The sequence below is a fragment of the Eschscholzia californica genome, unplaced genomic scaffold, assembly GCF_041429995.1.
Source record: "Eschscholzia californica isolate CP2 unplaced genomic scaffold, dmEscCali1.0.p SCAF_1, whole genome shotgun sequence".
Classification (NCBI taxonomy): domain Eukaryota; kingdom Viridiplantae; phylum Streptophyta; class Magnoliopsida; order Ranunculales; family Papaveraceae; genus Eschscholzia; species Eschscholzia californica.
This window is the reverse complement of record NW_028238198.1, coordinates 57,116,614-57,188,702: the sequence shown is the minus strand read 5'-3', so window position 1 is coordinate 57,188,702 and position 72,089 is coordinate 57,116,614. Positions and strand designations below refer to the sequence as shown.

General features: G+C 39.7%; 1 protein-coding gene and 3 long non-coding RNA genes across 4 annotated transcripts; all 4 read right to left on the bottom strand.

Annotated features, from left to right (window-relative positions):
- Positions 1-32,458: 32,458 nt before the first annotated feature.
- On the bottom strand, positions 32,459-32,981 carry LOC147567779 (uncharacterized). The gene is made up of 2 exons (XM_086658091.1): positions 32,816-32,981; positions 32,459-32,754 (listed from the first exon to the last, which is right to left on the bottom strand). Exons 1-2 carry the CDS (start codon positions 32,979-32,981, stop codon positions 32,459-32,461), a joined length of 462 nt encoding a protein of 153 aa, XP_086514217.1.
- A 13,732-nt stretch (positions 32,982-46,713) lies between these two features.
- LOC147567778 (uncharacterized) lies at positions 46,714-50,442 on the bottom strand. The gene is made up of 2 exons (XR_015230847.1): positions 48,233-50,442; positions 46,714-47,882 (listed from the first exon to the last, which is right to left on the bottom strand). It is a non-coding gene; the product is annotated as an uncharacterized LOC147567778 (long non-coding RNA).
- A 1,099-nt stretch (positions 50,443-51,541) lies between these two features.
- Positions 51,542-53,210, bottom strand: LOC147567777 (uncharacterized). The gene is made up of 2 exons (XR_015230846.1): positions 53,135-53,210; positions 51,542-52,977 (listed from the first exon to the last, which is right to left on the bottom strand). It is a non-coding gene; the product is annotated as an uncharacterized LOC147567777 (long non-coding RNA).
- Positions 53,211-60,927: 7,717 nt separating this feature from the next.
- LOC147567776 (uncharacterized) lies at positions 60,928-62,049 on the bottom strand. The gene is made up of 4 exons (XR_015237912.1): positions 61,949-62,049; positions 61,549-61,676; positions 61,225-61,393; positions 60,928-60,989 (listed from the first exon to the last, which is right to left on the bottom strand). It is a non-coding gene; the product is annotated as an uncharacterized LOC147567776 (long non-coding RNA).
- Between the last annotated feature and the right edge of the window lie 10,040 nt (positions 62,050-72,089).

Sequence of the window (72,089 nt, the reverse complement as noted above, 5' to 3'; positions counted from 1 at the left end):
AGTTTATTGTTTGTTGGTTGTATTTGGTTGTGTATTATCTTGTATCTGTTCGTAGGTGAGGTGCATGCATATCTGTGTTATTGTACTGCTTGGTAGTGTATTTTCTTGCCGACATGGTCATGCACGAGCGGTTTTGGTTCTTGTTGAGAGTCGCCCACTATTATTTTCTTTCGGCGCACATGCATTCATTAACACACTCATGCACGAAAACACATTGTAATGTCTGTTGCGCTTCCTGATAGCAAAATCCTAAAAGGAAATAGATTGGATTGCATAGCTCTGCGATCCACATTCATTGATTAACTGCATAGCTTTGAAGGTCAACTCTAGTGATTGACTGCATAACTTGACATCCACTTTATTGTTAACGCCTTAACGGATTAGGTGAATTTTTTTAATTTAAGCATTTTGGCAGATCCGACTCCTTGCAACTCTTGCTGAGAAGGTATGCTTCCATTTTGTGGAATTTTTATGGGGTTTCCTACACAAGTCGCTGTACTAGATTTTTTTTACTGAAATAGTATTTTTCTTTGTAAAGCATCTGGAAAGGTTCTATGATACAAGTAAATGGTGGTTTGAAGGTGCAAGCTCCAAAAAGATGCATTATTGATATGGGGATTTGCTGCGACTGTGGTTTCGTCATTTGCTGAAATATGAGTAGCAAGAATTCATGAACAAAATCTCTAAAGTCACCAAGACCTGCTTATTAGACCATGTAAATTCACACCCAGAATAGGCACAATCAAATAAATTAGTCTCATGAACAAAATCTCTAAAGTCACCAAGACCTCCTTCTCTAACAGCAGCTCCACCCACCTTATCCTTTACCTCAAGAATGTTATTAAAGTCCCCCAGAACAGTCCAAGGACCCTGAATCAAACTGGCCACCTGAGATAAAGAACTGCAAAGGACTTTCCTAACATAAACATCATTACTAGCATATACAAAACTAAGAGAAAAAGACTTCCCATCCACAAAAGCAGCCTTAACAGAAATGTGTTGAGCATTCATATCAATAACATGAAAACCATCAAAGCATCAAAAAGCTATAGATGGGTCACAATAGGGTTCTTGCACCTAGGATGGAGCTGAAAAGTACCAGAACTATGCTTCCTAAGGAGGAGGACAGCAAAAACCTCCATCACCATCACAAAGAGATAAGGGGATATGGGACACCCCTGTCTGAGCCCCCTCTTCCCTCCAAAATACCCATTGGCAGCACCATTGACAACCACAAAAAACTTAGAAGTTGTGATACATACCTCAATCCAATGGACAAATCTATCAGGTAAGCCAAACTTCTTAAGAATCTTGAGAAGAGAGCTCCACCTAACAGTATCATAAGCCTTTTGCAAGTCTATCTTAACAGTGCACCTAGGCTGGCCATCCTTCCTACCATAAGCCCTCACAAGCTCATGGGCAAGCATAATATTATCTTGAATGGATCTCCCTAAGATAAAAGCTGATTGATTCTCACTGACTAAGGTCTTAACTACACTTTTGAGCCTCACAGTTAAGATCTTAGTGATAGTTTTATAGATAACATTACAACAAGCAATGGATCTAAAATCAGACATGGTATTCACATTAGGAACTTTTGGAACCAAAGATAAAAGAGTAGCATTCACCTCACCCAACAACTTCCATGACTTAAAGAAGCTTAGGATAGCTCAAGTGAAATCATCACCCACCACAGACCAGCATCTCTTGAAGAAATAAGAAGAAAACCCATCAGGACCAGGAGCTTTGTCAGAACCAATTGTAGAGAGAGCAAAAGTAACTTCATCTCTAGTCACTAGAGCCACAAGGACCTGCTCATCACAAGGAGAAAGAGAATTAGCAAAAGAAAAAGAATAAAGAATTTCATCCTCTCCCTCCCCTCCATCCTCCTGACCAAAGAAAGACCTATAGAATGAGACACATTCATCAACCACAAGCTGCTGCTCCTCCAACACCACCCCCTCACTGTTGGTAATCTTGAAGATACTGTTCCTGGCCCTTCTTTCTTTATAGTATGATGAAAGAACTTAGTATTGCTATCATCCTCAGTTAACCATTGGATTCTAGCTTTCTACCTCAAGCGGGAAGCCTCGACACCAACCAAATGAGAGAGATCAGAAACAGCTTGCCTCTCAATTCTCCTAAGCTCAACATTCTGTGGACTAGAGTGAAGCTGCTCCTGCACTTCCTCCACCACCCTCCTAGCCTCAGAAACTTTACCAGAAACATTCAAATAATTGGCAACCTTCCATTGAACAAGTCTAGCCTTAACCCTCTTCAATTTAGAGACAAGCTGAAACATTGGAGTGCCCTGAATCTTCCTTCCCCACTCCTCTTTCACAAGATCAAGGAAGCCAGGCTCATCACACCAAAAATTGAAGAACTTGAAAGGTCTCCTCCCAATACAAACCACATCCTCTAAAGATAAGATAGTAGGAGAGTGATCCACCATCCCAGGAGGGAGGAAACACACTCTAGAAGCAGGGAAGAGGCTCAGTCAATCAACATTAATCAGAACTCTGTCTAATTTACAATATACACTTGCATTCCCCTCTTGTAAGTTGTTCCAAGTATATTGGCAGCCAGTATAAGGACAGTCCAATAACTCAGTATAAAAAACACAAGCAGCAAAATCAGCATATTTCCAAACCCCACAAGATCACCACCCACCTTCTCATCAGCCTTGAGAATTGAGTTAAAATCCCCCATAAAAGATCAAGGCCCAGGAAATTTTCTAACCAAAAGCCTCATCTCCTGCCACAAGTCACACCTCTGGGTTCTAGTATTATACCCATACACAACAGCAAGCATAAACACCTTTGAGTCAAGAGTAACAACTCTAATAGCCAAAATTTGAGCAGAACAAAAGAGAAGGCTAATGCTCAGCATATTAGCATCCCAACCAACCCAAATCCTACCACCAACTCCAGCTGAATAATTGTCCATATACTCCCAGAAAGGATTTATAGACCTCTGAACAGCCAACTTATTCACCTCAGCAACTTTAGTTTCAACTAACCCACACAAACACAACTTGTTAATCCTAATGAGGTCTTTGACCTCTCTTATTCTGTGAGGACCATTGAGGCCTCTCACATTCCAGCATCCTAAGTTAACCATTTAAAATCCTTAATGGTTTCCTAAGACTACCTCCTGGCTCCCCAGAGCTCAGACCCTTCTTATCAAAAATAGCTATAGCATTAGCTACACTGTCAACTTGACCACCCTGCTGAATCACCTCATGGTCAATCTCTTCAGACTCCTGCCCTATATGGTCCTTCTCAGAGCCAGAGTTATCATCCCTCTCCATAGAACTCTCATGGACCTCCTCAGCTTCAATAAAAACTCTTTTACGCCCCAGCTCAGAGTGTTTCATACCTACCCCCTTTACTCTTCCTCTTGACAATTGGGGTCCAACCTTCCTCCTCCATATTAATATTACCACCAGAAGAACTCTGGTCAGAACCAGCAAACTGAGCCTCACCCACATCCATCTGATCCTCCTCCATCATAGAGCTACTAAGTACAGAATATCTAGAGCCCTGCTGACCCCCCCCAGAGCCAAGGACTTCAGAGAAGAACTCTTCTCACCCACAAACAATACACCCAGCTTACCATGAGAGGAACCAGCAACCACATCTCTATTCAAAGAACCAATTGACTGAGACTGTCCCTGACCAGTGGAAGGCCTAACAGGGGTCTTCTCACTAACATTTGGTCGAGCAGGTGGAGCACCATTCCTTTTCTTTTGATCATTCCTTCAGGCCTGGGAACATAAGGACATCTACTAAGAATATGACCAAACTCATTACAGCCAGAGCAAACAGTAGGTTTCCATGGGTATTCTACTCTAACCAAACCCATAGCACTGCCATCAACAACCAAAGGAATTTCAGTAGGATATAAGCAACCCCTCCCCACCTCAATACAAACTCTAGCATAAGACATTTTAGTCTTCCTTTCAGTAGGATGATCCGACATAATAGGCTTACCAAGAGCACTAGCAATTAGAGCTATACCCTTTGGATTCCAAAACAATGAGGGAACATTTCTAAAGCAGACCCAAATAGGAATAGTGGCTAAATTTTGCATCTCATTCTCAATAAAAGCAGTCCATGGTCAAGTGATAAACAAATGATTCATAATAAACATAGGCTCATGATCTAAATCCCTTTCTTTATCATATCAAGTGAAAACTTCATGAAAAACAGAGACTCACCATGAAGAGTAACCTTCAACTCACCCTTAGGCTGCCATGTCTTAATCAAAGCATTTAAAACAACAGGGTAAGATAACCTCTTACCTACAAAAGACCCAACAAGAAGAGATTCACACTCCTTTCGCTCAACTTCAAAATCAGCAACAGAGAGATGTACATAAACCTTCCCATCCAGAACACTAAGAGCAGTGTATAAGAGAGGAGTACGAACAACAGCTTTCTTGCGTAGAAAGAGAGATGCCCAGTCAGAAGGTTAAGAGGAAGAATTACCAGCCTCAGAATCGAACGACTTCTTCCCACCATCACCACTCTGTTTCGCAGAGGTTCCAGCCACCAAAGGGACTGAATTCTCTACACCAGAGGTAGGGGAAGAACCTTCGCCTCCTTCCTTTCCAACATACACTCTCAAAAGAGATGATGTCTGAAGAAAGGAAGCTATCGAACAGAAAACAAGAGAGACGGCCAATGACCGCCGCCCCAAGATTGCCGGAAAGTTGCGTGAAAAAGAACCCTAGAAAATCGCGCCTCTCGGCTCTTTCTCTCTCCTCTTCAAAATGTATTATTGAACCCCTTTGAGTTTAATCCAAAGAGGCATTGATTTCAGCTTCATTACCTCCTCTTCAAGAAAAGGGGCCCAAGGTCTGACAATGAAGATCCTGTTAGCAACAGAGATTGGCTCATGTTCTAGGATCTTACGCCTATCCTCTTCTAGAGCAGTTCTAATAACATAAACAGAATCACCATGAAGGGTAAAGGAGACATCACCCTTAGGTTTCCAAATGCTCAACAGTGATTTTTTAACAACCATGAAAGGTAGCTTACTACCAAAAAAATTCTCAATAATCCACTTCTTACGTTCTTCAATTCGATCAGAATAATTTGAGGAAGAAATGATAGTACGACCATCTACTAACACAGGGTTACGAAACTCTAAAGGTTTCCGACCAGCAAGCCGATTTTTAGCAAAAAGTAACTTGATATTCATCGAATCAAGACCAAGCTCAACTTCCTGAAGCCCGGCACTAAGTGTTAACTCCAATCCCAACTCAACACCATGTAGCTCATGTATAAAGATAGTTTGTCCATCAACTTGACCAGTAGCTGCTCTAACAACAATCCCCTCTGAATCTCGAATAATGGCTCCATACCCCGCATCCACCTCGTTCAGAGCACCATCGGTATTAGTCATATATCTCCTTGCCATCGGCCGAGTCCATTTACATGGAGTATAAACCGGCTTTTGAAGAGAGATAGTAAGATTCCAACGATCGATGGTCCTCCAATTCTCCTCAGTATCTTCAAACCGTTTGGTAACGGTATTCAGCTTAATCCACACTTCATCCCAGATAGTGTGAAAATCAGCCCTGGTGACATGACATTGCCTCTAAATACCCTGTTGTTTCGTTCCTTCCAAATATGATAGACATAGGCATTTAAGAGCAAACGACCCACCCGGGAAGCAATGGAAATCCCATCAAAGTGATTAAGACACCATTGTAGCGATTCCGATATATTCTTTGTAACCGAACAACCAAAGAATAGGTGGAAATCCGTTTCTTCTTCTCCCCCACAAAAAACACATGTAGTGTCTATAACCATACCCCAACTAGCTAGAAGAGATCTAATTTTGAGGCGTCTTCGAAAAGCAAGCCACGTGATGAAACAATGTTTGGGTTCCTCTTGGTCGAATTGCTTCATACGTCTCTTTGAGAGTAAACTCTCCATTCTGGCTTGGCATCCAGATCACCTCATCTCTAAGTGTACTATCTACCACCACCTCTCTGCCCTCGACCACGATAGTCCCTAACATAGCTGCAATATGAGTAGGAAAAATCCAGCCCGACTGCCCAATAAACTGAGAGACCCGTGCATCTAAATGTAGGTGAGAATCATATCTATTACTCGGGGCTGAAAGAGTCCAGAAATGCTGATCTTTGATAAGATTATTTCTCACCCAATCAGCCCACAAGGTCCTCTTTCCACTAATCAAATCCCATATATGGCGAAGATATGACGCCTCGAACAACACCTCAATATTACGAAAACCAAGTCCCCCTTCATCAATGGGGTAACAAAGGCTTTCCCAGCCAATGGGAGCTCTCTTACACCCCATATCCACGCCAGACCAGAGGAACTTGCTAAAGATGGAGTTGATATCATTTATTACTCTCTTGGGAATAACGAACACTGTTGCCCAATATAGTAACATACTATTCAAAACCACCTTTACGAGGAGAACTCGCCGCGCGAACGATGAACATCGACTCTTCCAAGATTGGATTAGTCCCTTGATTTTATCAATCAGCGGAATATAGTGACTACAGGTGAGACGATATAAGAGGCAAACCAAAGTAACGGATAGGTAGAGAACCAGTACCGAATTCTAGAATACCAGTAATATCACTCTGACCTTGGGTCGAAAGACCAGTAAAGAAAACCGTACTCTTGAGCACATTGGCCTGCAACCCCGTCGCTCGATGAAAACCAGTTAACACACCTTTTAGAGATCGAGCCGAACCCGCGTCCCCTCGGAAGAAGACCATGAGATCGTCGGTGAAACAAAGGTGAGTAACTTTCGGAACTAGACACTTAGGGTGTAGTAGAAACCGACATGCTCTTTCCTCTCGATCAATAAGAACCGCGAATACCTCCATCATTAACACAAACAGATATGGAGAAATTAGACAGCATTGCCGTATACCTCGATTCCCATCAAAATAACCATGGGCTTCACCATTAACCATAATCAAGAACTTAGACGTAGTAACACAGGCCCGTATCCATTCTACGAATATCCTTGCAAAATGAAACTTACCAAGGACTGAGAATAAAGAAGACCAACGAACTGTGTCATACGCCTTCTTAAGGTCAATCTTAACCGTACATCTAGCCGAGATGTCTGGTCGGTGGTAATTCTGAAAATCTCATGGGCTAACATGGTATTGTCCTGAATAGTACAGCCAGATATAAAGGCTGATTGGTTCGGACTGATCATCGAGTAAATAACTCCCTTCAGCCGTACAGTAAGAATCTTGGTAATGCATTTATACAACACATTACAACAAGACATCGGTCTGAAATCTGACACTAAAGAAGCGTAATCTATTTTAGGAATAAGAGTCACAAAAGTAGAGTTTACCTCTTGGAGAAGTTTTCCTGAGCTGAAGAACCTCTGGATAGCTTCCACAAAATCATCATCCGAAGATCATCAAGAATCTTCCATCGTCTATCTCGCTCTCTCCTCATCCCAGAGGCACAGTTCCAGTGAAGGGAACTCTTCCTTCCGCTGGAACCAGACCTCGAGGAGGGTTTCCAACGAAACGCTCCTCGAGAGTTTCGTGGTCGACAAACCACATACCTTTCATGGTCGACCGACAACAAAATCTTAGAGAGATCTACAAAGATCTATAGCGAGAGAGACAAATCTACGAAGAGAGGGTGGGAAAGAGAGAAGACGTGAGCAGATAAAATTATGTGAGTGTATTTGCGCTTAAAAGACGAAATCATAGGATTTCAAGTCACTCAATTTACAAACTCACATTAAAAGAATTTATTGTGGTGAATATGGCCTATTTCCATCATACTTTTCACACATATGTTATCTATCTAATTCTATCTATAATAGATGATTTCAAAAGTCAGAGTTCTAAAAAATTTAAAGCTACTAACGAATGATTTTTCTGTAGGAGTATTTCAAAAGCTTTATAGATGAAATTTTTTTCGTAAGTTACTAACTTCATGGGAGTAAATTAAATTAAACTATCCCTAAAATTTTGTAAAGTTCTGCCCTTGCTTGCACAATTGCTCCTAACAACCATGGTGTTTTTATCCTTCTTGATATCCGGTCGAGATATATCTTCAGACAGAATCTATAAAGAGATATTAAAACACTTTCTCTCTATAAATCTTGAACAACCACATACTCAGTCTGGGATAGCTCCAAACGTAGAGACATTTTCCAGCCCATAATAATTTCCAAAATGCAACACCGTAGTCAAAAGAGAATGGGGAGGGGATAAGTTTCAAATCTTGAAAAGAATAATTTTATTGTTTCTTACGCAATATTATCATCTATATTACTTATTTTGGTTATTTATGCGGGAAAAACCCCTCAAATAATAGCCTTCTTTAGAATGTAATCTTTACTCTCCATCTCGGGTTTTCATATCAAGAACCCTTTGTATGGGCCAAAATACGTAACCAGGAGCGCCCCTAGCAATCCACGATTAATGGGCTCACACAGTGACCAAGCCCATGCATTGATGGCTAATGGGTCCGACCTATCTTCGGGCACCCCGAAACAACGTTAAATACGGAAGTACATCGAGCCCCGGATAAAGAGGTTCGTCGTCACCTCCTCAGCAGACCTCCCTTCGTACATCCGCTGGGGAGGCGTTACAGTCATTCAAGATGACAATATCCTGAATATACCCGTTAAGGGGTTACGATATCCATATTAATGGTGACAGCTCCATGCGTTACCACATTGAAGACGACAATCCACCACCAGATGATAATTGACCAAGAAAGACAGTTAACCACGAAACATTATATAAGATCATCTGGTCATCGACTAAGGCATCCAATCACGGATAACAACACCCGACATCCAATCCACCCACAATCAACTAACCACCTATCTTTCTCTCTCTTGATTAAGGAAGACGAGTGATCTTTCTCTCTCATGACGACCACCTGATTAAGGAAGACAAGTAATATTTCTCTCTCCTGACGACCACTTGATCAAACAGTTGATGAGTGATCTTTCTCTCTCCTGACGAACACCTGATCAAGGAAGGCGACCACCTGATCAGGGAAGGCGACTGATATTTCTCTCTCCACACAACGAAGGGGTGCAAGCACTTTATTTTACTCGACGAGTAGAAAATTAGGCAAGCATACACCCAGTTGTATCACCTTTTGTCCCAAAAGTGACTTGCTCAGACAACATATTTAACTCAATACCTCAAACTCTGGTTTACAATTCGTATTCAATATTTGCCAAGTTCACTAACTTGACCGTCGGAGCCCCCTTAGGCCGGCACCATCCCGGTGTCCCTTAGGATCTTACGGTCACGTGTGTTTTTGTCTCTTGTCACAGGTTAAGCCCAAAGACGTTGTTGGTGCCCGCAAAAATATTAATAGGTGAAGGTCTGACTTCCGGTCAACGGCCCAGTCCTATTGACTTCTTGACCCACGATTTTGTACCCTCATTGTTTGGCGCTAGAAGGAGCGCCTCGACAACTAATTACTGAGTTACCCCGATGGCACAAGAGATGACTAACGCTTCACTCGACGTAGCATCCCAGCCTGCAATGTTAACAACTCAGATGCAAGAGAACACGCAACGATTCAAAGCCTCAGAAGAGGAGAACATCCTAGTCAGAGCCGAGAATCAATTATTAAAGGAAAAAAATCACGAAGTTATCTGTAGCCGTATCATCTCGAAGACCAGCTGCTCCTAGGCAGACAGAGCCAAATCCTGAAGAGCGGGTTGAAAGGACAACCGAAGCAAGAGACATGCCTAACCAGCCAATCCTTCGTTCGACAATCCCGGAATAGTCAACCAGGACAGAAGCAGGCGGCCTCTCAAGTCGACCAGTCACTCGACCAGACCTGGATGACAACCAACGCCCAATGACACAGACCACAGCTGCTCCTGTCTCCTCTGTTATTCCTTCTATATTTACTGTACCTATATTATAGACTAATGGGATCTACATCCCTACACACCCGCACTCTCCTAGAGATAATTCTCTTGAGCAGGGCTTGGCAAAAAGGCTAGCAGACCTAGAAGCCTTGCTTACACGCATACCTGGGGTTCCGATTCTATTAAAAAGAGTATGCCCCAAAGTTATGCTGACTCACCTTTTGTAGATGCCATCGCTTTATTTGAGATGCCAAGGAAGTTTACCTTCCCAAATATGAAGATGTACGATGGTACGTCTGACTTAGCTGACCATATTGCTTCTTACAAACAACGTATGTTTACTGTTGCTATACGGAGAGACCTAAGAGAAGCCTGCACGTGCAAGAGCTTCGACTCTAGCCTCGTTGGCCCAACCTTGCAGTGGTATACTAATCTTCCTAACAACTGCATTTCATTTTTAGCACAACTGACTGATACCTTTGTTGAGCAGTTGTGGATGCCTTCAGGAAGGGGCTCCTTTATGATGGAGAGGTGTACAAAGAGCTTACCAAGTTCAATTGTACGACCCTCGATGATTTACTGTCCAAAGCCTGGTTGGACATAAGGTGGGAAGAAGACAAGACCCACCGAAACAAGACATATTCGTACGACAACCAATCTAGTGATCGACACTCCAGGAGACCTGATCGTAGGCCAGAACTCAGAAGCAACAGAGACCCATACCCACCAAGACATCTGAATCCAAGGGAGAACAGGAGACCTTTAGATCCTCCATCCAGATGATCTGGCGAGAAGGTCCATGCTCATCTCAGGGCAAGACTTCTAGAGTATAACCTCAATGTTGAACCCAGCGAGGTGGTGGCTGTAATGAAATGTATGGGCAATACTTTTAACCTACTCATTTGGCCCTCTATGGATTGTATTAACTTCAGCTCTTGCTATCTTTCTTAATATATTAATTCAAATTTTTTTAAAAAAAATGTTTGTTCCACAACCTGCAAGGTGAGGCCCCATTAGTTATAACAACAGACAATTTTTAAGGAAAGAAAAGTTTTGAGTTAACTCATACCACTTTTTGGCCGTCCAATAGCCTGATCCATCTCATCCATTTTCTTCTCCCCACAAATGATAAGCTCTTTATTAGACATTGCTTGAAAAATAATTAAGACAAAAATATGATGCATTCGTGAAGCACAAAGAGTCTCTAGGAGCCAGTCTAGGGTTCTCTCTTATTTATTGCAAGGCAACTTAACTGGAAAAAGGAAAGAAATTGAAATTGTCCTCTAAACAGTAACCAGTCAGCAGTCAACTTCATCAAATTAAACCGAATCCTAGAAAGTGCATCAAGTCTGACTCAGTAAACTAAAGTTGAAAGACTTAAACTTCGTGGCCAAAATCTGTGCTCAATGGTTGCTTGTGTTGCTTAAAAGCAAATGCATCAAGTGTTATATTTACCCAAATCCTTTTTGCTCTTGAAGAGGATAAACCAAGTTGTAGTAAGCATTCCTCTAGAATATAACCAACACAATGGGTTTCTTATGAAAATGTTAAAATGTTAAAAATGTCAAAATCTGTCCTTTTTTGCTTTTGTTATTTGCAGTCAACTTCATCAAATTAAACCGAATCCTAGAAAGTGCATCAAGTCTGACTCAGTTAACTAGAGTTGAAAGACTTAAACTTCGTTGCCAAAATCTGTGCTCAAGGGTTGCTTGTGTTGCCTAAAAGCAAATGCATCAAGTGTTATCTATCTTACCCAAATCCTTTTTGCTCCTGAAGAGGATAAACCAAGTTGTAGTAAGCATTCCTATAGAATATAACAAACAATGGGCTTCTTATGAAAATGTTAAAAATGTCAAAATCTGTCCTTTTTTGCTTTTGTTATTTTATATGATTTATACATGGCAAAAAGAATAAATAAATTTACTTAAAAGATCCCAACTTTCTAATAATATTGAATGAAAAAGCAGGCACTAAATGTTTGAGGTTGTTATTCGGTCGGTATGTATAGGCATGAAAGTAACAAATCAAGTCTCATCTAATACGATTTGAATATTTTCCTGGGCCCTAAGTTCACTACTTCTTCCGCTCCATATCAAAGAGCTAACTATCTTAAGGTCAATGTTAGCCGTATAAACTTTACTCCAACCAAGACCCCCTTCAGAATAATACCAAGACCCCCTTCAGAATAATACCAAGACCCCCTTTAGATTCCTAATACCAAGACCCCCTTCAGAATAAGGCATACAAACTTTACTCCAACCAATAGCTGCTCTTTTTAAATCATCCCCAGAGCCATTCCATAAGAACCTACTAAGCATAGAATCAAGCTCCTTCATAGCCCTCTTAGGAATATCAAAAACACTAAACCAGAACAACACCATGCTCTGCAAAATAGACTTAATGACCACCACTTTACCAGCATAGGAGAGAAACTTAGTCTTCCAAGACTTGATTCTGCTTCTAACTCTATCCAAAAGAGGCAAACAATCACAGTATTTAAGCCTAGTGGACACCAAAGGCACTCCTAGATATCTAACAGGAAGGGAACCACACTCAAAGCCTAAACAAGAAACCACTAGGCCCAGAGCCTCATCAGTCAGACCAGCAACAAAAAGAGAACTTTTCCCAATATTGACTTTAAGCCCAGTACAAGTATGAAACTCATTCAAACAATCATGTAAGGCCTCTACAGAGCTCATGTCTCCCTTGGAGAAGACCAGCAAATCATCAGCAAATGCTAGATGAGTAACCACAGGCCTAAAACACTTAGGGTGCAAGCTAAACCTGCCCTCAGCCAACCTCCTGAGAACCAACACATTAAACACTTCCATAACAAGAATAAATAGATAGGGGGACATAGGACAACCCTGTCTTAACCCCCTTTTGCCCCCAAAATAGCCAAAAGAACATCCATTCACCATTATAGAGAAGCTGGCAGTGGAAACACAAGCTAAAACCCAATCTCTGAATTTAGAAGGAAACCCCGTTTTCTCCATTACTTTCATCAAGGCAGACCATTCAATAGTATCATAGGCTTTATGAAGTTCGAGCGTTACTTTACTGAAGTTGGACCAATCAAGTGGCTAATGATGGTCTTTAAAGAAGATTCTCGAAGACTTTAAGAGTCATTTCGTTACAAAGATTATATGGGAATCGTTATTACTCAAGATGGGATTTCAGAGAGTATGTGCTGCAGATTGGGAATGGGAGCTAAAGTGGTGTATCAATCACTTTGGTGGGCTTTCTATCGCTGCCCGAGTGGGTCGTTTGCTTCTAAATGCCTATGTTTATCATATTTGGAAGGAGCGGAATAATAGGGTATTTAGAAGTAATGTCATGTCACCGGGGTTGATTATACACACTATTTGTGATGAAGTGAGGATCAAGCTGAATACCGTTACCAAATGGTTTGAAGATACGGAGGAGAATCGGAGAACCATCGATCGCTGGAATCTTACTATCTCTCTCCAAAAGCCGGTTTACACTTCATGCAAATGGACTCGGCCGACGGCAGGGAGATATATGATTAATACGGATGGTGCATTGAACGAGGTGGATGCGGGATATTCGAGACTCGGAGGGGACTGTTGTGAGAGCAGCCCCAGATCAGGTTGACGGACAAACTATTTTCATACACGAGCTACAGGGTGTTGAGTTGGGATTGGAGTTAGCACTTAGTGTCGGATTGCAGAAAGTTGAACTTGGTCTTGACTCGATGAATATCAAGTTACTTCTTGCAAAACCACATCAGAAATTACCATGGAGGGCGAGGCGTTTGTGGAAGAGAATTCAGAGGCTTCGGCGTTTTCGAGTTTTTCATGTTTATAGAGAAGCCAATCAGGCTGCAAATTTCTTGTCGAAGATGAAGCTCGGACCGGGGGTCATTCACTTGAATATTAGTCAACTTCCGGTGGAATTAGTTGATATCGTTAATGCGGACTCTAGAGGAACAGTGAGAATGAGGAAAGGGTGGGGCTAATGAGATGATGTAATTTGACTTCTTTGCTGTTTTTTTTTATTTCTTATTTCATTGTATTCGTTTCGGGCTCCTCCTGCTTATCATAGTCAAAAAAGTTTAGTCTACTCTTTTTATATTCATTCATTTAAACTAAGCTGTTTCCAATGTATCTAGTTTCTATGCATTTAGACTAGCTTTTATTTCCCCATTTAATGTATTCTCCTCTATATAATGAGGCTTATTATGAATGGAAAAAGGGAGAGAATATTGAATTGGAAATTATAGAGTCTTTGTGACTTTGGATCTGTTTAGATCAACTCCTTTATCCTCTGGTTTTGGAAGAGCCATTAGTGGTGGATTTCGAGCGTCTTTATCATCTGGTGGTGGCAACTTTATCCAGGTGTACTCCAATGAAAGAGGAGTGCTAGGTAGGGTCCGTTATTCTGAATCATATAGAATTGAAGAGAGAGAAAGTCCCAGGAGGTGCGATTTTGGCGGCGGTGGTCTCTTTTTCCGGCAGTGGTTGCTGGTGTCTCTTTTTGGCCGACAAATCTATTTTGATCGACGTTTTCTCCTTTCTTCTTGGATTTCAGTTCCTTTTCTCTGGTTTTCGACAATCTCTTCACCACTGTTTGCTTTTTGGAGCTACAGTTGGTGAACAGAGATGAAGGGTTCCCTCCATATTTCTGGTGTTGATAGTGCTGGTCATGTTAGATTGGTAAAATCGACAGAACAGGAATCTTTGGTTGAGGGTACGTTGAATTCAGTTGCTGTGAGGGGTGGCGCTTGGGTTTTGCGTCAACCTACAAGAGTTTCACAACCACCTAAGCATCCTGGTGGTGTTGCAGATGGTCCTTCTTCTGAGCTTCCTTCGAACCAGTCTTCTGCCATTCCTGACCTAGGTATTCATCCTTCTCTTGACTGGACTAAGATTTTTGCTAAAAATCGGCTTGCTGGTCGGAAACCTTTAGAGTTTCGTAACCCTGTGTTAGTAGATGGTCGTACTGTCATTTCTTCCTCAAATTATTCTGATCGAATTGAAGAACGTAAGAAGTGGATTATTGAGAATTTTTTTGGTAGTAAGCTACCTTTCATGGTTGTTAAAAAATCACTGTTGAGCATTTGGAAACCTAAGGGTGATGTCTCCTTTACCCTTCATGGTGATTCTGTTTATGTTATTAGAACTGCTCTAGAAGAGGATAGGCGTAAGATCCTAGAACATGAGCCAATCTCTGTTGCTAACAGGATCTTCATTGCTAGACCTTGGGACCCTTTTCTTGAAGAGGAGGTAATGAAGCTGAAATCAATGCCTCTTTGGATTAAACTCAAAGGGGTTCAATAATACATTTTGAAGAGGAGAGAGAAAGAGCCGAGAGGCGCGATTTTCTAGGGTTCTTTTTCACGCAACTTTCCGGCAATCTTGGGGCGGCGGTCATTGGCCGTCTCTCTTGTTTTCTGTTCGATAGCTTCCTTTCTTCAGACATCATCTCTTTTGAGAGTGTATGTTGGAAAGGAAGGAGGCGAAGGTCCTTCCCCTACCTCTGGTGTAGAGAATTCAGTCCCTTTGGTGGCTGGAACCTCTGCGAAACAGAGTGGTGATGGTGGGAAGAAGTCGTTCGATTCTGAGGCTGGTAATTCTTCCTCTTACCCTTCTGACCGGGCATCTCTCTTTCTACGCAAGAAAGCTGTTGTTCGTACTCCTCTCTTATACACTGCTCCTACTGTTCTGGATGGGAAGGTTTATGTACATCTCTCTGTTGCTGATTTTGAAGTTGAGCGAAAGGAGTGTGAATCTCTTCTTGTTGGGTCTTTTGTAGGTAAGAGGTTATCTTACCCTGTTGTTTTAAATGCTTTGATTAAGACATGGCAGCCTAAGGGTGAGTTGAAGGTTACTCTTCATGGTGAGTCTCTGTTTTTCATGAAGTTTTCACTTGATGATGATAGAGAAAGGGATTTAGATCACGAGCCTATGTTTATTATGAATCATTTGTTTATCACTTGACCATGGACTCCTTTTATTGAGAATGAGATGCAAAATTTAGCCACTATTCCTATTTGGGTCTTCTTTAGAAATGTTCCCTCATTGTTTTGGAATCCAAAGGGTATAGCTCGAATTGCTAGTGCTCTTGGTAAGCCTATTATGTCGGATCATCCTACTGAAAGGAAGACTAAAATGTCTTATGCTGGAGTTTGTATTAAGGTGGGGAGGGGTTGCTTATATCCTACTGAAATTCCTTTGGTTGTTGATGGCAGTGCTATGGGTTTGGTTAGAGTAGAATACCCATGGAAACCTACTGTTTGCTCTGGCTGTAATGAGTTTGGTCATATTCTTAGTAGATGTCCTTATGTTCCCAGGCCTGAAGGAATGATCAAAAGAAAAGGAATGGTGCTCCACCTGCTCGACCAAATGTTAGTGAGAAGACCCCTGTTAGGCCTTCCACTGGTCAGGGACAGTCTCAGTCAATTGGTTCTTTGAATAGAGATGTGGTTGCTGGTTCCTCTCATGGTAAGCTGGGTGTATTGTTTGTGGGTGAGAAGAGTTCTTCTCAGAAGTCCTTGGCTCTGGGGGGGGGGTCAGCAGAGCTCTAGATATTCTGTACTTAGTAGCTCTATAATGGAGGAGGATCAGATGGATGTGGGTGAGGCTCAGTTTGCTGGTTCTGACCAGAGTTCTTCTGGTGGTAATATTAATATGGGGGAGGAAGGTTGGACCCCAATTGTCAAGAGGAAGAGTAAAGGGGGTATGAAACACTCTGAGCTGGGGCGTAAAAGAGTTTTTATTGAAGCTGAGGAGGTCCATGAGAGTTCTATGGAGAGGGATGATAACTCTGGCTCTGAGAAGGACCATATAGGGCAGGAGTCTGAAGAGATTGACCATGAGGTGATTCAGCAGGGTGGTCAAGTTGACAGTGTAGCTAATGCTATAGCTATTTTTGATAAGAAGGGTCTGAGCTTTGGGGAGCCAGGAGGCAGTCTTAGGAAACCATTAAGGATTTTAAATGGTTAACTTAGGATGCTGGAATGTGAGAGGCCTCAATGGTCCTCACAAAATAAGAGAGGTCAAAGACCTCATTAGGATTAACAAGTTGTGTTTGTGTGGGTTAGTTGAAATTAAAGTTGCTGAGGTGAATAAGTTGGCTGTTCAGAGGTCTATAAATCCTTTCTGGGAGTATATGGACAATTATTCAGCTGGAGTTGGTGGTAGGATTTGGGTTGGTTGGGATGCTAATATGCTGAGCATTAGCCTTCTCTTTTGTTCTGCTCAAATTTTGGCTATTAGAGTTGTTACTCTTGACTCAAAGGTGTTTATGCTTGCTGTTGTGTATGGGTATAATACTAGAACCCAGAGGTGTGACTTGTGGCAGGAGATGAGGCTTTTGGTTAGAAAATTTCCTGGGCCTTGGTCTTTTATGGGGGATTTTAACTCAATTCTCAAGGCTGATGAGAAGGTGGGTGGTGATCTTGTGGGGTTTGGAACCTATGCTGGTTTTGCTGCTTGTGTTTTTTATACTGAGTTATTGGACTGTCCTTATACTGGCTGCCAATATACTTGGAACAACTTACAAGAGGGGAATGCAAGTGTATATTGTAAATTAGACAGAGTTCTGATTAATGTTGATTGACTGAGCCTCTTCCCTGCTTCTAGAGTGTGTTTCCTCCCTCCTGGGATGGTGGATCACTCTCCTGCTATCTTATCTTTAGATGATGTGGTTTGTATTGGGAGGAGACCTTTCAAGTTCTTCAATTTTTGGTGTGATGAGCCTGGCTTCCTTGATCTTGTGAAAGAGGAGTGGGGAAGGAAGATTCAGGGCACTCCAATGTTTCAGCTTGTCTCTAAATTGAAGAGGGTTAAGGCTAGACTTGTTCAATGGAAGGTTGCCAATTATTTGAATGTTTCTGGTAAAGTTTCTGAGGCTAGGAGGGTGGTGGAGGAAGTGCAGGAGCAGCTTCACTCTAGTCCACAGAATGTTGAGCTTAGGAGAATTGAGAGGCAAGCTGTTTCTGATCTCTCTCATTTGGTTGGTGTCGAGGCTTCCCGCTTGAGGCAGAAAGCTAGAATCCAATGGTTAACTAAGGATGATAGCAATACTAAGTTCTTTCATCATACTATAAAGAAAGAAGGGCCAGGAACAGTATCTTCAAGATTACCAACAGTGAGGGGGTGGTGTTGGAGGAGCAGCAGCTTGTGGTTGATGAATGTGTCTCATTCTATAGGTCTTTCTTTGGTCAGGAGGATGGAGGGGAGAGAGAGGATGAAATTCTTTATTCTTTTTCTTTTGCTAATTCTCTTTCTCCTTGTGATGAGCAGGTCCTTGTGGCTCTAGTGACTAGAGATGAAGTTACTTTTGCTCTCTCTACAATTGGTTCTGACAAAGCTCCTGGTCCTGATGGGTTTTCTTCTTATTTCTTCAAGAGATGCTGGTCTGTGGTGGGTGATGATTTCACTTGAGCTATCCTAAGCTTCTTTAAGTCAGGGAAGTTGTTGGGTGAGGTGAATGCTACTCTTTTATCTTTGGTTCCAAAAGTTCCTAATGTGAATACCATGTCTGATTTTAGATCCATTGCTTGTTGTAATGTTATCTATAAAACTATCACTAAGATCTTAACTGCGAGGCTCAAAAGTGTAGTTAAGACCTTAGTCAGTGAGAATCAATCAGCTTTTATCTCAGGGAGATCCATTCAAGATAATATTATGCTTGCCCATGAGCTTGTGAGGGCTTATGGTAGGAAGGATGGCCAGCCTAGGTGCACTATTAAGATAGACTTGCAAAAGGCTTATGATACTGTTAGGTGGAGCTCTCTTCTCAAGATTCTTAAGAAGTTTGGCTTACCTGATAGATTTGTCCATTGGATTGAGGTATGTATCACAACTTTTTGTGATTATGTGTTACCATCTTTGAATACTGTTAGATCATGGCCCGTTCTTATAACGGTTGGCCATTCGATGTTGATGATGATGAGATTGTTTCGAGGATTCCCCGCACTAACCGACCTGATATGACCTTAGGTGAATACGAAAGGATGTGTAGGGATGCTCCGATTAGTGAGGGGAATAGACCATTTGAGCCTGACCGATCTCGTATGACCCTAGGAAAATACCGATGGATGTGTAGAGACGATCAGATTAGTGATGGATATGGTCCGACATCAAATATGTACGAGAGACCTTACATTTCACACTATTCTGAGACCAATGATTTTAGAGGCAGGTATGATCCTAGTATGCACGGTGGGAGTTATTATCAAGAGTCTTCATTTAATTACACTTGTGAGCCTTATCATGAAGAGACTCTTGAAGATAAATCTCAATTAGAGTCTGTGAGTCGTCTGACTGAAATGATGTTACAACTTGAAGAGACACAAGATCGATTTGAACAGATGCAGATTCAAATGCAACAAGAGTTACATCAGAGGTTTGAGTGATCTAAATCATCAATTAGAATCTCTAAATCATCCATTAGAGATGATGATGTCACAGTTATTAGCCGATGAGGAAGGGGTTTTACCACCCCAAACTCAAGAGGGTACTAGGTCCGATGGCGAGGGTAATACGTCTAATTCTAGTACTAAGTTAAATGTCGACGAATCAACTGAGAGGACCCAAGAGCTTGAACAAACTGATAACCTTGTTGTCTCGTTTCCTCACCATGTGTCATCTCATCATGATAGGACTACATTAGACTTTGAGATTCAGGATGATGGCTCTATGAACAAGTTTGGGGATGACATTATTTTGAACTTTTCGATTTTCGACACTTGTAGGGAGTCAGTCTTAGATGCCAGACATGATGTTATAGCTGACTATGAGGCTTTAGATGCCTTTGAGGACATCGATGACATAGTACCTAGAGACATGTTGGATAGTTTGTCGGACCATTTACTTAAGGAAACCATGGACCTTGACTTGGTTCCTGAGCCTATTGCCTTACCCTTAGAGTCCAGTTCAACCATTCACGTGATCTCAGACTCGGTCGTTGATCCCTTTCGGGACATTTCAGACGTCTTTCCTAGAATGTCTATGGACTTAGTGGATGTTCTATCCACTAAGCTTGCAGATGACTATTTGCCTTCGACTGACCTCTTAGCCCTTCACCTGTATGTCGATCCTTTTGACGACTTCTTAGTCGTCACCCCTAGCATTTATGCTTACTTAGTGGACCGTGCATCCACTAAGTTTGGGGATGGCTTATTTTCTTCAATCGTCTTACTTGCACTTTATGGTTTGTACATAGTTGTGAGACGATTACCATTTGTATATAGCTTTCTTTGGGTTGACCCCCAAATCTTTCGTCTTTTGCTTTATGATCGTTAGGCCGATTGAGATGGGTCTTGATGTTTGTGGGTATCATCTCTGTAAACCCTCCACGAGACATAACTCGTGTTCTTGTGTGAAATCAAGAGAATCAAAGGCTAATTGCATAGCTCAATGCAATCGTGTATACCCACGTTAGTGGTAGATTTGTATGTGGTCATGTCTGTTATGTGATTCATTCTCATGATATTTGTTGATATTTTAGGAGCAATTCTTATATGTTTTACTTCTAAGGCGTGGTTTGTTCCAAGTTTGGGGATGACGCGAGCTTGGCATTAACTTGGAACCTCTTTATACATGAGCCTTGGTAGTATCATCTTTTATCTCCTTCGGTTATGGTAATATCTCTCCACTCTTCTCTTTAGATTGATGTGCCTCTTTATCTTTTAGTGAGTGTATGCTTAGAACATTCATTGAGGACAATGTTAGTTTTAAGTTTGGGGATGCGGGATATGACCATAACCAATGCATGACCATGGGTTTCAAAGACAAAAGGGTTCAAATTAGCCAAAATTTGAAAATTTTGAACATTTTGAGTAGATTTGCATGTGATTCTAGTGATATTTTTAAGAATTTTGATGCATATGTATCGAGTTGATGAGTTTTGTGATTGCTAATGGCCTTTGCATGAAAGTCGAGTCTTTTAGTATTTGTGTTGACCAAAAACTACATCTGGGCCCTCGACGATAAAATGTCCATCGAGACGTCAAACCCAACTCGGCTCGCTTGTCCTTGTTTGGGCCCAGCCCAGAAGTCTCTTAATGGGCACTCGTCAACTAGACCCTAAAACTCGTGTCAAGGCCCAATCACGTGCAAAGAATTTCCACGTGCACAAAGCTCCACACGCCCGAATCTCCACACGTCTGGCGCTCGACACGTCTATATCTCCACGTACCACGTGTAAGAGATTATTTAATGAAGAGATCCTCTACATGTCAAATATATCCATAATGACAAAGATCTCAGACTTGGTCAACGTAACTCCAGCAACGAATATTCCCCATTAATGAAAGGCAAAACATGGTAACGTCTCACATAAATAATGAGACCATGTACATGCACACTGAGAGTCATTACCAGAGAACATGCACAACCGTTGTGCATGTACAACTCGTGCACACGTCAACACATCCCAGGTATCTTGCCATGCATTTACTCTGTAACGGTCAAGCCTTTACTCCCCCCGACGGATCACTCCTCAAGCCTATATAAAGAGGAGCACTTTCATTTCTCAATCATCGAATGCAGAGCAAAGCAACCCACACTACTTCTTTCTCCACCCGCTCGCTGTTCTTCTATCCTTGAGACATTTTGCATACAAGTTCACCTGGTTCTGGTCGTCGACACTACTAGACGCCTCAAGGGTTTTAAAGCTTATCCTTGCTCGACGCTTCCTGCTCGACGCTTCCAGACGTCTTCGAGGAGATCACAACCTTCTTCTTGCTCGACGCTACTGGTAACATCTACTCTCATACTTCTGATCATTTCACTCCCATAGATTCGAACTCCGGTCACTCTACGAGCCTAGCCACTCTCCGATTATACATCAACGGTTACACCCTCGGCTTTTCATTTATTATTCATTGTAATACTTTGCTGACTTGACCGTCGGAGGGCCCTTGGCAGGCACCATCCCGGTGCCCCCCCAAGCCTTCACGGGTTTGTTTGTGTCTGTTCACCTTCTTTTGCAGGTTTCTTTCACACGTTGCTGGTGCCCATCAATCAAGAACTCGACGTTTGGAATTCCAGAAGACGTTTCCGCTACCGACCTTCTGACTTCCGACCCGTAGACTTCTCACCGTCTACAGTTTGGCGCCCACCGTGGGACCTCAGCAACTAATAACGAAGACAATCAGCCAAATGGAAGAGAACATGACATCTGCTCCTCTTGACGTTTCTGCTCAACTTGCTGCACTTACCGCTCAAGTACGAGAGAACTCTGAACGCTTCAAAGCGTTGGAAGAAGAGAACATGTTGGTTAGAGCAGAGAACCAATTACTCCAGGAAAAAATTACTGAACTTTCTATGACGACTCCAGGATGTTCCGGAATTCATACCTCGAGAAATGCCAGACCAGTTCCTACAAGTACAGAAGGAACAGGCCCCTCGAGTCAAGAAGTTCTTGTAACAGTTGGAGGATCAACTCCAATCCCTACCGCTACTCCTGTCACACCATTACGTGACTCCCAGCACACGCATCAAACTCTTCCAACTACTACACCCTTTTACTCTTCTCTCCCATATACTTTACCTACTATGTATCCTATGACAAATGGATCAACTCAAGTTAATGTATCTTCTGATTCGCTTTCGTTTGAGTTTACAGGTAACTCCTCTAGAGCAGGCAATGGCAAAGAAATTGGCAGAGATGGAAGCATTGATTACACGTATTCCAGGAATGCCCACTCCTTTCAAAAAGAGTCTTCCTCACAGCTACGCTGACTCGCCCTTTGTCGACGCTATCGCGTTGGTGGAGATGCCAAAGAAGTTTTCTTTCCCGAACATGAAGATGTATGATGGTACATCTGACCCAGATGACCACATTGCCTCTTACAAACAGAGGATGTTCACAGCAGCTATTCCAAGAGACCTGCGTGAAGCCTGCATGTGCAAAAGTTTTGGGTCTAGTCTCATCGGACCATCATTACAGTGGTACACAAACCTCCCAAATAACTCGATTGCATCATTTGCCCAGTTGACGGACACCTTTGTCGAACAATTCGCCAGCAGCAAAAAGTTAGAAAAACTTTCTGGTGACTTGTACCGAGTCCGTGAGGCCGAAGTCGAGGCGAAATGTACTAACTTGGGAATCAAGGTTTTGTGACTTCGGAACATAGATGTGCTCATTATGGTATGACACTTGCATTTTAAGATGAGACCATTAGTGAAGAGATCTTTTTCTTTTTTTGCAGGAATCAGCAGGGACTAGTGAAGAGATCTTTAGCTTTTACAAGAACTTATTTACTTGATTCATTATGTGTTGACATGCTTAAACCCTTTTGGACCCTTGTGTATTTTGAACCATGATGTTTGTGGGTGTCATCTATGGAAACCCTCACGAGACCGCACTCGTCCACTAAGGCAACCTAGGGGTTTAACGGCTTGTTGCATACGCTAAATGCAACCGGGATGCCTCCGAAAGTGAGTTAGGTCTTTTCTTTTGTTTTGTTTTGCTCGAGGACTAGCAAAATCTAAGTTTGGGGATGTTTGATGGGTCATGAAAATGCTCCATCTGAGTCGTTTAATTTATTCGAGTTAGTTCGTTTCGAGTCTTTATAATAATAAAATGGTTGGTTTTCTTGATTAGGTGTCTTTTGGAGAGTTAGGTGTGAAAAACGGTTAAAAACGAGGAAAAGATGCATGAAGGGTATTTTGGTCATTTGGAGTGAAAGACATTCTGGTAATTTGGCCAAGGTCAGTGCGTGGTTGAAAAGTAGAGGTCGAGACGAGTCTTTAGGAGAAAACGGAAGTCAATTCGGAGTCCGGATGAGTGAAAAATGCAAAGTCAAAGTCAGGTCAACATTTGGTGGACATTTGGTCAAGTTTCGGGACACTGTCGGGAAGAACTCTGTCGCCCGGTATACCGACAGACACGTGTCGTGGTACGGAGGTTGGATCATCCAATATTCGTATTCACGCTCAGCAGCGAAATGAACCTTATAGGCCGGATCCAGTGTAGCGCGTAGCAATTTAGTCTCATAGTCCCGATCCAACGTTTTAATCCTGACGGCTCGCTCCCGCGTTATCAAGATCTAACGGTTGCTGTGTGTCCCTTCCGTTATTCCTGTCCCGTGCTGCCCGAAGCAACTTAGAAAACATGCTCCTTACACGTGTCTCTCCTGGAACACTCCAGATCCGTGAGATCCTCCATCCGACGGCTGCTGTGTCTCTCTCAACTTTATATCATGATCCCTTTTACACCCTAGCATCTGAATTCGAACCCAGCAAACCCTAGCCGCCGGGTCATTAGTGCTTTAGGGTTTTTTATATTTTAAACCCCCATAATTCCAAATATAACCTTCTCTTTAATCCTTTTTACCATTTAACCCAACCAAAGTCCTAACCCTATATAATAGCACTTGCTCCTCCATTAAAACTTAAACTTGAAAACCCTCTCAATCCCTCTTCTCTATTCCCTTACCTTCTCTTTCTCTACTTTTCTTTCTCTAACCCTAAAATCATCCTCTCAATCTCCAAGAACCTATTTTTTTCTCCAACCTATTTTTTCTTCTACCAAATCCATTTTTTCCATTCTTTTTCCATCTTTCTCTACTATTACTACTACTTTCTCTCTACCACTATTATTCTTCCATTAGTAGTCATCTCCTCCTTTCTTCCATATTCTTCTATCATCTTTATCCCCTTTCATCTCCTCTTTCCAATTTCTTTCTACATCTAATTTCATCTTTCTCTTTCTTTTTCTTATTTGGGTGCAATAAAATAGCTATTACTTGGATTTCTTGGAGTAAAATTCTTGAGCACAAATGGAGCAAATCTCTGATAAAATGAAGATACATGGGAATATGGAATTTGAACATTCTTGGTGATTTCTTTCCATTAATTTCTTAGTATTTTCATTTATTTTGCAATGTCAATGAATGTTACTCTAGATTCCATGTATAGTTAACTTAGCAATCTAAGGTTATAAATGAAACCCATTTTGGATCTTTCTAATACTTGTCTTGATTAATTAAATCCTTTGATGTGCTTTAATGTCTATTGATTGTTTATCTATATGGATTGGATTTTCTTTCCATTACTCATGCCTCATAATTAGATATTCCATACTTTCGTTAAGTTGTTAAATGGAGTATGCTTTTTAGATGATGAATAATAGTTAAGCAATTCGAATCTCTATAAGGTAGACAATTAGAATTAGTAATTATAAAATTGCTTTATCTAGAATATCATCCCGAGTAAATACAAAAGAGATTTAAGTAATTAAGTGCTTGTTTTATAAAGTGAAATTGTGCGGTGGATTTTATAATCTTAGATATCTTCTCACCTCTCTTAGATAGTTTAGTTTTATTTATTTTCTTATTTCTTGCAAATCAATTATCAAATTTATGAGTGGGGTGTGTGTGTGTTTTAGTCTAAGTAGTTATTGACATTTTGATTATTGGGCTAAACTCGCCGTCAATATTCGAAGTTACCTACTTATTCCTTGGGACGATTTCCCGATTTACTAACATACTATAACTTGACCTCGTATACTTGCGGGAATAGGCCTACCAGTAGCCAAGTTCTCTAATATGGCTGGTCAGGTTGCATCAGCTAAGAAAGTTGTAGAGTAGTTTCAGGACCAGCTCCATGACCAACCTCAGAGTGTTGAAATTAGAAGACTTGAGAGGCAGGCTGTTGCTTCTTATACCCATCTGGCAGGGGCTGAGGCTTTCATGTTAAGGCAAAAGGCTAGGGTTCAATGGTTGAATGATGATGATGCTAATACCAAGTTCTTTCACAGCACTATTAGAGAAAGGAAGGCCAAGAATAGTATCTTTAAATTGACTAATGGTGAGGGTGTGGTCCTTGAGGATCAGCATGATATTGTGCAGGAATGTGTGGGTTTCTATCAATCCTTCTTTGGCTACTCAGAAGGGGGGGAGAGAGAGGATGATATTTTGGATTCCCTTGAGTTTGCTAACATTCTTCTTCCTGATTGTGAGCAGGACTTAGCTGGGCCTGTCACTAGGGATGAATAGTGTTTGCTCTTTCTACTATTGGGTCAGACAAGGCTCCTGGGCCTGATGGCTTCTCCTCCTATTTCTTTAAGAGGTGCTGGGCTATAGTAGGTAATGATTTCTCTAAAGCCATTAGCAGCTTCTTCAAGTCTAGCAAATTGTTGGGAGAAGTGAATGCTACTTTTGTTTCTCTGGTGCCTAAAGTACCAAATGTGAACTCTATGGGTGATTTTAGACCTATAGCTTGCTGCAATGTGATATATAAGACCATAACTAAGATTCTTACTGTTAGGCTTAAGAAGGTGGTTGATACTTTAGCGAGTGGCAATCAATCTGCCTTTATCTCTGGGAGACCATTCAAGATAATATCATGCTAGCTCATGAGCTAGTAAGGGCATATGGTAGGAAGGATGGTCCTCCTAGGTGTGCAGTTAAAATTGATCTTCAGAAGGCCTATGATACAGTTAGGTGGTCAGCTCTTTTGAAGATCCTTAAGAAGTTCAAGCTTCCTGAGGTGTTCATTCAGTGGGTAGAAGCTTGTGTTACCACACCTAAGTTCTCTATCATTGTGAATGGGGCTGCTAATGGGTACTTTGAAGGTCACAGAGGGCTAAGACAAGGCTGTCCTCTCTCACCTTACTTGTTTGTGATGGTGATGGAAGTGTTTGCTGCTCTTATTCATAAAGAGAGGGTGGTTGGTGAATTTCAATTGCATCCTAAATGTAAAAATCTTGTTGTTACTCATCTTTGTTTTGCAGATGACCTTATGGTTTTCATGAAGGGAGATGCTACTTCTGCAGTTGCTCTGAAAAGAGTTCTGGATGGCTTGCTCTTGGGCACTGGGTTGGCTGCCAACTGTAATAAAAGCTCTGTCTTTTTGGCTGGAGTAGGGGAGCAGCTAAAGGTGGATTTGCTGGGGATCTTAGGGTTCCAGGAAGGTGCTCTGCCTATCATGTATCTTGGCTTGCCTCTTCTGTCCACTAGGTTGTCTTACACTGATTGTTTACCCTTGATTCAGAGGATATTAAGAAGGGTTCAATCCTGGAAAGCTAGGGTTTTAACCTTTGCTGGCAGACTTCTTTTGGTGAATGTGGTTTTGAACAGTATGATGATATTCTGGCTCTCTGTGTTTGTCTTACCTAAAAGGGTTTACAATGAAAACAATAAAATTTTTAGTAAATTCCTTTGGACTGGGATTGACTTAGGCTCTAAAAGAGCCAATGTCAATTGGAAGTTGGTCTGTTTGCCTAAGATTGAAGGTGGTCTTGGGGTGAGAAATATTGAAGTGCTTAATCAGGCCATAAACATGAGGCATATTTGGGAGGTTGTCACCAACAAGAACACTCTTTGGGTTCAGTGGGTCCAAAAGCATCTTATTAGAGATAAAGTCTTTTGGACCATGGATGCACCAAAAGATTGTTCTTGGTGCTGGAGGAAAATTCTTGCTGGTAGGTCTAAGGCTCAGATTTTTTTGCTCCATATTATTTGGGAATGGTGAAGACACTCTGTTCTGGACTGATCACTGGCATCCTCTTGGGGTGTTATATGAGTTTTTTTTAAGAGCAGCACAGATATAGTTCTTTCCTCAGCATCAACACTAAAGTTGCAGGGTTTCTTAGGGATGGAGCTTGGTATGTGCTTGGGTTCCTTCAGCCTGATCTTAATACAGTGTTCTCTAGACTTCATGAGGTGGCTGTGCACAGCTTGAATCAGGATAGGAAGGTTTGGAGAGTGAGCTCTCATGGGGTTTACACTCTTAAGTATACCTATGAAGCTATTAGGCCTAGGAGCCAAACTGTAGGTTGGCACTCTATTGTTTGGTATTCTCAATATGTGCCTAAGCATAGCTTCATTGCTTGGCTTGCTCTCAATAATGGGCTGAAAACTAGGGGCAGATTTAGCTCTTGGGGAATGCAGATTGATGATTCTTGTGGTATATATGTGGCCTTAGCATTGAGACTGAAAGCCATCTATTTTCCAGCTGCAGCTTTGCTCAAGACCTCTGGCACAGGCTCCTTGCTGATCTTGGGTTTGTTTGGGCTGGGTTTACTTCTTTTCAGGATGCAGTTCATTGGTGAAGTAGACACTTTCATGGTGAGTTTGTCCTGGCTAAAGTTGGTAGGCTGGTGTTTAATGCAATCATTTACCATATTTGGCAAGAAAGGAACAATAGAGTGTTCAGGCAGAAGTCTCTCTGCCCTGCTGCCTTAGCTACTATTATTTGGGATGAAGTTAGAATCAAATCTACTGCTTGGAAGGGGAGGATAGAAGACAATATGCAGAATTTTGCTGCTGTTGAGAGGCTGAATTTGAATGTTAGCTTATCTAAGCCTAAAGTCAGGGGTTATAAATGGTCTCCTCCTCCCCCTGGTTGGGTTCTAGTAAGTTCAGATGGATCCCTTGATGCTGGTTCAGCTGGGTTTGGAGCTATTGTGAGGAATGACTTGGGTGTTGCTCTTCTAATGGGAGCTCCTGCTGTTGTCCCAACTTCCATTCTTGTTCATGAGCTTCAAGGAATTGAGTTGGGGCTGAGGTTGGCTAAGCAAGTGCATAGTGATTATGTGTGGGTGGCAACTGATTCTTTGGTTGTGGTCTCTCTGCTTTCTGATTTTGAGAAGTTGCCTCCTTGGATAGCTTGGCCTGTGTGGATGAGCATTAAGAAGCTGTGGTTTGGGTTCAAGGAATGTCATGTGAAGCATGTAGCCAGGGAAGTGAATCAGAGTGCAGACTTCCTTGCTAAGATGAAGCCTGCTGCTGAGTTAATCCTGTATGCCAATAGCATGCCTCCTGAGTTAGAGAATCTTATCAAAGAAGATAGAGAGGGTAGAATTAGAATGAGAAAGTCATGGACTTAATAGTTGTTGTTTCCTTTTTAGTTCCTTTGTTGCTTTTTAGCTTTGTTTTTGCTGTTCAGGGTATGGCCCTTTAATCCTAAGCTCATCAATGCAAAAAATAAAAATAAATAATCTCATCAAAGATCAGCACTTCTGGACTTCATCGGCTTCGAGTAGAAGTTCTTGGTGTTGGTGTCGGATTCTCGCCAACAGGCCGACGGCTCAGCGACTCATTTGCACTTCTCTGGGGGATGGTCATGATACCCATTTTTGGACTGATCTATGGCATCCTCCGGGTCTTCTTTATGATGATTTCGCGGAGGGGTATAGATGTGATTCTCACGTACATCTAGATGCACGGGTATCTAAGTTTATTGGGCAGTCGGTCTGGGTTTTTCCTAATCATATCACAGCTATGTTAGGGACTATCGCGGTCGAGGCTAGAGAGGTGGTGGTGGATAGTACTCTCACAGACGAGGTGATCTGGATGCCCAACCAGAATGGAGAGTTTACTCTCAAAGAGACGTATGAAGCAATTCGACCCAGAGGAACTCGACGGAGCTCGACTTCTTTAGTATGGTCACCGGGTGGAATACCCAAACATTGTTTCAGCACGTGGCTTGCTTTTCGAAGACGCCTCAAAACTAGATCCCTTCTGTCTAGTTGGGGTATGGTTATAGACATTACATGTGTTTTCTGTGGGGGGAGATGAAGAAACGGATTTCCATCTATTCTTTGGCTGTTCGGTTACAAAGAATATATGGGAATCACTATTACGCAAGATGGGATTTCAGAGATTATGTGATGTTGATTGGGAAGAGGAGTTACAGTGGTGTCTTAATCACTTTGGTGGGTTTTCCATTGCTGTCCGGGTGGGGCGTTTGCTTCTAAATGCCTATGTCTATCATATTTGGAAGGAGCGGAATAACAGGGTATTTATAGGCGATGTTATGTCCAAGGGTTGATTATTCATACTATTTGCAATGAAGTGCGGATCAAGCTGAATACTATTACCAAACGGTTTGAAGATACTGAGGAGAATCGGAGGACCATTGATCGATGGAATCTTACTATCTCTCTTCAAAAGCCGGTCTATACTTCATGTAAATGGACTCGGCCGATGACAGGGAGATATATGATTAATACCGATGGTGCTCTGAACGAGGTGGATGCGGGGTATGGAGCCATTATTCGAGATTCGGAGGGGATTGTTGTTAGAGCAGCCACAAGTCAGGTTGACGGACAAACATCTTTATACATGAGTTGCAGGGTGTTGAGTTGGGATTGGAGTTAGCACTTAGTGCTGGGCTGCAGGAAGTTGAACTTGGTCTACAACCAAAGAATAGGTGGAAATCCATTTCTTCATCTACCCCACAAAAAACACATGTATTGTCAATAACCATAACCCAACTAGCCAGAAGGGATCTAGTTTTGAGGTGTCTTCAAAGGCAAGCCACGTGATAAAACAATGTTTGGGTATTCCACCAGGTGACCATACTAAAGAAGTCCAGCTCCGACGAGTTCCTCTTAGTCGATTTGCTTCATACGTCTCTTTGAGAGTAAACTCTTCATTCTGGCTGGGCATCTAGATCACCTCGTCTCTAAGAGTACTATCGACCACCACCTCTCTTGCCTCGACCGCGATAGTCCCCAACAAAGCTGTGATATGAGTAGGAAAAACCCAGCCCGACTGCCCAATAAACTGAGATACCCGTGCATCTAAATGTAGGTGAGAATCATATCTATACCCCTCCACGAAAGCATCATAAAGAAGGCCCCGAGGATGCCATAGATCAGTCCAAAAATTGGTATCATGACCATCCCCCAGAGAAGTGCAAATGAGTCGCCGAGCCGTCGGCCTGCTGGCTAGAATCCGACGCCAACACCAAGAACTTCTACTCGAAGCCGAGAAAGTCCAGAAGTGTTGATCTTTGATGAGATTATTTCTCACCCACTCAGCCCACAAAGTCGTCTTACCACTAACCAGGTCCCATATATGACGAAGATTTGACGCCTCGAACAACACCTCGATATTACGAAAACCAAGTTCCCCTTCATCAGTGGGGTAACAAAGGCTTTCCCAGTCAATGGGAGCTCTCTTACACCCCATATCCACGCCAGACCACAAGAACTTACTAAAGATGGAGTTGATGTCATTTATTACTCTCTTGGGAATAACGAACACTGCTGCCCAATATAGTAACATACTGTTCAAAACCACCTTTACGAGGAGAACTCGCCCCACGAACGATAGAAATCGACTCTTCCAAGATTGGATTCGTCCCTTGATTTTATCAATCAGCGGAAGACAATGACTATAGGTGAGACGAGAGGATATAAGAGGTAAACCTAAATAACGGATAGGTAGAGAACCAGTACCGAATTCCAGAATACTAGTAATATCACTCTGACCTTGGGTCGAAAGACCTGCAAAGAAAACCGTGTTCTTCGTCACATTGGCCTGCAACCCCGTCGTCCGATGAAAACCTGTTAACACACCTTTTAGAGATTGAGCTGAACCACCGTCTCCTCAAAAGAAGACCATGAGATCGTCGGCGAAACAAAGGTGAGTAACTTTCGGAACGCGACACTTAGGGTGTAGCAGGAACCGACCTACTCTTTCCTCTCGATCAATAAGAACCGCGAATACGTCCATCATTAGGACAAACAGATACGGAGAAATCGGGCAGCCTTGCCGTAGACCTCGCTTCCCATCAAAATAACCATGGGCTTCACCATTAACCATAAACGAGAACTTAGACGTGGTTACATAGGTCCGTATCCATTCTATGAATATCCTTGGAAAGGGAAACTTACCAAGGACTGAGAATAGTGAAGACCAACGAACTGTGTCATGCGCCTTCTTAAGGTCAATCTTAACCGTACACCTAGCCGAGGTATCTGGTCGGTGGTAATTCCGAACAATCTCATGGACTAGCATGATATTGTCCTGAATAGTATGACCACAAATAAAGGCTGATTGGTTCGGACTAATCATCGAATAAATAACTCCCTTCAGTCGTATAGTAAGAATCTTGGTAATGCATTTATACAACACATTACAACAAGATATCGGTCTGAAATCTGACACTGAAGAAGCATTATCTATTTTAGGAATAAGAGTCACAAAAGTAGAGTTTATCTCTTTGAGAAGTTTTCCTGAGCTGAAGAACCTCTGGATAGCTTCCACAAAATCATCTCTCACGATGTCCCAACACGCCTTAAAAAAATGGGAAGAGAACCCATCCGGTCCCGGCGATCGATCAGAACCAATAGTCTGCAAAGTAGCAAAAATCTCATCTCTAGTCACCCTCGTAATGAGAAGAGCTCCTTCAACTTCCGTAAGCGGGCGTGAGAACTCCACATTAGATATAGGATCTAATGCTTCATTATCCTCATCCTCTCGACCAAATAAGTCCCGATAGAAGTCCACACGCATGTTAGCTATCTCCGCTTGGATCCTCGGCCACCGAACCATCCTCCCTGGTGAGTCGAGTAATCGCATTCCTAGACTTCCGCTCTTTGATAGAGTTGCGAAAGTAAGCTGTATTGCTGTCATCAAGAGTAAGCCATTCAACTTTAGCACGTTGTCGGAGCATTGCCGTTTCAGCCCGAACAACGTTACTATAGTTTTCAGTAGCTTCTCTCTCTTGCCTCCGTAAAACCGAGTTTGCTGGATCACCCTGCAATCGGACCTGCACTGAGTGTAAAATATTCCGGTTAATGGTTACCTGATTCGTCACCCCATTGAACCGAACTTTCTTCCAATCATTCAACCGAGCTTTCAAAAACCTTGAGCTTTGTCACCATTCGAAACATAGGGTACCCCTTACTGACTCCTTCCATACATCAGCAACAAGAGCTCTAAACGTGGGAATCTCTGTCCAGGCATTAAAGAACCGAAACGGAGTTCGCCGGTGTATGTTAGGTGCAGCAAGCGGTACAATAATAGGAGAGTGATCTGAGTCCCCAGCCGGTAGAAATTCTGCTTTAGCTAGAGGAAAACAGGTCAGCCACCCACTATTAATAAGAACCTGATCAATCTTGGAACTGATGTTCGCAACTCCCATCTGCCTGTTAGACCAAGTATAGAAACAACCTGTATACGAGCAGTCGAACAGTCCCAAATTGGTAACACAATCAAACATCTCATTAAGAACCTTGAGATGATGAGTTATTGCCACCTCTCTTCTCACTAACCAGCATCGTGGTATTGAAGTCACCTAGTACTAGCCATGGAGCCTCAGAACCTATCATAAGATACTCAAGGTCACTCCAAAGCTCCCGGCGATAAACAGTACTATTACTTCCGTACACCACTGCCATATGAAAACACGCGCCGTCTGGAAACCGAACACCACCTGCAATAACTTGCCCTCCAATATGGGACACAACAAAGTCAACCCTACTCGGGTCCCATCCAATACAAATTCGTCCCCGCGGAACAGCCACATAATTATCAAGAAAAATCCAGCTAGAATTAAGACTATGATGTATACGAGTCTTATTAATCTCCTGGACATGAGTTTCTAAAAGACCACACAACCCAATTCTATTCAATCTCAAAAAATCTCTCACATTCTTCATACGGAGAGCGTCATTAAGACCTCTCACGTTCCAACATGCAATATTAATCATAAAATCTATTGGGGTAGTTCTCAGCCTCCTCGGAGACCTCGTTGGTACTATCTAATCTCATATTTGGCAAAGAAAGAACATGATCAGATTGTAAGTCAGTACCTAATATGTGTCCCTCATAAAAGTTGTGGTCCCTTTCCAAATCGTCCACATCAGATTCTCGGCCCAAAGTGTCAGAATTGAGAACATCGGAATTAGCTAAAACCGAAAAAGAGTTACCTGAGAGTGGACCATGCTGCGTTGATTTGCCATGTAATGATTCATTTCTTTTTGCTATCTTCCTACATTTTTGGTCATCCTTTCCCGAGTGGCCTGCTCCAATAGTGAACGTATTAGATTTCGAAAGTACCACCGACCATCCTCTTTCTCTCTCCCGGTCTTCCTCCATGTTATTTGAACCTGAATCTCGATTAACCGCTGCTGGTCTCTTTTTACCCCCACCTCTTCGGCCAGAGCTGTTACTCCAATCAGATTTGTTGCCATCTTTCCTCACATTAACTTGAGGTTGGTGTTGCAGATTCTGCCTCTTCGACCCTAAACGAACGTTAGAGTTATTGTTGACCAATCTGACTTCTTTAGGTCTCAATTGACCACTAGTAGCAGCACTTGTTTCAGCATTAGGTTTCGGTTGCTTCGGACATGTCACCTCATCGTGCCCAAAAACAAGACAAACCCCACACTTAGCCGGTTTCCAAGAGTACTCTACATTGTTGCATAATATTCTCGGGAAGAATTATACATTTGTCGGTATATTCTCGAGAAGAATTATACATATGTCGGTTGTGGTGCCTAGGAAATGGAACTTTAATGTGGTATACCGCATTGTTCCATCAATATTTTCAGAAGGCTTATACATTTGTCTGTTGTGATGCGTAGGAAATGGAACTTTAATGTGGTATACCGCATTGTTCCATCAATATTTTCAGAAGGCTTATACATTTGTCTGTTGTGATGCGTAGGAAATGGAACTTTTATGTGGTATACCACCTTATATCATCAATATTTTGTGGAAAGAAATATACATTTATCTGTTGTGATGCCTAAGAAATGGAAATTTAATGTGGTATATACCACATTGTTCCATCAACATTTTCGGGAAGAATTATACTTTTGTTGGCTGTGATACGTAAGAAATGAAACTTTAACATGGCATACGCATACCCCATTGTTCCATCAATATTCTTGAGAAAGGTTATGACTTATAAATTTTGTCGGTTGTGATGCCTAAGATATTGAACTCTAATTTTGTATACCACTTTGTTCTATTGATAATCGAGGGAAGGACTATACATTTGTCAGTTATGTTTGTTAAGAATGGAACTTCAATGTAGTATACCATATGTTTTCATAAATAATTTAGTGAAGGATAATACATTTGTCGATTGTGATGCCTAAGAAATGGAACTTTAATGTAGTCTACCACATTGTTCAATCAATACTTTCAGGAAGAATTATACATTTGTTGGTATTGATGCTTGAAATGGAACTTTAATGTGGTATACTATATATTTCCTTCAATATTCGAGGAAATGATTATACATTTGTCGGTTGTGATGCTTGAGAAAAGGAACTTTAATGTGGTATACTATATATATATATATATATATCAGTCAGTAATCGAGGGAAGGGTCATATATTTGTCGGTTGTGAGCCTAACAAATGAAAATTTAATGTGGAATACCACATTGCTCCATCAATATTTTTCGGGAAGGCTTATACATTTGTTGGTTGTGATGCCTAAGGAATGAAACTTTAATATGGTATACACATTGTTTCATCAATAGTTTTAGGAAAGAATATACATTTGTCAGTTGTGATGATTAAGAAATTGAACTTTGATGTGGTTTCCCATATATTTCCATCAATAATCGAGGGAAAGATTTTACATACCTGTGTAGTGATGCCTAAAAAACATAACTCTAACGTGGTATATTATTCCATCAAAGTCGGGGGAAGGATTATATAATTGTGGTTGTGATGCTTAAGAAATGAAATTTTAATGTGGTGTACCAGTCTTCCTAATGACATGTAATAAAATCACAGTAAGTACTTTTTAGGAGGTGTAGAATATAAATACCCGAGCTTGATTGTTCCAATAATGGAGGGATGGTATGGTGACCTAGAGGGAATAACCGAGACCTAAGAGATAAATAGAAATTTCTCATTGAAACAATAAGTCAAGTTTACATGCATGTATTTATAGACATAGAGTAAGGTCGGTAAATCTAAAACTACTTGGTTGTATCCCAAAGTCATAAATACGTAAATTTATCCAAGTGAATCTAAACCAAAAAATTCTAAGTAATAAAAAACAGAAAGTGAATCTAGTTTTAAAATTAGAAACCTTAATTTAATTGGGATCCTTATTACTGGTTAATATTTAGTGATGATAAAAAAACTGAAAGTAAATCTAGTTTTAAAATTAGAAAGTCCAAATTAAGTCGGACGGTATCCTTACTAATAATGATTAGTATTTAGTAATGATAAAAAAAAATGGAAAGTTAATCTAGTTTTTAAAATTCGAAAGTCTAATTTATTTGAAACGGTATCCTTATTAATAGTTAATATTTCGTACTGATAAAATGGAAAGTGAACTAGATTAATTTCGGGGTTATTTCCCTAATGGCCCCCTACTTTGTGACCAGCTTCCCACCGCACTTGGCTCTGATACCATTCGTTACTGGATCATGGAAGAAAGAAATTTAATGGAAGAAGAAGTAGTTAGTGGAGGAAGTGAGTGGAGAAATATGGAAGATGAAATAGTTAGTGGAGGAAGTGAGTGGAGAAATATGGAAAGAAAGAAATTTATTCTTATTGTTCTTACAAGATTACAAGGTACTCTTACAAATAAACTAAGTCTCCTTATATAGATGGAGCACTTACAAAACAACAAAACAAAATACCTAAGCAATGACGTATTACAATTAAAGTAAAGTAAAGGAATCTCCTTTATGCATTATTGCTGAAAAAATTTCTTCTGCCGACGCATCACGACAAGTAAAAGTAACCCCGGGTGCTCAATGGGCCCCATCGCCAGGTCCTTACTACTGCTAATGCACGTTTCAAAGATAACTGGCATTTTATGCCGACACCTTAAAGTGTGAATATAATAATATTCTTCTTTTGACAAAATGCTTCACTTTAATAAAAGCGATCATGATTAAGATTTAGACTTTTATGCAAATGGGTCCTGGGAGTCTTGCATAGAGTCGTCATCTTCAGTGTTCTCTTAACTGCTTCTTTAGGTCTGACTTTGAAGAAGAAGCGAGTAGTTCTTTAAGAAGGTCCGAAACATCCTTTTTAGGAGCCTTTGGTGGAGGCGCTGGTTCAAATGAAATAATTCCCTTTGCAGAAAATATTGAATCCTTAAAGAATTCAAATTTATCCCACCATTTGATAAGAATTCTTCTTCCCAAATAAGGGACATGAGAGACTGTTATTTCAAATTTTTTAATAGGACAATTTGCAATAACAACGTCCCATCTAACTATCCATGGAACCTGATAATGAGCTGCAAAGATAAGCTCGGGATTTTTTAGTGATGGGTTAGATTTAATAAAATCATCAAATATATTTCTAACTTTGTCCGGGAAAATTATGGGGTGTGATCCCCAAGTGTAAAACCATTTAATAAACCACTGTGGAAGATTAGTGGTGTTGAAATCACGAAATTGGAGGAACCAACTGTGTTTCTTTAGTCTGTTCTCATAACAGAAGGCCCCTTCCCAGGCTTTTATGTAGTCGAAGTAGTTAAACCAATATTTGTCCAACTCTCTTCTCCCAGCTCTGGGTATTTCATGATATTTAAATAAATCACCCTGCCAAATTTCAGGGGTAACAACTTTCTTAATAAAGGCTTTAGAATAAGCCCATTCGGCGCCTGACCTTATGACAGAATCAAACTCCACTGATTGAGTCACTTGCAGGATTGCGCAGTAAAAATTATATTCCTTAGGATAAAGGAATGGGTCCGCTGATTCCCTAAGATAAAAGGATGAAGCTTCAGCTGGAGAAAGATGAGCGTATTTTAGCTCAATAGGTGCTATCCATATAGTAGTGTAGGGAATATATGGATAGATATATTCATTAGTCTGATTAGACTGAATTGCTGCTAAATAAGCATCTTCTCTTAATTTTAACTCTTTAGGAGTTGCCTTTAAGGCTTCAGCTTTAAGCTGTTCCGTTGTTTTAACAATCATAGTCTTATAAGACTGAGAACCCGCGCTTGAGGGAGAAACTGCAAATTTAGCTTTCCCTTTGCCATTATCAGGCTTTTTACTCATGACTCTGCAAAAATTCACGAGTTAAGAAATCAGGTAGTGAATTACTACTTCCTTTGATAAATTCAATATCAAAATCAAACACAGACAATATGCCTTGCCATCTGGCAAAAATTTGTTTTGATGCTATATTTTTAACATCCTTTTCTAAAACATCTTTGGCTGACTTACAATCAACCCTGACCAAAAAATTTTGGTTTAATAAATCACTTTCGAATTTTTGTATACACAGAACAATAGAAAGGATTTCTTTTTTAATTGTGGAATAATTTTTCCTTGGCCCTTGCCATATCCCAGAAGTAAACCTTACTAGGGTTTCTTTGTTATTAATCCTTTGTTTAAGGATTCCACCATAGCCTAATTCAGAAGCATCAGTTTCAACAATTTTAAAAGCTTCTGGATTAGCAATGGCAAGACAAGGGATTTCCTTAATCTTTAATTTTATCTTCTGGACTGCTTCTGTATGAACATTAGTCCAATCAGGAGGATTTTTCTTAAGCCTGTCAAATAAAGGCTTAGCATCAATTGCTAAGTTCTTGTAGAAGTCAGAAATATAATTAAGACTTCCTAAAAACCTTTGCAATTGAGTTTTTTCTTTGATTTCATCTGGAAATTTATCCGCAAAAGTAATAGCTCTATCAATAGGAAAAATAGTCCCTTCTTTTATGGTATGGCCAAGAAATCTTATTTCTGTTTGAAATAATTTGATCTTTTTTGCTGACACAACTAAACCAGCATGTTTGACAGCATTAATAAATGCTTGAAGATGTTTAAAATGTTTTTCTATATTTTCAGAAAATACTAAAACATCATCGATATAAACAATACAGAATGACGTATAAGGACTGAAAATGTCATTCATTATATTTTGAAATTCTGAGGGGGCATTCTTAAGCCCAAAAGGCATTACGTTCCACTCATAATGGCCAAATGGAACCGTGAATGCAGTTTTGTATCTATCCTTTTCATTAATCTGAATTTGCCAAAACCCAGATTTCATGTCAAATTTGGACATAACTTTGGCTGAAAATAGCCGATTTAATAAGTCCCTTTTATTAGGGATTGGATACCTTATCCATCTAAGAGCTTTGTTCAAAGGTTTGTAATTAATTACAAGCCTAGGAACACCTCTTTTTTGCAAATTTCCAAATGGCGAGGTCCCATAGCAATAGGTCTAGCCTTAGTGGGAATTTGCCTTTCATTGAAGTCTGGCTCATAAGGCAGACTAACAATATGTTTCTTTCTTTCCCAGAAGGCATTGGGAATATCAGAACATATTGTTTTGACAATAAGATCATGAAGATCATTTATTTTCCTTTGAATTAAAGGATGTTTGATTTTTTCAGTAATTTTCATGTAACTGATCTCCTGAGATAAGGAGTTAAGAAAATTTTCTTTTCTTTGAATTTTCTTTTGTAACAAATCAATCTCGTGATAACGAGGTTCAGTAACGAAATTAAATGTAATTTCTTGAGAATTAATGGAACTTGTTATACCCTTCTCATTAATGTTTTTAATGGGATATAACATGTGAAGAAAAGGATTTCCCAAAATAACATCATGAGAAAGATTCTTTACCATTATAAATGGCATTTCTAAACAAATTCCATTATTGCAAACTGCAGTATTTTGTAGCTTGTAATTTACAAGCATTTTTCTACCATCTGCAGCATTTAAAATTTCAGTAGTTTTTGAAAAATATCTGGAGGGTATCAATCCTTCATTGATACAGTTTAAGTCCGCTCCAGAGTCTACCATGGCAATTGCAGAGAGAGTATATTCTCTATGAACAATGATTTTAATTTTAATATGCCATTTATGGGTAATTACCCTGTCTAACATATTAACATATGTTAAAGATTCATCCTTCAAAGATCCTTCGTCTTTTGAAGATTTATCTTTAACAGATGTTAAAGTATTTAATTTTTCCTTTAAGGAATTCCATTCTTCTTCATCTGACTCATGATCAGAATCAGGCTCAGAAAGAATAGATTTATCCTTTTTAATTTCAAGAGAAGTTACTCTGGATTTAAGAGTATTAATTTCTCTTTTAAGAACCTTGACTTCATGCAGTAATTCATTAACGCGAGAAGATTCTCCAGGAGTTTCTTCTTTTGAAACTGAGGTCTTAGCTCTTTGTAAAATTTCTTTTAGACTATAAGTCTCTGGTTCTTCAAATTTTAACCTTTTGTCACCTTTCTTTCCATTGTAATCTTCCAAATACTTTTGAAGCATTTGTCTTTTAGCAATGGGATCAGAAAGTTGATCAATAAGGTCAAGGATGAAATTATCCTCTTTTGTTAAAGGAAATAGACCATTTGCCTGACATAAGGCTTTGTAGTAATCACAATTTCCTTCGCAAGAGTCATCCTCAGATTCTTCTGTTTGATCAACAGATCCTTCTGACGACGATTCTTCCTCAGGATTGTCTTCTGCAATAGCAGCTACTTTAAAATTTTTTCCTTCTTCATTAAGAAGTAATTTTTCAAGTGACCTCTTAAGGCCTTCATCAATATTCAAGCTATTGATTTTCTTTTTCATTCTACACTTATTAGCGTAGTGGCCAGGTTTCTGGCATTTCCAGCAGACCGGGATAGTCTTTTGCCGAGAATTATTCTCAGGTTCAGACTTCCTTTTCTTTCCTCTAAAATTTTTTTTCTTTTGCTGTTTAGGAAAATACTTCTGCTTGCCATAGACCTTATTGGTCCTTCTCCCTCTATTTTGGATAGAGGTTTCAATAGGTGGTAAGCCAATTTGCTCACAAAAGTCCCCAATAATTCTTTTGCCAAGGACTTTCTCTTTTTGGATTTGTCTATGTAATTTTATTTCATTGCATAAATTAATGCCTTCAGCAACCACTTCTGAGGATAAATCCCCATAAGTGTATTCGGAATAAGGAATAATTCCATTGTGTCTTTGCTTAATACGATTGCGTATTTTTTCCGCAAAGAAATGAGGTAGTCCTGATAAGAACTTCTCTTTCCAAAAATCATTTTGACTATCATGTCTGGTGAAGACTTTTGAAAAGAATACGTCTTTATACCATTTGAACTGAGATAAGTTCTGACATTTTAAATTCATTAGTTGCTCTTGAGATCTATCAATAAGCAATGATGTAGTGCCAATAAAATGTTTTGCTATTGTATACAGAAGTGTATTGACACAATCTGTAACTTGTACAGGCTGATTATCTCTAACTTCTGTCTTAATAGCCTGTGAAATATGTATTTTGGCTTCTTCAGGAAGGTAGAAATCCCACCATCCTTTCAATTGACCAGTAAATCCTTGAGTTAAGGCTTTGGCAATATTTTGATCAGAATTACCATGTGTTTTACAAGCAGTTGCATACATAGTCATGTAGTGCAATACCGTTTGTATTTGGTATTCCGACATGCCATCTATATTCCATTCATTAATGGATTTTCCATCAAATTGAACAGTCATGAATTCATCATGTTGTTCTAATTGGAGATCTACAGGTGTAGGCCTATGATAATAGGGCTTTGCAGGAATATTATAAGCCATTTTCTTTTTGTAGGAAGATGCAAGCTTATTTACTTGAAATTGATTTTCATTATTTTTTTGTTCTGATAAGAACATATTCTCCAGAAGATTGATTTTATCTTCTGTTTTTGAAGAATTTTCTGCTTCATCATAAGAAGCATCAGAATTATAATCTGACTCATGTGTCTCTAGAGGAGCACATTCATTGTCTTTAATTCCAAGATTTTTTAATCTTTTCATAATCTCATCAACCATTTCGGAATTCTGAGGATCCATCTTGAAATCAAAGTTTTCAGAACTCATTGGTTTGAATAAAACCTTTTCTTCAAAAGTAGTTTCTGAAATTTTAGAAACATTTGAAGCCTTTTCTTGTTTTTCAAAATCAATATTTTTCTCAATTCTATTTAATTGATCTCCCATTGTTTTGAGAGTTAAATTTGTAAAATTGTTTTGTTCAACAACAGCCTCAATGTTGTCGCTTTTCCTGTAAGGAGTTGCTACAACTTCTTCGTTGTTGATTCTTATAGCTAATTGGGTTTCCGGGGGATGAACACTCCTAAAAACTTTTCCATTTTTAGCAATAAAATTCTTATAAGAAGATTCAAGAGAAAATATGAAATCTTGATCCTTGAAGTCAGGAAAATTTTCATAAGCACGTTCCATAAAATCGAAGAAATCAATAACTTCTCCATTTTTTATTAAAAATTTTTTATAGCGAGAAAACCATTTTTCATGACTCTTAGAGTCTTTAACAAGAAAAAACCATTTTCTCTTTAATTTGTTTTCTTTGGAATAAAATAATTCTTTTGGAAGTCCCCTAAAAGGAAATTTAAATTTGAATTTTTCTTCTTCATGGATCGTTATAGGCGAAAGGCTATAATAACCCATATCCGAAGGAGTGGGGGATGTTCTTTCACTATTAATTTCAGAAGTGGGTAAATTAACCCTATATTCAGGTTGGTTTACTCCGTCAGAGGTAAATTTTGTTCCAGAAATTTTCTCAAAATTAGTTGTTGGAACTGACGAAGTAGAACTTCTACCTGGAATAACTTTGTTGTTTAGGCTTTCCAATTTTAGCCTTGCAATTCTCTGATTAGAGAAGACAATTTCAACATCACCGTCAGGGAACTCTTTGATTTCTTCGAGTTCACGGTTATCTTTTTTAACAGGCTCATTAGCCTTTTCAAGTATCCAGTTTTCAGGTAAATTAACCTGATCCCATGTGATCGTTTTTGGGACCTTTAAATTACTTTTTTCTAAATTGGTTATAAACAAAGTAGTAGACCCCTTTTGATCTTGCAAAATATTTTTCATCTTGGGTACCACGGTGTTCATAACTTTATACTGAATCCTGTAAATAAGGATTATGTTTTCAGCTCCTTGCATCATATTAAATCCATCAGATTTAATGTCAAGGCAAAGAGAGTGCATAATTGTGGGGTCATTTAATGACAGAGTAAAATTTGGGAAACATGAAAAGAATATGGGTCCGTCACAAAGACTAGACTCCACTATTCCAAGTAGTGAATCATGAAATTTGTTGTGTCTTTTATCACGTACACAAATAATTGCGGACGTGTTTAAACCCAGACGGGTAGCAGGTTTCAAACCTACTTGGATTAACCCAATGTGCAAGAATTTATATTGTTGTTGTCTATGTTTATCAATTAAATTTTTTGACAACAATTGAAATGAGTTGTAACCCTCAGTTAAGGGTATAGCCTCTTCTACCGTTTTTACGATATAATCGGAGGTAAATTCAAAAGTTCCTTTCTGTTTATAAACAGAACTTTGAACTGGTAAATTCCAGTTTTGTAAGGATTTTTCGAAATTTTCTTTTATCAAAATTTCTTTATTATGGCTACTATTAGCCTTATCTTGTCTTTTAGACATAGCTCTGGTTAGCCCAAGCATATTTGCCTGATCACTGTCAACGCTTTAATGCCAATCCCTAAAATGCCTTCACCGGCTACACGGGACTTCCAGGCGACGCGACTTAGGGTGAAAACCCGGGTTTCACAGGACAAAAATGCTTTAGTTCACCAAAGTTAAGCTTCAAGACTTAATAAGTATAGTAGTGTTTATTGGCACTACATCATTGCTTATTGATAGATCTCAAGAGCAACTAATGAATTTAAAATGTCAGAACTTATCTCAGTTCAAATGGTATAAAGACGTATTCTTTTCAAAAGTCTTCACCAGACATGATAGTCAAAATCAAACAGAAGAATCTGAGGATGACTCTTGCGAAGGAAATTGTGATTACTACAAAGCCTTATGTCAGGCAAATGGTCTATTTCCTTTAACAAAAGAGGATAATTTCATCCTTGACCTTATTGATCAACTTTCTGATCCCATTGCTAAGAGACAAATGCTTCAAAAGTATTTGGAAGATTACAATGGAAAGAAAGGTGACAAAAGGTTAAAATTTGAAGAACCAGAGACTTATAGTCTAAAAGAAATTTTACAAAGAGCTAAGACCTCAGTTTCAAAAGAAGAAACTCCTGGAGAATCTTCTCGCGTTAATGAATTACTGCATGAAGTCAAGGTTCTTAAAAGAGAAATTAATACTCTTAAATCCAGAGTAACTTCTCTTGAAATTAAAAAGGATAAATCTATTCTTTCTGAGCCTGATTCTGATCATGAGTCAGATGAAGAAGAATGGAATTCCTTAAAGGAAAAATTAAATACTTTAACATCGAAAGTCTAATTTATTTGAAACGGTATCCTTATTAATAGTTAATATTTCGTACTGATAAAATGGAAAGTGAACTAGATTAATTTCGGGGTTATTTCCCTAATGGCCCCCTACTTTGTGACCAGCTTCCCACCTGGCCCCCTACTTTACGAAAAATACCCATATGGCCCCCTTCCGTTATAACATCGTCACTCTCTCTCCTCCATCATGTTTTCTCTCTCTGCCAACTCACGCCACATCATCTGTTACGCCACCTCATCACCATCTCCGGCAGAGGTCGCCGGCCGGCCAAATTTCCGGCCGGCGACCTTCAAACTAATTTTTTTTTTTTTTTAGTTTGAAGGTCGCCGGCCGGCGACCTCTGCCGGAGATGGTGATGAGGTGGCGTAACAGATGATGTGGCGTGAGTTGGCAGAGAGAGAAAACATGATGGAGGAGAGAGAGTGACGGTGTTATAACGGAAGGGAGCCATATAGGTATTTTTCGTAAAGTAGGGGGCCGGGCGAGAAGCTGGTCACAAAGTAGGGGGCCATTAGGAAAATAACCCTTAATTTCGTAGTGCTTGTATTTATTAGCTACCTATCTATTATTCCTTGAAGTTTAAAATGCACGTTCATTGCGCACCATCAGCCGTCGGGGGAGTGGAGGGTGTGGCTGGGTGGGGGTTGGGGGGGGAGGGGGAGAGGAGGGGGGTCGTATAATAAGCATTGCATTGCACCTGTTTCACCAGTGATTGAAAAAGCGGGATTTCGGTGATAGATCAGACAGGATTTGCAGACCCATCTCTCTTTGGACAACATTGCTTTGATAGTACCACAACAGGTTTCATGTCAAACTAAACAGACATCAATACGGTCAACAAATCCAATATTTGTTTCCCTCGGGAAGTGTTTCCAACATCTAAATGACACATGATTGAGTCTTAATTGTCGCATGCTAACAAATTCCAACACAGTATGAAGTCAATTGTTGCCAACAATGATGGAATTCTTTAAACAAAAAAATTCCAGCAGGGAGAGGGGATGTGATTTGTTTCCCTCCAAAAGAGTTTCCAGCGTCGCATAATTGAGTCTCAACAGCTACTAAATTTCAACACAGTTGTTCCAAACTATGAGATAAAATGATAATGCCTTCTCTTTAAACCAAAAAAATGCCACCAAGTGAGTTTCAAACAGCTCAACGACACATAATTAAGTCTCATATGTTGCATGTTAACTATTTTAAACAAAATGAATACCTTCTCTTTAAGCAAAAAAAAAAAAAATCTAGCCACCAGGGGAAAGGGGATATCGTTCCCTCCAAACGAGCTTCCAACAGCTCAATGGGACATGATTGAGTCTCACACATGCTAACAAATTTCAACACATGATTTGTCATGTGCTACCACATTTCAACACATCATTTGTCTCATACTAACAAATTTCACACATCTTTTGTCGCATACTAACAAATTTCAAAACATCATTTGTCGCATACTAACAAATTTCAGCACATCATTTGTAATCAAGTAAATTGCTCCAAACTACGAAATACACCAACGGTAACACTTTCTCTAAACAAAAGAAATTTGTGCTTGATGCAAAGGGCGCATTAGCTAGTAACATGTAATTCAACCAAAGTAACTTATAATTCCACCATTAAGCCCGTCACCCTTTCACTTCATTCAGTTATATACATTTCAAAAGATAAAAATCACCCTAGATTTTTCTTTCGGTTACACTTGGTTCTCCAACAGCCATATACAAAAATGCATGCTTAAACTCCAAACTCGATAGGCTTAAAGACCCAAAATCAAAAAATATATGAATACTAATATCAAGAATTAACTAGCAACCAAAAAGTCCACATAAACTATCATATTTCGGCTTCCTAGAGCCTCACATTAATAATTGTTTCAAGAAAAGAGACCTACTGCACAATTGCTGCAAATAAATTGATTGCCTTTATGTAAGTAAAGCAATGCCAACCTTAATTTCGAAAACAAAAAAATAAAAAATAGAAAATAAAAACAAATTTAAAATAAAATAAATACACAAATAGAATCTCCATACATCATATGTATATCCATGAAATTAAGCCAACTGCCCGCCAATGTTTATAGTCATATCATGATGTATGGAGATACTTGTGTAATAAGGCCAAACAAAAAAAAAGAAAAAAAAATACAAAAAAATAGAATCTCCATACATAGTATGTATATCCAACCTTAATCTCGAATAGGACCCACATCTTTGGTGTCATACTATTATGTATGGAGATACTTGTGAAATAAGACTAAATAAAAATAAATGAAAGAACACAAAAGTAGAATCTCCCTACATAATATGTATATCCATAATCTCAAGCCAACTGCCAGGCAATGTGTGTATTCAATTGTATACCAACCTTAATCTCGAATAGGACCCACATCTTTGGAGTCATACAATTATGTACAGAGATACTTCTGTAATAAGACTAAACAAAAATAAAAGAAAGAAAAAATAAATAAATGAAAGAAAACAAAAATAGCATCCCATACGTAATATGTACATACAGTACATTCATAAACTTAAGCCCAATGCCAGCCAACGTTTGTAATCAATGGATACCAACCTTTATCTCAAACAAGACCCACATCTCTTGGTACCGTACCATTATGTATGGAGATACTTATGATTATGAAGCTTACGAAATAGTAAATACTCTTACTAAAAAATAAAATAACTATATATTGAAAAAAAAGAGAATTCTTTGCACATATTAATAGCCACCAAGATACGACTGCAACCTCGATAGAGGCCATTGCCAACCTTAGTCTCGCATGACCCACATCGCAAATAATATTCTCGATAGAAACCCACACTTTTGTTAGTGTTCTCACATTACCCCCACATACTTGGTAACTTACTGCGATGTGTGCAATGACTTGTTAAATTAGAAAGCTTCACAAAAAAAAATATTGTCCAAACCATATTCTTAACAAAAATAGGAAAGTCAATTTAGAGAAAAAATGTAGAATTCCCATACATCATATGTATAACAATAAACTTAAATCAACCGCCAGCCAATGTTTGTAGTGAAATTGATACCAACATTATCTCGAATGGGACCCACATCTCTTAGTGTCATACTATGATATATGGAAATACTTATGAAACTTAAAAGACAGTAAATATTGAGTCTTAACATACGTCAATAACCACCAAAATACAAGTCTCTTAGTGTCATTTCCACCTTAATCTCGCATCAACCCAACCGACATTTCTAGGTAGCTTGTTTCAGTTTGTATACCTACCAACCTATCAAAAAATAGATGGAAGCATCTGTCTAACCACCAACTTAAACTTACTGCCAATGATATTCTAGGATGAAACTGATGTATATTGGTTTTAACCAATCCCACTAAAATAAAGAAAGCACTAGCAAACTGAGGCAAAAAACAATACTCAAATCTTACCTGTTTGCAACAATAGGGTCAGCAGAGTAATCCAACGCATTTCGGTAACAAAAAAAACCTCAAACTGTGAGGCCCACTCAGGTAAGAAATGCACACCTGGCTCTCTCCAAGCATTATATACTTTGACAGTTCAACATTGGGTTCCTTCGCACTGGACTGGAGTACTTCCAAGATCTCCAAAAGTGACCAAAAAAATTCCCCACTGTCTAAGGACACATTAAGGGACTAACGTGCCAAAATGTTTCCTTCCTAAAATGCCGAGGATAGCTCAAGTAAGACTTGCAGACCCAGCTCTCTTCCGACAACCAGTGAACACTTTGACAGTTTTATAATGGGTTCCTTCCCACTACAGTACTTCTCTATATCAGTAGAAAGTGAGGGAACAGTTCCCAGAATTTGATACCACATAACTGAGTCTCATATATTACCTCTACGACAAACATAAAAGTATTTCAACCTCTCCAGGAAAAACGATGGCTCGGGTACAATTTCCAGACCGTGACATCTCTGAACAACCAACATACACTTCGACAGTTCAACAATAGGTTCATTTCCACTCAACTACTTCTCAAGATCGGTACTAAGTGACTGAAGAGTTCTAACATCTCCTTTGTAGTTCCAAAAGATGAGATACAGGAGCATTGTGTCTCTGCTTTGAACAAAATACTGAGCTGAAAGGCAAGAGGACATGCCAGAGCAAATATGCATTATCAAACATTTATAATGAATCAACCAGTCATTGTTAGTATATTATACTCTAGACCAAATCATTAGTTGGGACTGAACAAAAAAGTCTGAAGACAGGAATAACAGGAGGGAAAAAGGCAAGGGAGTCGTCAATGCGACACTTCATCCTGACATAATTATAAGACATTTAAGAAGGCGAAAAACTCTGATCTTTAAACCAACACAATCTCAATGTACTAAATCAGCCTACAAGATGGGATTTTTAACCGAACTGCAGCAAATAAATCATTTTTAAATCCATAAAGGGTGTAGTTCTTGTTTGTGTAGAACATACATGGTCTAATGTGAAATGCAGGTTCATTGCGCACCAGCAGCCGTCGGGGGTGGGTGTGGGGGGAGGCGTATCGTAAGCATTGTACCTGTTTCATCAGTGATTGATCAAACCCTCAAACATGGTAAGAAGGACTAGTCCATCTTTAACTCCTAGTAGCAAACCGCACCCAAGAAAGCTAACTTCCAAGTAGCAAATGTCCTTTTGAAAAATTTTTGTTTGTTCTGCTAGACTGTCTTAGATTGCAAGCTTAAGTTCCTTACTGAATTTGGAAGTATTGTTCCTCTTATATTAGATGTTTCCATTGAATGAAGTAATAGAATTAGAAGTGTACTTCCAGAGTTCAAAACAAGGTATCATAGGAAAGTATTCTAGTAAGTTACTTACATCATCGTTATTGTTAGAGTGCACCATTCGTCCATTCATTTCAAACACATGATAGTAGGCTTCCAGCTTCAATACATGAAGGCTGAATCCGTCAATTAACTCTGATGGAAAATACCATAATTACTTTACAATGAGAACGTCAGAAATGTGTTCGCCATAACATTAAACAGATGGTTTATTTCACCGCTGTCAAAGAGCTCTAGTCACTGGCAGATAGGCAGTGGAAGGCAGGAGCCAACATATTGCATTTCTCTTTTCAGTTACAACCTAAACAATGAGTTCCAGTATACATAGTTGTTCATGTTCAATCTCAGCTTCACCGAGTATAAAAAGTGGGATTTCGAGGATGGATCAGAAAGGATTTGCAGACCCATCTCTCTTTGGACAACAACTATGCGCTTTGATAGTACCACAGCGGGTTTCATGTCAAGTTAAAGAGACAATGCTGTCAACAAATCCAATATTTCATTGAGTCTCATTTGTCGCATGCGACAGATTCCAACACAGTAATCAGTAAATTGTTCCAAAGGATAATATGTGCCAACAATGGTGGCTTTCTTTAAACACAAAAAATCCAGCAGGGAGAGGGGACGTGATTTGTTTCCCTCCAAAAGAGTTTCCAGCGTCGCATAATTGAGTCTCAACAGCTAACAAATTTCAAACACTATTGTTCCAAACTATGAGATAATATGATAATGCCTTCTCTTTATACAAAAAAAAATACCACCAAGGGGGCATTTGTTCCCCTCCAAATGAGTTTCAAACAGCTCATCGACACATAATTAAGTCTCATTTGTTGCATATTAACCATTTTAAACAAAATGAATACCTTCTCTTTAAGCAAAAAAAAAAAATCCAGCCAGCCGGGGAGGGGGGGTATTGTTTCCCTCCAAATGAGTTTCCAACAGCTCAATGGGACGTGATTGAGTCTCATTTGTTCAATGCTAACAAATTTCAGCACATCATTTGTCACATGCTACCAAAATTCAGCACATCATTTGTCGCATGCTACCAAATTTCAACACATCATTTGCCTCATACTAACAAATTTCAACACATCATTTGTTGCATACTAACAAATTTCAACACATCAGTTAAGTAAATTGTTCCAAACTATGAGATACACCGACTATAACACTTTCTCTCCAAACAAAAGAAATTTGTGCTTGATGCAAAGGGTGCACTAGCTAGTAACCATGTAATTCAACCAGTTTGGTACAAAATATAAGAAATCTTTATCCAACAAAAGCGACTTGTAATTCAATCATTAAGCTCGTCCCCCTTCAATTCATTCAGTTATATACATTTCAAAAGATAAACATCACCCTAGATTTTTCTTTCGGTTACACTTGGTTCTCCAACAGCCATATACAAAAATACATGCTTAAACTCCTAACTCGAAAGGCTTAAAGACCCAAAATAAAAAATTATGTGAATACCAATATCAAGATTTAACAAGCAACCAAAAAATCCAGATAAACTATCATATTTCGGCTTCCTAGAGCCTCACATTAATAACTGTTTCGAGAAAAGTGACCTACTGTAAAGCAATGCCAACCTTAATTTCGAAAACAAAAACAGAAAAGATAAAATAAAATAAAATAAAATAAAAGATAAAAACAACTACAAAAGTAGAATCTCCATACATAATATGTATATCCATAAACTCAAGCCAACTGCCAGTCAGTGTGTGTATTCAAATGTATACCAACCTTAATCTCGAATAAGACCCACATCTTTGGAGTCATACCTCTATGTATGGAGATACTTCGGTAATAAGACTAAACAAAAATAAAAGAAAGAAAACAAAAAATGAAGGAAAGAAAACAAAAAATGAAAGAAAGAAAACAAATATAAATGAAAGAAAACAAAAATAGCATCTCCATACATAATATGTACACACTGTACATTCATAAACTTAAGCCCACTGCCAGCCAACGTTTATAATAAATAGATACCAACCTTTATCTCAAATAGGACCCACATCTCTTGGTACCGTACCATTATGTATGGAGATATTTATGATTATGAAGCTTACAAAATAGTAAATACTGTTACTAAAAAATAAAATAACTATATATCGAAAAAAATAAGACTTTGCAGACATTAGTAGCCACCAAGATACAAATACTGCCTACTGCAACCTCGATAGAGTCCATTGCCAACTTAGTCTCGCATAACCCACACTTTTGTTAGTGTCACATTACCCCACATTACTTGGTAACTTACTGCGATGTGTGCAACGACTTGTTAAATTAGAAAGGTTCACCAAAAAAATAATATCGTCCCAACCATATTTGCTGTCATACCATTATGTATGGAGATACTTCTGTAAAGACTAAACAAAATAAAAAGAAAGAAAACAAAAATAAATGAAAGAAACAAAAATAAATGAAAGAAAACAAAAATAGCATCTCCATACATAATATGTACATACAGTACATTCATAAACTTAAGCCCATTGCCAGCTAACGTTTGTAATCAATGGATACCAACCTTCATCTCAAATAGGACCCACATCTCTTGGTACCGTACCATTATGTATGGAGACACTTATGATTGTGAAGTTTACGAAATAGTAAATACTGTTACTAAAAAATAAAATAACTATATACCGAAAATAGAAGTCTTTGCACACATTAGTAGCCACCAAGATACAAATACTGCCTACAACAACCTCGATAGAGGCCATTGCCAACCTTAGCCTCGCATAACCCACATCGCAAATGATATTCTCGATGAAAACCCACACTTTTGTTGCTGTTCTCACACTACCCCACATTACTTGGTAACTTACTGCCATGTGTGCAATGACTTGTTAGATTAGAAAGATTCACCAAAAGAATAACATCATCCAAACCATAGTCTTAAAATCTTGAAGTTTTAGACTTGAGTAATAAGACTAAAAAAAAATAAGAAAATCAATTTTAAAGAAGTAGAATCCCCATACATCATATGTATAATCATAAACTTAAACCAACAGCCAGCAAATGTTCGTAGTTAAACTGACACCAACGTTATCTCGAATAGGACCAGATATCTTGGTGTCCTACCATGAAGTATGGAGATACCTATGAAGCTTACGAGATGGGTAATATTGTTACTAAAAAATAACATAACAGAAAAAAGCCATTGCAAACGAGAGTAATCACCAAGATACAAGTACAAAAATATTGCCTAATGCCACCTGAACGGAGTCCATTGCCAACTTTAATCTCGCATTCGCCACATTATAAGTGACTTGTTGTAATGTGCATACCAACTTATTAAGATTAGATTTCAACATATGTCGAAGTCGAACCACCATTTTTACATATCGCAAGATGATATTCTCGGACAAAACCCATTATTGTTAGTGATCTCACATTACCCCACATTACTTGGTAACTGACTAACGTTATCTCCATCCATACATCGTATGTATAACAATAAACTTAAACCAACCGTCAGCCAATTGTTTGTAGTGAAATTGATACTAACGTTATCTCGAATAGGACCCACATCTCTTGGTGTCATACTATGATGTATGGAGATACTTATGAAACTTAAAAGACAGTAAATATTGAGTCTTTACATACATCAGTAACCACCAAAATACAAGTTTCGCCTACGGAAATTAAGATATAGTCCATTTCCAGCTTAATCTCGCATCAACCGACATTTCTAGGTAGCTTGTTTCAGTTTGTATACCAACCAACTTACCAAAAAATAGATGGCAGCATCTGTCTAACCGCCAACTTAAACTTATCGCCAATGATATTCTAGGATGAAACTGGTGTATATTGGTGGTATACTATGGTGCAAGAAGAGACTGGAACACCTATTTATGTCACATAAAAACTGTACCATGATGTAAAATAAGAAACTAACTTATTGTACAAACTTTTGTATAAAAACGACAGAAAACAGAATCCTTGAATGATAGAATATTCCCAACTGCTGTTAAAAACAGAGACTACACCGATCTTAATATTTATAAAGTTCCATAATTCTTGGCGGGACAGAAAGCAAAGCAAGAAAAAATATTCTCATATTGAACCCTAGCCACCAAACCCGTTATACTTACAGCTTAAAACAACGAGATCAGATTAATGAAGAGATGCATAGACCAGATGAGATCTACTTCCTCATATATATTTTCAAGCTTCAATGAATGAAGTGGACTAGAATGAATGGCGAAAAGAATTAGCAGCAATATCCACCAACAAAGAACCAACAGTCATACATCCCTATAGCGAGTCAACCCAAAGAGATTTCAAGGTTTCCCTTATGTTCTGGCTTATTCAAAAAATTTCTGATCGAACCACAAGGAAAATAGGGTTTTATAATATCAAGATTTAGCAATCCTTTTGTTGCAATACCTAAAGAGGGAGAGAGGGAGAATTTCATGAAAAGAATAGCTAGATCCGGTTTCTTTTTAGGGTTTTCAAAAATAAATATCGAGAACAAGCATAAACATTCATCAATTAGGGGTTCAACTATGGATAAATGCAAAATTATTAGGGTTACGAATCATACCCTTCTCTCATCAACAAATCAAGATTGCAGTTCTTGGTGTCTCTATCATCCATCGCTCGTCGCCCGTCGCCCGTCGCCCGTCGCCCCTTCGCCCGTCGCGAGTCGCTCGTTCTCGAGTCTCTACCCTTTCTCTCGCTCGTTTTCGAGTCTCGACCCACTGTGTCTTAGAAATTCATTCTATTCAATAGGGCTGACCAAGTTCAACAAAAAAAAAAAAAAGTAGGGCTGACCGAAGTATCCGTTTCTTTAAGGAATTTTTTTTTGAGATAATTCCTATATGGCTCCCTATTTTGTGACCAGCTTCCTTTATGACCCCCTGTTTCCATAAATTCAAATGTAGCCCCTTTTTTTAATGTAAATGTCATAACTGCCCTTCCTATAAAATATTTTTTCAAAATAAATTAAATAAAAAAGATGAATTCCACCTCACCTCTTTCTCCACCTCACATCTCTCTCAACTTCACCTCTCTCTCCAATTCACCTATCTCTCTCTCTCAACTTCACCTCTCTCTCCAATTCACCTATCTCTCTCTCTCCAACTCAACCTCTCTCTTCTTCCGGCCGGCGGCGACTTTAAAAAAAGCATCTGATCTCTCTCTTTTTTATTTAATTTTATTTTGATTTTATTTTGAAAAATTTGAGGTGGAGAAAGATGGAGAAAGATGTGAGGTGGAAGTGAGGTGGAATTCATCTCTTTTATTTAATTTTATTTTGAAAAATATTTTATAGGAAGGGCAGTTATGACATTTACAGTAAAAAAGGGGGCCATATTTGAATTTATGGAAAACAGGGGGCCATAAAGGAAGCTGGCCACAAGTAGGGGCCAAATAGGAATTAACTCATTTTTTTTATAAAACACCCTAAAAATGGGCTCAAATCCCACATTCAGTCCAATCTGGAACAACATCTATTATATAACGTAGGATGGCGAGTGCTGACTAGGCAAATCGAAAGATAAATTCAACGGTTCACTGTGTATTTTTTTAGAGCATCTTTACCCTTTGATCTATTACCTACTTAAGAAAAAAGAAAAAGTTCACCCCTCAAAGAAAGAATGTAAACAAAACTATTAATCTGCTTTGTCCCTATTCTTTCTGTTACCAACGGTCCAAGCAGTCATTTAATCTCCACGGTTAAACGAATGATGTTTCATCTCCTGTCTTTAGCATCTCAAATGAGGTGAAATTAATGAGAAGAAACCATCATTTCGTTTATCATTACAGAATCAGTCTTCTCTCTCTTCTTTGTCAATTTGTTTGATAGTGCCAAAAATGGGCGAAAAAGGATAGGGATGCATTAGGTATTAAAGAAGATGGTTGATGCTGCGGATGTTATGTCTTTGGACGTTCAACCTACTTCTTCTGTTTTCTGTTATAACCATTTTCGGTCTTGCTGAATCTATCAACTTCTTCTGGTATACCTCTATAGGGTTTCTCGATTTAGGATTAAAATTAAACGAGAGAAATAATTTGTAATGTGTATTAAACTCTAAATCGATGATTGGTATAGTCCAGATCAATCAAACTCGACCAAGAATCGATCGGTGATGAATAGGTTTGTAGAGAGAAAGCTTTCAGAAATATGGTTTTCGGGTTTGGAGAACATCATCAGAGAAGATAGAGGGTAAGTCGGAATACACCAGCGATGGTATTTTCGTGAGTAATGGTTGTTTTCTAACGAGAACTAAAAGTCCTAGTTTTGGTAGTCGGCGACAGTACAACCCTAAAGGGTTTCTCGCGGGAGAGAACATCTCTCGGAAAGGATAAAGAAAGAAGAAAAGGCAGGGGGTTCTAAAGGCGCCCCTGCTTATTGTTGTACCCGCCATTTATCTCATAAACCTTCACTAAGTTGGCTGGATAGGGTGCTAATGGCAGGAAATTGGGGCGTCTGTAAAAATCCCCATGAAAAGAAAAACCTAGGTTCTTTCTTTCTTTGTTCTTTTTTTTAATGGGTTTGTGTGCTTTTGCGTGTTTTGTGTGAAGTAGACCACGTTAGTGGTTTTGATAAGTTAGGTTGTTGATGAATTGGCTCTGAATCTCGAATAATGGCTCCATACCCCGCATCCACCTCGTTCAGAGCACCATCGGTATTAGTCATATATCTCCCTGCCATCGGCCGAGTCCATTTACATGGAGTATAAACCAGCTTTTGAAGAGAGATAGTAAGATTCCAACGATCGATGGTCCTCCAATTCTCCTCAGTATCTTCAAACCGTTTGGTAACGGTATTCAGCTTAATCCACACTTCATCCCAGATAGTGTGAAAATCAGCCCTGGTGACATGACATTGCCTCTAAATACCCTGTTGTTTCGTTCCTTCCAAATATGATAGACATAGGCATTTAAGAGCAAACGACCCACCCGGGCAGCAATGGAAATCCCATCAAAGTGATTAAGACACCATTGTAGCGATTCCGATATATTCTTTATAACCGAACAACCAAAGAATAGGTGGAAATCCGTTTCTTCTTCTCCCCCACAGAAAACACATGTAGTGTCTATAACCATACCCCAACTAGCTAGAAGAGATCTAATTTTGAGGCGTCTTCGAAAAGCAAGCCACGTGATGAAACAATGTTTGGGTTCCTCTTGGTCGAATTGCTTCATACGTCTCTTTGAGAGTAAACTCTCCATTCTGGCTTGGCATCCAGATCACCTCATCTCTGAGTGTACTATCTACCACCACCTCTCTGGCCTCGACCACGATAGTCCCTAACATAGCTGCAATATGAGTAGGAAAAATCCAGCCCGACTGCCCAATAAACTGAGAGACCCGTGCATCTAAATGTAGGTGAGAATCATATCTATTACTCGGGGCTGAAAGAGTCCAGAAATGCTAATCTTTGATAAGATTATTTCTCACCCAATCAGCCCACAAGGTCCTCTTTCCACTAATCAAATCCCATATATGGCGAAGATATGACGCCTCGAACAACACCTCAATATTACGAAAACCAAGTCCCCCTTCATCAATGGGGTAACAAAGGCTTTCCCAGCCAATGGGAGCTCTCTTACACCCCATATCCACGCCAGACCAGAGGAACTTGCTAAAGATGGAGTTGATATCAGTTATTACTCTTTTGGGAATAACGAACACTGTTGCCCAATATAGTAACATACTATTCAAAACCACCTTTACGAGGAGAACTCGCCGCGCGAACGATGAACATCGACTCTTCCAAGATTGGATTCGTCCCTTGATTTTATCAATCAGCGGAATATAGTGACTATAGGTGAGACGATATAAGAGGCAAACCAAAGTAACAGATAGGCAGAGAACCAGTCCCGAATTCTAGAATACCAGTAATATCACTCTGACCTTGGGTCGAAAGACCAGTAAAGAAAACCGTACTCTTGAGCACATTGGCCTGCAACCCCGTCGCTCGATGAAAACCAGTTAACACACCTTTTAGAGATCGAGCCGAACCCGCGTCCCCTCGGAAGAAGACCATGAGATCGTCGGTGAAACAAAGGTGAGTAACTTTCGGAACTTGACACTTAGGGTGTAGTAGAAACCGACATGCTCTTTCCTCTCGATCAATAAGAACCGCGAATACCTCCATCATTAACACAAACAGATATGGAGAAATTAGACAGCATTGCCGTATACCTCGATTCCCATCAAAACAACCATGGGCTTCACCATTAACCATAATCAAGAACTTAGACGTAGTAACACAGGCCCGTATCCATTCTACGAATATATGTGGAAAATGAAACTTACCCCGGATAAAGAGGTTCGTCGTCACCTCCTCAACAGACCTCCCTTCGTACATCCGCTGGGGAGGCGTTACAGTCATTCAAGATGACAATATCCTGAATATACCCGTTAAGGGGTTACGATATCCATATTAATGGTGACAGCTCCATGCGTTACCACATTGAAGACGACAACCCACCACCAGGTGATAATTGACCAAGAAAGACAGTTGACCACGAAACATTATATAAGGATCATCTGGTCATCGACTAAGGCATCCAATCACGGATAACAACACCCGACATCCAATCCACCCACAATCAACTAACCACCTATCTTTCTCTCTCTTGATTAAGGAAGACGAGTGATCTTTCTCTCTCATGACGACCACCTGATTAAGGAAGACAAGTAATATTTCTCTCTCCTGACGACCACTTGATCAAACAGTTGATGAGTGATATTTCTCTCTCCTGACGAACACCTGATCAAGGAAGGCGACCACCTGATCAGGGAAGGCGACTGATATTTCTCTCTCCACACAACCAAGGGGTGCAAGCACTTTATTTTACTCGACGAGTAGAAAATTAGGCAAGCATACACCCAGTTGTATCACCTTTTGTCCCAAAAGTGACTTGCTCAGACAACATATTTAACTCAATACCTCAAACTCTGGTTTACAATTCGTATTCAATATTTGCCAAGTTCACTAACTTGACCGTCGGAGCCCCCTTAGGCCGGCACCATCCCGGTGTCCCTTAGGATCTTACGGTCACGTGTGTTTTTGTCTCTTGTCACAGGTTAAGCCCAAAGACGTTGTTGGTGCCCGCAAAAATATTAATAGGTGAAGGTCTGACTTCCGGTCAACGGCCCAGTCCTATTGACTTCTTGACCCACGATTTTGTACCCTCATTGTTTGGCGCTAGAAGGAGCGCCTCGACAACTAATTACTGAGTTATCCCGATGGCACAAGAGATGACTAACGCTTCACTCGACGTAGCATCCCAGCCTGCAATGTTAACAACTCAGATGCAAGAGAACACGCAACGATTCAAAGCCTCGGAAGAGGAGAACATCCTAGTCAGAGCCGAGAATCAATTATTAAAGGAAAAAAATCACGAAGTTATCCGTAGCCGTATCATCTCGAAGACCAGCTGCTCCTAGGCAGACAGAGCCAAATCCTGAAGAGCGGGTTGAAAGGACAACCGAAGCAAGAGACATGCCTAACCAGCCAATCCTTCGTTCGACAGTCCCGGAATAGTCAACCAGGACAGAAGCAGGCGGCCTCTCAAGTCGACCAGTCACTCGACCAGACCTGGATGACAACCAACGCCCAATGACACAGACCACAGCTACTCCTATCTCCTCTGCTCTTCCTTCTATATTTACTGTACCTATATTATAGACTAATGGGACCTACATCCCTACACACCCGCACTCTCCTAGAGATAATTCTCTTGAGCAGGGCTTGGCAAAAAGGCTAGCAGACCTAGAAGCCTTGCTTACACGCATACCTGGGGTTCCGATTCTATTAAAAAGAGTATGCCCCAAAGTTATGCTGACTCACCTTTTGTAGATGCCATCGCTTTATTTGAGATGCCAAGGAAGTTTACCTTCCCAAATATGAAGATGTACGATGGTACGTCTGACCTAGCTGACCATATTGCTTCTTACAAACAACGTATGTTTACTGTTGCTATACGGAGAGACCTAAGAGAAGCCTGCACGTGCAAGAGCTTCGACTCTAGCCTCGTTGGCCCAACCTTGCAGTGGTATACTAATCTTCCTAACAACTGCATTTCATCTTTCGCACAACTGACTGATACCTTTGTTGAGCAGTTGTGGATGCCTTCAGGAAGGGGCTCCTTTATGATTGAGAGGTGTACAAAGAGCTTACCAAGTTCAATTGTACGACCCTCGATGATTTACTGTCCAAAGCCTGGTTGGACATAAGGTGGGAAGAAGACAAGACCCACCGAAAAAAGAGATATTCGTACGACAACCAATCTAGTGATCGACACTCCAGGAGACCTGATCGTAGGCCAGAACTCAGAAGCAACAGAGATCCGTACCCACCAAGACATCTGAATCCAAGGGAGAACAGGAGACCTTTAGATCCTACATCCAGATGATCTGGCGAGAAGGTCCATGCTCATCTCAGGGCAAGACTTCTAGAGTATAACCTCAATGTTGAACCCAGCGAGGTGGTGGCTGTAATGAAAGGTATGGGCAATACTTTTAACCTACTCATTTGGCCCTCTATGAATTGTATTAACTTCAGCTCTTGCTATCTTTCTTAATATATTAATTCAAATTTTTTTTTTAAAAATGTTTGTTCCACAACCTGCAAGGTGAGGCCCCATTAGTTATAACAACAGACAATTTTTAAGGAAAGAAAAGTTTTGAGTTAACTCATACCACTTTTTGGCCGTCTAATAGCCTGATCCATCTCATCCATTTTCTTCTCCCCACAAATGATAAGCTCTTTATTAGACATTGCTTGAAAAATAATTAAGACAAAAATATGATGCATTCGTGAAGCACAAAGAGTCTCTAGGAGCCAGTCTAGGGTTCTCTCTCTTATTTATTGCAAGGCAACTTAACTGGAAAAAGGAAAGAAATTGAAATTGTCCTCTAAACAGTAACCAGTCAGCAGTCAACTTCATCAAATTAAACCGAATCCTAGAAAGTGCATCAAGTCTGACTCAGTAAACTAAAGTTGAAAGACTTAAACTTCGTGGCCAAAATCTGTGCTCAATGGTTGCTTGTGTTGCTTAAAAGCAAATGCATCAAGTGTTATATTTACCCAAATCCTTTTTGCTCTCGAAGAGGATAAACCAAGTTGTAGTAAGCATTCCTCTAGAATATAACCAACACAATGGATTTCTTATGAAAATGTTAAAATGTTAAAAATGTCAAAATCTGTCCTTTTTTGCTTTTGTTATTTGCAGTCAACTTCATCAAATTAAACCGAATCCTAGAAAGTGCATCAAGTCTGACTCAGTTAACTAGAGTTGAAAGACTTAAACTTCGTTGCCAAAATCTGTGCTCAAGGGTTGCTTGTGTTGCCTAAAAGCAAATGCATCCAAGTGTTATCTATCTTACCCAAATCCTTTTTGCTCCTAAAGAGGATAAACCAAGTTGTAGTAAGCATTCCTATAGAATATAACAAACAATGGGCTTCTTATGAAAATGTTAAAAATGTTAAAAATGTCAAAATCTGTCCTTTTTTGCTTTTGTTATTTTATATGATTTATACATGGCAAAAAGAATAAATAAATATACTTAAAAGATCCCAACTTTCTAATAATATTGAATGAAAAAACAGGCACTAAATGTTTGAGGTTGTTATTCGGTATGTATAGGCATGAAAGTAACAAATCAAGTCTCATCTAATACGATTTGAATATTTTCCTGGGCCCTAAGTTCACTACTTCTTCCGCTCCATATCAAAGAGCTAACTATCTTAAGGTCAATGTTAGCCGTATATGTGCAGTAACACCAAATTGATCAGAACCTGTAGACCAAATTTAAATAGAAGCAAAGTCTGCAAGTTGGACAATAAGTACACAAAGTCATGACAGATAGCAACAATAAAACGTACTTATGCTGGAGCGAGGTTTATGGAATGATTGAAGCCCACGTGGTTAACAAGCTTAAAACATCAAACCAAGTAAGTCCTTATATATGAATCTAAGAAACTAAAATTCCTCTGGCCTTATTAAGGATCCCAACTTGTACATGTTCCTATCAGTGCAGCCGCTTTTGTTCAAGTTCACATGTCTCGTATTGGAAATCTTATAATGTCGTATATACAACTAGTCAATACCAAAATAGCATCATGTAGATATAAAATGAAGAGGTATCCCAGGGCATACAAGATACAACATTGCTGGCAAATTACTTCTAGTTGCCACACGACTTTCCTTTCATGGCCAAGATAACAAGAAGAGTGGAACTTAACTTACATTTTTCTTATGGTAATATATGAATTTAGCACTTTCGGTTAGTCACACAAGTACTGGTAACCAAAAGAAATGATAACATTCATTTAAACAAGTTAAACATCTAACCAACGACTGCTTTTTCTTCCAGAGCTCAGGCTAGTTCCCAGTTTCCTCATCTTCACTTTGGGGATAAAAATCTTTGATCAACCAAACTAAAAAGGAGAAAGATTGAAAATTTTATTAACTTATTCAGTTGCCACTAGAAAAATATATTTGTCAACAAGCTTGGACTATTTGATAGATAACAAGTTTATACAATTCCTATACAACAACATGATTTCTGGACTAAATGAAAGTTGAAACTAGCCCGCAAGGCATGCCAAATGTATAAACACCAATGTAATTGGAGGGAATAAAACACACACTACTGAAGTAGATTAAACATACCCTGTCGACACTATCATTATCTCTGTAAATTCCTCCAACTGCTTACATTGTTTGTTGGTGTCTTTAGTCTTATCCAGCTTCTACAAGCAATTTATGTAGAATGAGACAAGTTAAACTTGCTCACTTTTTTACTTTTCATGGATTCATGAATCATCGACATATCAGTTCCCTATAGAGAGGGTGCATTAATGTTATTATAATATTTTATCAGTAATGCGAGAATACGATCATATTGACAGTGTCTAAAGAGATGACGAAAGAATTCCACTGTCCTAAAGGATGTGTGAACATCTGATTGTTAAATAACAAAAGATATTAAGTTACCCATCACAATCCGTCATCTTCATTGAGCAGGAAATGTTTTTTTAGATAGACATGGTTGCTTCAGGCTTTTCATGGATTTTTGTCTCTTGAATTATCAACATACCACTTCACAATGTCCTAGGGATCTCCTAGACATAACACAATAGCAGAATTCAACAGCTATATGATATACAACTCAACATGCTCAAAATGACTGTTTAAGCATATTAGAGAATAAACCACAAGAACATGGTCTAAAATCGTCTTTGATGAGCTTGCACTTTCAAACCCTATTTCCTTGTAATGAAAAACCTTTCAGAACAAAAGTACAAAGAAATGTATTTTTTGAGTAAAGTACATCTAATAATGTAAGCACTGTAGACTTTACACACCATAAAAGTTCCACGAAGTGAAAACATACCTTCTCAACCAGAGCTGCAAGGAGTCAGATCTGTTAACATGCTTCGATAGAATCAACAAAACCAATAGCAATCAAGTGGTTGTCAAAGCTACAGAGACGATCAATAGAAATAGATTTTGCTATTTAGTCGATCAATAAAAGTGAACTTCGAATCTATGCAGTGCAACTAACATGTTTGTCTGCATGAGTGAATGAATGCACATTTGCGGTAAGAAAATGATAGTGAGAGACTCTCAACAAACCTTTCGAAAAAATGATTGCAAGACAACGCAGATAAGTTGTAACCCGTAAGTGAATAATTCTACCTATAGCAGGACTATCCAAATAGTAAGTTTTTATGTGTTACATTGTCAATCATTTGGTAGGAAACATCGCTTTCATCGTGTCTACCACATAAAGGACTTCATATCTTCAAAGAAATTCACTTCTTGAGGAATCAAATATGCAATAAGACTACCATTTGAACTATTTTCAGTTTTATGGAGTAGGCAATTTGATTATCAAGAACACAAACATTGAATTCATACTCAATATGACAGTGTCATACCCTTTTTCAACAGATATCAAGCAGTAAAACTCACAACTGCTAATAGTTTGACTTCAACTGATCCAATATCCGCCAACATAACTCGCTAGTTTACTGTGACGTGCACATTACCTGTCGAATTCGAAACACGAGCTAACCATAAAAAGAAACCAATTTCCAGCATTAATCTCGAGTGGGATTGGTTACAAGAGATATTCATGCAGAAAACCATTCAACTACATCCCAAAATTATATCAACTGAAAAAAGTTCAGCGGAAAATTATTGCGTTTTCACTACGAGCAAGTTCTAAGACATCTTGCAAGATCCCAACTAATACAATAAACAACTTTTTATTTATGAACTCTGAAAAATATTGATAGAAAACCAACGGTAAGAAACACAAAACCCCCATGGTTAAGCATCAATAGCTTAGCTAAAAATAGTGCTCACGCAACTCGTGGTGGAGATGGCACAATAAACCAGTCAACACCATAGTTCAGTGTCGGTAGCATAACTAAAATACCAACAATGAAGGACGACATGGGCCTAACAAGAATTTTTTTTGTTAACCAAAACTAAATACTTTTCAAGTAGAAACTTATTTGCGAAGGAACTTTTTCATTTTCAAACTCGAAGAAAATATATTATTAAACAACTAAATACAGGAACCACAAAATCCCTCGTTGTTCATTTACTAATAGCTTAGCAAATGATACTGCTCGCGCAACTCATGGTGGAGATGGTACAATAAACTAGTCAACCACCATGGTTCAGTGTCAAAAGCGTATCTAACAATACAAAAAATGGAGGAAAATACAGGTCTATAAAAAAAACTTTTTGTTTACAGGTAGATACTTTCAACACTTTTGATTAGTAAAAACTCATTTAATAAGCATTTTTTTCACTTTGAAACTCAAAAAGTTATTACTAGAAAAATGTTAGGTAACACAATACTGTCCGTGCAACTCATGGTGGAGATGGTGCAATAAACCACCATAGTCCAGTTTTGAAAGCGAAGCTAACCAACAATGGAGGACGATACAGGCCTACAAAAACTCTTTTTATTTACCAAAAACAAATACTTTTCAAGACTTAGAACTACTAAACAGTCATTAACATATTTTTTTGCACAATTTTTTAAAACTTGGCACTTAAATGAAGAGATTTTTAAGGAATTAAAATATACTTCAGCCACAATATTTTTTCCCTTTTAACGGTATTGGTAGACGCTAAACAAATAGGTAGAGATGCCACAAGTAAAGATCATATAGCCTAATTGACTGCAAGTTGAATAAGCTACAACCGTCTTTGAATTGTTCTGCAATATTCCAGTGGTTGGTAGTGACGTAAGGAGAGAGAAAAGGGAAGAGAAGAAGAAAGGGTTTTTGCTGCTTGTCTTCTAGGTTTTCTGATCGACAAAGTTGCTGTTTTGGTCTGTTCTCCTGCCATGGAGGAGCCTCTTCACGGAAAAGAAACAAGTCTAAGGGATGAGGGAGAGATTGGTGAAGGCCGTTTTTTGCTTGCTGGGAACCGTGTGCATACTGAAGAGGAAGAGGATGAGATGGCAGAAGCAAACTCTTTGGTTGGTCATGGGGATCAATTGAGCACTGTTCAAACAACTAATGGCTTAGTTGGTATGAGGTTTCAAGCAACAGAAAAAACAACAAACCTAGGGAATGAGTCTGCATCACGTATAAAGTCTAATCAAACACAAGTTTCTGTCCGTGCTAATGGAAGCAAAGTGGCTGCTGTAAAAAATAAGGTCATGGGCAATAACTCTTATGCTAATGCTATACGTGATAACTTGTTTGTCGGAGTTCTTCGACGTCCGAGTGAAGACTTAATCAAGAACACAGTTCAGTCAGACCTACACCAACAATTCCCGGCGGCAACAGAAACACACAAACATAGCAGCAGTTTTCCGGCATACCCTAGGGTTCCGTCAGTTGCTAGGGTTTCTGTTGAGCCGGGCCAAAGGGAGTTACCGTCATTGGGCCAGGAAGCTAGGAGTGTTGCATCCCATGTAGAGAATCAGAACTCTAACTGGGCTCGGCTATTCAACAAGGTAACCTCCCCACATACAACTCAACTGTCTTACACTCCTCCTGTAGAAGTAAATGGAGAAAGGGTAGCTGAGTTTGATATTGCTGATTTTGGTGATCGAGTTAAGTCATTTGATGACATTTTGATTGGAAATTTTGTTGGAGAGCGACTGAGTTACGGCCTGGTACATAATGTTTTGGTCTAGAAATGGAATCCTAAGGGTGGGCTGAAACTAACCATCCATGGAACCTCGGCGTTTGTGATTAAATTTGCATCAATGGAAGATAGACAACGAGCAATGGAACATGAGCCCATTTTCATTGTCGGAAGACCTTTCATCGTCCGACCATGGCGTCTTCACATTGAAAAGGAATTACAGGATATGAAAACATTACCAATGTGGGTTAATCTATGCAATATTCCACTTATTTTCTGGACTCCCAATGGTATTAGTCGTATTGCAAGTATTCTTGGAAAGCCGATCATGCTAGATAGTCACACTGAATCGCAAGAGAGGATGGCTTATGCTCGGGTATGTGTTGAAGCTAATGCGGAATGGGAGTTACCAAAAGAACTCAGCATTCGTGTCAAAGACGGATCACAAGATGAGGTGGTTAAAGTGGCAGTTGAATATTCATGGATGCCTGCCCGTTGTGCCACGTGTAAAGTGTTCGGACATGATGATACGGGGTGTCCCACTAAACCAAAACAGCATGTAACACTAGACACACATAATAGTTCGTTTCGCACTACCAAAGAGGCTAACCGAGGAGTAACCGCAGCTCAACAACAACAGAACCCGAGACATACACAATTCCAGCAACCTAATGTAAGAAGAGGTCCTAATATGACACAAGAGGGGGGCGGAAAAGACCAGAAACGGGAGAAGGACTAGATTCACAGATTGCTCGTAATGGGAAGAACAAAGGCGATGCTGAGTGGACGATTGTCACAAACAAAACAAAGCAATTTCAGCCAGGTTCGGGACATAATGAAAGAGTGGATCAGCAAAGAAGGAAGATATTAAAGAGGTTACCATTACAACACCAAACCAGCAAGAGTGGGAGCACCCGAAGCCAAATAGGTAACTCTTTTTCTGCTTTGTTATCTATTGATACTTTTGAGAATGATGTGCATGAAACCCATGATACTTCCTGCGAGTCGGAACCTCAAGAGGACATAACCCAACCAATGGAAGATCAGCAACCGTTATTGTGTAACTCCGATAGCTCGGAAGGAGTTACAAACAACCCCTCATTAGTTTAATGATAAATCTTGCTTGTTGGAATGTGAGAGGTCTTAATGACGCTCTCCGTATGAAGAGCGTACGTGATTTTATGAGATTGAATAGAATTGGCTTATGTGGATTGTTAGAAACTCATGTTCAGGAGGTAAATATGACTCGTATTCAGCGAAGTCTTAATTCTAACTGGACCTTTATTGATAACTATGTGGCTGTTCCGGGAGGCCGGATTTGGATCGGATGGGACCCGAGTAGGGTTGCCTTTACTGTGTTCCATATTGGAGGGCAAGTTATTGCAGGTAGTGTTCAGTTTACCGATGGTTCAGGTTTTAATTTGGCAGTGGTGTACGGAAGTAATAGTACTGTTCATCGCCGGGAGCTTTGGAAGGACCTTGAGTTTCTCATGACGGGTTCTGAGGCTCCGTGGCTGGTGCTAGGTGACTTCAACACCACGATGCTGGCTAATGAGAAGAGAGGGGGTAACAACTCACCATCTCAAGGTTCGAATGAGATGTTTGACTGTTCGTATACAAGTTGTTTCTATGCTTGGTCTAACAAGCAGATGGGTGTGGCGAACATCAGTTCTAAGATTGATCGGGCTCTTATTAACAGTGGGTGGCTGACCTGTTTCCCTTTAGCTAAAGCAGACTTTCTACCGGCTTGGGACTCAGATCGCTCTCCTATTATTATACCGCTTGCTGCACCTAACATACACCGGAGAACTCCGTTTCGGTTCTTTAATGCCTGGACGGAGATTCCCACGTTTAGAGCTCTTGTTGCTGATGTATGGAAGGAGTCAGTACGGGGTAACCCGATGTTTCGTATGGTGAAAAAGCTCAAGGCTTCGGTTGAACGACTGGAAGAAAGTTCGGTTGAATGACTGGAAGAAAGTTCGGTTGAATGGGGTGATGAATCAGGTAACCATTAATCGAAATTTCTTACATTCAGTGCAGGTTCGATTGTAGGGAGATCCAGAAAATCCGACTTTACGGAGGCAAGAGAGAGTAGCTACTGAAAACTATAGTAGCGTTGTTCGGGCTGAAACGGCAATGCTCCGACAACGTGCTAAAGTTGAATGGCTTACTCTTGATGACAGCAATACGGCTTATTTTCACAACTCTATTAAAGAGCGGAAGTCAAGGAATGCTATTACTCGACTTACCAGGGAGGATGGTTCGGTGGCCGAGGATCTAGTGGAGATAGCTAATATGTGTGTGGACTTCTATCGGGATTTATTTGGTCGAGATGATGAGGATAATGAAGCATTAGATCCCATATCTAATGTGGAGTTCTCACGCCCGCTGACGGAAGCTGAAGGAGCCCTTCTCATTACGAGGGTGACGAGAGATGAGATCTTTGCTGCTTTACAGACTATTGATTCTGATCGATCGCCGGGGCCGGATGGGTTCTCTTCCCATTTTTTTAAGGCGTGCTGGGACATCGTGAGAGATGATTTTGTGGAAGCTATCCAGAGGTTCTTCAGCTCAGGAAAGCTTCTCCAAGAGGTAAACTCTACTTTCATTACTCTTATTCCTAAAATAGATAACGCTTCCTCAGTGTCAGATTTCAGACCGATATCTTGTTGTAATGTGTTGTATAAATGCATTGCCAAGATTCTTACTATACGGCTGAAGGAAGTTATTTATTCGATGATTAGTCCGAACCAATTAGCCTTTATTTCTGGCCGTACTATTCAGGACAATATCATGCTAGCCCATGAGATTGTTCGGAATTACCACCGACCAGACACCTCCGCTAGGTGTACGGTCAAGATTGACCTTAAGAAGGCGTATGACACAGTTCGTTGGTCTTCTCTATTCTCAGTCCTTGGTAAGTTTCATTTTCCAAGGATATTCATAGAATGGATACGGGCCTGTGTGACTACGTCTAAATTCTCGATTATGGTTAATGGTGAAGCCCATGGTTATTTTGATGGGAAGCGAGGTGTACGGCAAGGCTGCCCGATTTCTCCATATTTGTTTGTGTTAATGATGGAGGTATTCGCGGTTCTTATTGATCGAGAGGAGAGAGCAGGTCGGTTTCTGCTACACCCTAAGTGTCGAGTTTCGAAAGTTACCCACCTTTATTTCGTCGACGATCTCATGGTTTTCTTCCGAGGAGACGCGGGTTCGGCTCAATCTCTAAAAGGTGTGCTAACTGGTTTTAATCGGGTGACGGAGTTGCAAGCTAATGTGCTTAAGAGTACAGTTTTCTTTGCTGGTCTTTCGGTCCAAGGTCAGAGAGATATCACTAGTATTCTGGAATTCGGTACTGGTTCTCTTCCTATCCGATACTTGGGTTTGCCTCTCATTTCGTCTCGTCTCACCTATAGTCACTGTATTCCGTTGATTGATAAAATCAAGGGACGAATCAAATCTTGGAAGAGTCGCTTTTTATCGTTCGCGGGGCGGGTTCTCCTCGTAAAGGTGGTTTTGAATAGTATGTTACTATATTGGGCAGCGTGTTCGTTATTCCCAAGAGAGTAATAAATGACATCAACTCCATCTTTAGCAAGTTTCTGTGGTCTGGTGTGGATATGGGGTGTAAGAGAGCCCCCATTGGCTGGGAAAGTCTCTGTTACCCCACTGACGAAGGGGGACTTGGTTTTCGTAATATCGAGATGTTGTTCGAGGCGTCAAATCTTCGTCATATATGGGAGCTGGTTAGTGGTAAGACGACTTTGTGGGCTGAGTGGGTGAGAAATAATCTCATCAAAGCTCAGCACTTCTGGACTTTATCAGCTTCGAGTAGAAGTTCTTGGTGTTGGCGCCGGATTCTAGCCAGCAGGCCGACGGCTCAGCGACTCATTTGCACTTCTCTGGGGGATGGTCATGATACTAATTTCTGGACTGATTTATGGCATCCTCGTGGTCTTCTTTTTGATGCATTTGAGGAGACACATAGATACAATTCTCATCTTCACTTAAATGCACGGGTTTCTCAGTTTATTGGGCAGTCAGCATGGGTTTTTCCTACTCATATAGCAGCTATGTTGGGGACTATCGAGGTTGAGGCTAGAGAGGTGGTGGTAGATAGTACTCTTAGAGATGAGGTGATCTGGATGCCCAGCCAGAATGGAGAGTTTACTCTCAAAGAGACGTACGAAGCAATTCGACCAAGAGGAACTCGGTTGAGCTGGACTTCCTCAGTATGGTCACCGGGTGGTATACCCAAACATTGCTTCATCACGTGGCTTGCCTTTCGAAGACGCCTCAAAACCAGATCACTTCTGGCTTGTTGGGGTATGGTTATAGACACTACATGTGTTTTCTGTGGGATAGATGAAGAAACGGATTTCCACCTATTCTTTGGTTGTTCGGCTACGAAGAATATATGGGAATCGCTATTACTCAAGATGGGATTTCAGAGGTTATGTGTTGTCGATTGGGAAGAGGAGTTACAGTGGTGTCTGAATCACTTTGGAGGGGGTTTTATTGCTGCCCGGGTAGGTCTTCTGCTTTTAAATGCCTATGTCTATCATATTTGGAAGGAGCGGAATAACAGGGTATTTAGAAGTAATGTCATGTCACCGGGGCTGATTGTCCACACTATTTGTGATGAAGTGCAGATCAAGCTGAATACCGTTACCAAACGGTTTGAAGATACCGAGGAGAATCGGAGGACCATCGATCGCTGAAATCTTACTATCTCTCTGCAAAAGCCGGTCTATACTTCATGTAATTGGACTCGGCCGATGGCAGGGAGATATATGATTAATACCGATGGTGCTTTAAACGAGGTGGATGCGGGGTATGGAGCCATTATTCGAGATTCAGAGGGGATTGTTGTTAGAGCAGCCACTGGACAGGTTGATGGGCAGACTATCTTTATACATGAGCTGCAGGGTGTTGAGTTGGGGTTGGAGTTAGCACTTAGTGCTTGGCTGCAGGAAGTTGAACTTGGTCTTGATTCGATGAATATCAAGTTACTTCTTGCAAAACCACATCAGAAATTACCATGGAGGGCGAGGCGTTTATGGAAGAGAGTTCAGAGGCTACGGAGCCAATTTCGGAGTTTTCGGGTATTTCATGTCTATAGGGAAGCAAACCAAGCTGCTGATTACTTGTCAAAGATGAAGCTAGGACCGGGAGTAACTCACGTGAATATTAGTCAACTGCCGGCGGAGTTAGTCAATATTGTTAATGCGGATTCAAGAGGGACAGTGAAAATGAGGAAAGGGTGGGGCTAATGATATGATGTAATTTTGATTTCTTGCTGTTTTTTTGACTTCTTATTTCTTTGTATTCGGTTCGGGCTTCTCCCGCTTATCATTATCAAAAAAAAATATTCCAGTGGTTGCCACAAGAATGACGTCATAGCTCCTGGAGAAGTATTTAAAATCAAAGCTTGTACATTTTCATGTTATGCATCTCTTTCTATCAACCTTTTGCATCTCATGAGCTGATATAAGCTTAGACTATAGAAGGTAAAGTGTGAAAAACAAGGAAACCTTGGTTGTGGTTTGAGGGTTTTTGCTCAAATATGATTAGCAAGAACTAGTGTCCAGTCCTACCAGTGCAAAAGGGGTATGTAAATTGTATGTCGTTTATGTAGTTTATTTTGCTGGTTATTTATGATTTATATGTGCTACCTCGCAGACAAAGGCATTTACTTGTTTCAAAATTATGTTAGTAGATCGTGAAAACATAATCAATGATGGATAATTATGTTAGATGCTTTATTTTATTGCCTCACAGATAAGACTAAACTTAACATCTCAATATGTTTAATTGCATGTAACCATCAAATTTTTACATGTCCTTAAAGTCAAAGGTGTTCTTTCATATTTTAGACACTGTCAATGCAATCATATTTCAAATTGAGCTGAGTCTTACACAAATATATGCGATCATTTAGAGTATTATATATGCGATACATTAAGCTAAGTCTTACACAAATATTTGACTTCGGTTCTTAGCTTTAATAAACAACAACTTTTATTATTATCGTCAAAGAAGTTTAAGGCACATTCTGAAGAATGCTTTATTGCATGTTTAGGTGTGATCCTTTATTTGCTCTTGCAAGAAATTTACTTCTAAGCGTTTTGGTGAGTCGTCCACAACTCCCTTACATCTTTTTCACATATGCATATTTACCTTCATTTTGGTAGAAAAGGCATGCTATTCATTTTTCTGTTCTTTGTTTAGGAGAGAGGTACTGTGGTCTTGTTGCTTTAGAACATGTTAGAACTTAGAAGTGGTCGCACGTGGCACGGTGATTTATGAGAATAGGTAGGTGGACTATGCTTTTTCTTTTTTCCTCCTTTGTTTGCACCTAAGGTGATGGTACATCTTCTTTACGTAGAGAAAATGTATGGTTCCTATATAATTAATATTGATTTTTCACTCAAAGTTATAGTGGGCCCAAGTTCTTATTAGTTAATGTGTGATTCCTCCTTTTGATAACTTGTCTTCTAGCCAATGAGTTCTGATTAGCTAATGAGTTCTCATTAGCTAGAAGACAAGTTTTTGCTTGTACTCACTTAAAATCTGCTATTGTACTCCCCTCTGCAATTGTAGCGTAACTGAACGAACATGTATATCATTTTCCACATAGTTTATTTTTTTATTATAGTGTAATTTATAGTAACAAATTACTCAGCTGCAATAACTTTCTGTCAGAGAATCCGTCTCTTTACTTTTTTTAATTATTAAAGTATCTGCAGTTGTTGTGGCACCAATTCTAGAAGCATGTAAGAGGATCAATTTCTGTACAAATTCTTTAGAAGCAAGTAGGAAGATCGCTTTTTCTGCAAATTCTTTGACTTATTCTACGCCTTCATCGATGAAGCTCTTGACGGTACAGATTTTAGTTTGTACTATTGCTGATGAATGGGTCTGTTATTTAAAAAATAGTTCAACGACACATCCACTTTCTGTTAGAAATGTAAATGTAACCATGCAGTAAAAATCCGTGATCAACGACGCATCCACTTTTCTGTAAATGACGGGATAATGTGGGTCTTCTTGTGAAATTAGGATTAAATTGCCTTTTTTTTCCTGTTATATAGGTTGAATGAGATGGATACTGAAGTTAATACAGATGTCACCCTTCCTGCTCGGTGGTAAGTTGATTCCCCAAGTTTCATTTCGTTTCTTCTAATATAAGTTGATTCCCCAAGTTTCATTTCGTTTCTTCTAATATTCTAGTACAATATTGGTAATTAATGTGTTTCTCAGTACTTAATACCACCGGAAGTCTAATTATTTGAAGTGTATATGTGCTACTTTTGAATACTACGAGTTGTGTAAACTTTTTTCGTGCCTTTCGAATATACACTTAGAAATATCATTCCTATTTTGAGTGTCTTCTTGGAATTTTATTCATT

Bases quoted from the DNA above. Each gene is read 5' to 3' on its own strand.
- LOC147567779 (XM_086658091.1), bottom strand. From the start codon at position 32,981: ATGGCAGTGGTGTACGGAAGTAATAGTACTGTTTATCGCCGGGAGCTT. The intron at 32,755-32,815 runs GTTCTTAATGAG...GCTCGTATACAG, and splicing joins CAATAACTCATCATCTCAAG to GTTGTTTCTATACTTGGTCT.